Source organism: Pteronotus mesoamericanus, unplaced genomic scaffold (assembly GCF_021234165.1).
Source record: "Pteronotus mesoamericanus isolate MK-2021 breed Mesoamerican mustached bat unplaced genomic scaffold, CSHL_Meso_final scaffold_174, whole genome shotgun sequence".
Classification (NCBI taxonomy): domain Eukaryota; kingdom Metazoa; phylum Chordata; class Mammalia; order Chiroptera; family Mormoopidae; genus Pteronotus; species Pteronotus mesoamericanus.
This window is the reverse complement of record NW_026555309.1, coordinates 43349906-43421994: the sequence shown is the minus strand read 5'-3', so window position 1 is coordinate 43421994 and position 72089 is coordinate 43349906.

The window sequence follows — 72089 nt, the reverse complement described above, 5'->3', positions numbered from 1 at the left end:
CTATACTTTTCACAGATGTAGTAAAATTTTCTTAGACTATTCAACTTAGAATGACAAGCAAAATCAAATTTTCAAGTGCACATTTTAAATTAGAATCTGTCAGATACTTTATGATGTCAAATTATACTTTAATATTCCAAGCTCTCCTAAGTTACAAGTGATCAAAAAGTCAAATAAGCTCAGATTATTCCCAAACTTAGCCTGAAAATATTAACACCACAAGTTATAATTCCCTTCATCAAGTTCAGAATTAAGTTTATCATTTCCTATGGATAAGCTACTCACCATGAATCAATTTATTGGCACAACTTGGGTGCCTACTTTGTGCCAGGCACCATTTAAGATGCTGGGTCTAAAACAGTGAGGGAAGAAAAAAGATCGATTTCCCCAAGCTCAGGAAACAGAAACGCGGAGGAGGCCAAGGGCAAAGAGGCGGATAAATGTCGTGATAGTTCAGAAGGAAAACACAACAGGGACAAGAACAGTGGATAGGGAATGTTACTTGGGTTACACTTTTAAACATCATAGTCAAGAAAAGGCTCCTGGAAAAGGTAACAACCGAGGAAGCACCAGGAGGAAATAAAGCAGTTTTCATTTCGGAGCCCGGAGCAGGGACATTCCAGGCAGAGGGAGGGCCGCCTGCAAATAAAGGCCCTGCGGAGCGAAGCGTCTGGAGGAGGAGAGGAACGGCCAGCGGGGCCGGAGCGGGGAGGAGAGAGCAAAGAGGGGGAGCTGAGGCGGGGGGGGGGCAGGGTCCTCCCCACTCCTGATCCTGAAGGAGGAGGAAACCCAGTGCGGGGTTTGGGAGCAGGAGTGTCTCGCTGTGACCTGATGTAACCGAGCCTTGAGCACGATGACTCCAGCCGCGACACTGAGGCGCGACCCTGCCTGGGCGGACGGGCCGGGGACGACGGCAGGATCCCCGAGGGGCGGCAGCGATGGTTCCCACGGGGTGGACGTGAGAGAGGTGGCGAGAAGCGGTCAGGCCGTGGGTGTCTGAGAAAGTGACCCAAAGGTTTTGCTGACAGGTTAGAGGTTTTCACATGAGGTCAGGTGAAGCATGACCTCAAGATGTTTGGCCGGAGCCGCTGGGAGGATTAGATGGAGAAGAGCGTGGGACAAAGGCAAGTGGAAGTTCCTGTCTGGACCCGGGAGCCTGGATGGAGAGGCATCTGTGTGAGGGAGGTCCGGGGTGACCTGTTAACCAACCATCTTGATGAGACTCAGAGCTCCTGGCAGCAGCGGTGGTTTTTCCCTCAGGCCCTTTAACGATTTAGATCGTTGTTGCGTGGTTCATTCTGAAATCTTTACATCCTTCCCCTCTGACGGGGCCACCGTTCTCACGGGTGTTTAAATAGGTTTGATTGGATTCCGCGGATACCTCGTTTGTCTTTTGGGAGTTAAGTCCCCACCCTAAACGCATTCCTGCAGGAATCACCTCCCTGCCCTGGCTGGTGGGGCTCAGTGGATTGAGAGCCGGCCTGCAAATCAAAGGGTCTCTGGTTCGATTCCCAGTCAGGGCACAAGCCTGGGTTGTGGCCAGGTCTCCTGTGAGCAGCATGAGAGGCAGCCACACATTGATGTTTCTCTCCCTCTCTGTCTCCCTCCCTCCCCTTCTCTAAATATAAATAAATAATATTTTTTTTTTTTTAAGAAAATCACCTCCATTGATTTTTTGTTGTCTTGATTTTTATAAGTTCCTTCTCCAGGCTTCTGTTTAAAGATGGAAACATTGTGGGGAGGGGCAATACCTTAAGACCAATCACACTTTAATTTTTCTCAATCTGAGAGAGCTAAGGCGGAGAGAAAATGCTTTGGCTTTTCGAAATGTTAGCAATAGGGTTCCAAGTGGATAACAGAATGTTGAACGACTAACTTTGCCTCCTAAATTGTGGCACTGTGGCCATGGTGGAAAGAGAGCAAATTCTTCCAGGCTGTTATTGGTATCACAGTAGGAACATGCATTACCTGTTGGAGCTAAGTTTCCAGGTTACCCAACCACCACCACGGCGATTCACAGTCCCCTCAAGAAAAAAAAAGGCTTTCTGAGAAGTCCAAATAGGGTTAGGTGGTTCTACGCATGAAAATGTGCCTTTCACTTAGCCCGCCGCCTTCCTCAGCCCTCCGGGGGCCCTCTCTGCACAGGCTCAGGGGGCGCCTGGCAGAGGAGGAAGAACAGCTGTGACCGGGGGCCGGCGGGGCGGGGGGGATCCGAAGTGAAACCCGAGCAAAGGCAGAAGGAGGGAAACCAAAGGCCAGGCTGCCGTCTGGGAAGACAATCGGGCAGCGTGAGTTCCTCCAGAAAACAATTGCACGAAGAAGGGTGAGCTGTCGTTTAGTATCAGTTATGTAGGAAAACAGGAGCAGGTTCAACTACTGGGCCTACTGAAACAAATCTAGTAAAAAAAAAAAAAAGGCCAAATGACAAATTTTAGCACTGGAATGAGTATATTTTCAACCATTTGGAAAACTTTTTTGAGGATTCCAAATAATCAAAGGTTTTCTGTGGAATAATGTATTCTTAAAATACCTAAAGGGAAACTTCAAATCCATTTGTGTAAGTGGAAACCAGTCCAGGAAGGTTAGGTGATTTTTACAATATAACACAGCATGTTAATGTGAGAACCTCAAAAATAAAATAAATAAAATTAATAAAAGTAAATAAAATACAAATGTCCAGGCTAAAGTTTTATTCAGTGAGATATGAGTGAAGATTTAGCTGTCTATTCTTTTATTTCACCACACTGTGATTATGTTGTGATTCTTTCAAAGTAACTGAAAATGAAATTTATCATTTTCTTTAATTACTCCATGCAATCCTTTATTACCATTTGTTCACGATCCTCCGGATGTAGTTTTGTCTTTCAAGGACCATATGACCTTAAGGCAATTTTGGATTTGGCTACTTTTGCTAAATCTTTAGTGTTCTCTAATTAACCAGATTGCTTTATTTTCATTTTTCTTACAGCCTACTCTTAAGAAGCATTCTGTATGCGGTTTGGTGAATTTCCCCATTAAGTAAGCCTGTCCTCTTACTGGCTTTGCTGTGTTTGCTCCAATTTCTCTTTTCTCAAGTGAAGAGCTTAAAAACTTTATTTCTCTTAACGATGCACTCTGCAGCTTACTGGGTATATATATATTTTTTCATTTACACTTCCACTCTTTTATTCTTAGTATAAACTTCTCAAACCTGCAGATAATTTTATGTATTCAAAACATAGAAATATCAAAGAATCTTCTGTTTAATTTCTGCATTGTGTTTTTTTTCCCCATGTGGGTATCCTGTTTGCCAGTGAAATGTTTACTTACAATAAAGCTGACATTTTTCCAAACATTTTTTTTTTTTTACTTTGGAAATTTAGGAGACATATTTATAGAACATTTTCAAGTTCAATCTTAGGGTGACCTAATACAATAAACATCATTAGTATAATCAGGAAGTTCATGCACCAACTAAGTGGCAGCGCCCGAGACACGTTCCTCATCTCTTCTCCGAACCCCGCCGCGATCCTGGGTGTGGACTGCTGGTCCTGTCTGCCTCCAGTCCTTTCAGAAGACTGTAGTTATGATAAAGAAGCAATGAACAGTCTTTCTTAATGGCTCTTACCTAACTACTAGAAGTCAGTATCTTTGTAAGACAGTTCTTTTTTCTCTCATTTTAAATATTTGTGATGTAAGAGTTCCAGAAATACAGCAAGTAGTTTTGAGTATTCTTAATAAAATAAACTGTGCATCCTTGCAGTTTTATCATGATACCTCAAGGTCACCATTATAAACAGCGATTATCAAGTGATTCTGTCTGACCCATATATCATCTTTGTTTCCTGTCATTTATGCTGTAGAGGAGATCAACTGAAACTCCATCCCCATCCTTTGTGTGAGGTTTAATTTCTAATAGAAGTGCAGGCAGGGGCAGAGCGCCAGTTTCCCCCTGCGGGACAATTCCGCGGGATAGTCTTCACTCCATGGTACGCCACCCTGGTTCTTACATCACAAATTGCCAAAGATGAAAAAAGGCCCAGAGGTCAGTGTGGGTTGAGCCTGAGGGCAGCCACTGCAGAGGGCTAGGTCCTCTGCACAGTGAAGTCAGTGCTTTCGCATTACCTACAGGTAGCAGAGTGCCATGTCAGCCATTTCTACGCCTTGAGTGCTTCCCAGAGCAGACGACGGCGACTCTGCGTCTCCTGCGCGAGCCAGCGTGTGGTAGCATTCGTGGGTTCTAGCATCGACCAGTTAAAAAAAGAAAACCTTGTAATTACCGGCTTGTTTTCCTCATTTTGCTTTCTTACCTAGGGAGCCTTTTTCTGTGCTGTACTGATTTCTAGATTTTGCGATACAGAATTTAGTTTGGGGAGCATGGCAAGACCAGATATCTTGTTTTAATGATATTCTTTGTACACTCATGTATTTTGTCTTTTTTTTCCCTATGAGTGCAGACACTCAGATGGGTATCTGTTATGTTCATTTTTCTATTCCCTGTGCCTTGAATGGTGCCCAGCATATAGAAAACATTTAATAATGAATAAGTATATTTTCAACTCTATTTGTATAAAGCAACTACATTTATGTTGTTTCCTAACCATGAGTGTGGAGAAAATCTATTTGTTCAGAGAAGGAAAACAAGATAGCAGAAGAATCTATTATTTATTTTGTGCCCCTTAAATCTGAGGCACTGTGTTAGACATATGTATCTATTAAGTGTGATTTAATTCTCATAGCTGCCCAACAGAGTAATCACATTTAGAAATAAAACATTGGCATAGATCTATTAGGTAAGTACTCCAAAGTCTCATAGATTATAAATGGCAGAGTAGAGTCAGCATGCAAAATTATTTTTCCTGATTTGTAAAGGTTTTTTTTTATTCTGGTTTTCTAATAACAACCCTACAACAGCATACATCAGTTTGCTGCCAAAGAAACTGAGACCAGGAGAGCAGAAATAATCTCTATATAGTCACATAGCTGGGGTGCACTTGAACATGGATTCTTAATAAAGACCTTTAATGATAGACTAGAGCCCTGTTCCTCAGATTGTGGCAAACCATTAGCATTACAACATCTGCTGGCTCAGCGGAAGCCCCACTCTTGGAAGAGCAGGATTTTTCCTAGTAACTTGTCTGGCAAGAACCCAGTGAGGGACCCCAGTGGTGTGGGTCCAATGGAAGATGACATGGAACCTAGATCACAAATGGCAAGAATCCCAATTTAAGACACCTGCCAGAGACCCTGTTCACTACAATCAGTTGTGCTGATTCCTTAGAACTTTATCAGTCTGAACTTCGGAGACCCAGTGAAGAAACTAAACACATTAGAATTTAAAGTTTGGAAAATCTTTGCATATAGTTTCAGGAGAAGACGATTTATCACAGGAATCACAATTTCTCTGTTTCTCCTCCACCTACCTCGGGAGATAAAAGGCTGATGGAAGATGCCGTTAGCCCTCTATTGATGGATGCTAATTCAAGTCTGGCTTTGGACAAAAGAAAACAACTGGAGAAGGCAGGACACGATGGAACCTCACGGGCTCCGGAACAATGAGGGCGGGCAGGGCCCAGCTCTGCAGAGCTTGCAGCGGGCGGAGCTCTCAGCCCCTCCAGCAGAGGAGGTATCAAAGTAATCATTCATATGAAAATGTAGTGCCTTTTCTCTATCCTGAAAAATGGCCTTGTTCACTGTAAATACAAACTCTTGTGAATAAATCCAACTGAACATTCTTCTGTAGGTTATTTTTTCTTCCCTTTTTTACTATTTGTAACGGCAGTCTCCTTCTAAATGTTACTTTGCAAATAAAAATCATGTAACATCTGGAACTGCTTAAAATCAATTTCTTTTCTCCTTTATTTTTCTGTTCTATAACTAAAAATGGACTTTCTAATTTGCATCATGCTTTTTTCCCTCCCTTTCCTTTATAAAATAAATAAATAAGTGCCATCTGGCCTCACAGCTCAGCTGCCAATTACCAGCCCGAGGCAATCCGAATCTGCCAGACAGTCAATGCAGAAACTCTGGCTTCCAGAAGAAACGCTAAGGGAGCCCTTGCTGTAGTGTGCTTGGCTTCCTGCCAAATCCCCGCCTGTGCAAAGACCGCCTTATCTCCCAGGGACTTGCAAGAAATCCTCGCATCTGCGTTATGGTGTATTAGCACCTTGACTTCTCTTGATGAAGATGTCTTAAAAAGCTCAACTGTTTCATAGTTAATGAAACATCCTGACATCTCAGAAAAATCAGATCAGCACTCTTCCGTTGGAGCTGTGGAGCTCGCCAGTCACTGAATTTTCAACATGCTCCCTTTCCTGGGATCCCGACGCCTTTTTGGCTGCGGCCTGCAAGAAGCAGCAGCATCTTGCTGCACTGAGGCTGTGGGGGCTGCGGACAGTAGCTACTCATGGAGAGTCCATCTCATCAGGAAATAGCTACTTGCTCTACATGCAGGGGGTACTATTTCAATCACAGCAATGGAACCCTCCTTTCCCTTCATCCTGTAGATACATCTAAAGCCCATAAGGCCTGGGAATCCTACTCCCAACTCGGGCCCACTCCTTTCCACCTTCACTACCGCTCTCCAGGTCCAGGCTAATGATATCCCATGTCCGATACACTTCAAACTTTCTCTGTGGTCCCTTATGGCGTGCACTCCTTCCGCAGCTAGTGTGGCCTGAGTAGATAAATCATGCCATGTTACTGAGGAGTTGCTTAAAATGAGGTAGTGCCTTTACATTGCACCTAAGGATGAATCCAAAATCTTTCTACAGCTAAAGGGTCGGTCTGAACCGACCCTGCCTCTCTCAGACCCTCTCAGCCCTTTCACTCTTTCCCTTTATGGACTGCTCCTGGATCGAAAAGGGCAAACACCGAGTCTACTGTGTTCAACGTTCTTGACTCAGAGCCCAACAGTGCCTGGTATATATTAGTCGTTCAACAAATATTGTTTGAATCAATTTGGATTGAATGTTGATTCTTACTATCCTTGTAACTTAAGACAAAGAGCCTCAATTTCCTTTTCTATAAGATGAGACAACTTATTCCTCAGAGTTTTGTTGGGAGGATTAAAGGAGAATGTGTTTGTAGAGCTCCGTTGGTTCCATACACACAAAAAAAGAGCTGAATAAATTAATATTAAGCAACTATTTTAATGCTGGTTCTTCCACCTACTACCTGTATGACTTTAGACAAGTTCCCTAAACTTCCCATGTTTTCATTTTCTGATCGGTAGAATGGCACAATAATATCTTCTGAAGAGAATTGCTTGGAAGGATTAGTTGAAGAAAATATTGGTAGAAAACAGAGACTGGTATATAATAAATGTTCAATCAGTGGAATAACCATTGTTATACTAATAGTGATGTATGATCGCAGAAATAAATTCAAAGTTGTGACTTTCATATATTACTAATTTCAGAAAACATCACCTTTCTATTTCCCTGGAAGCACCTTTTGCTGTGTCCCCTGCTCTGATTTCATTGCATGTGCACAAGTACCTGTAAAACTCCTGGCCTGATGTGGTGCAGAAAACCTCTCTGGGAGCCTAGCTTCGCATTTCTCCAAGCAGTCTCTCTTTTGTCCCTCCGCACAAGCCTCCATCATTTCCTACTGCCTCTCCCGCCCCTCGGCCACCACCTGTGTCCTCCGCCTGACGCACACCATTCTTACCTTGGCTCCCAACCTGTGTCAAGCCCTGTGATTTGTAATCTCTTTGGGGCTCATCACCTCAGTTTTACTTTCACTAAAGGAGCCCACACCCCCAGTCCCCAGGTGCCGCCCCACGTGTGCTCCGTCTCCCCTGCGCCCATGCAGGCATCTGCACGTGGCTTGCCCACTCTACTGTCTTCCTTTTGAGAGTAAAGAAACTGTCTGCATTGTTCATCCAGTCCAGCCCATGTTTATTTACATGTGTTCAAAATAAATAGCCCAACACATGTTCATTTTTAACACACGTAAATAAACGTGTTAGAAAAAGAAAGCCACAGGTATGAGACATCCCAAGTACACGTCCAAAAATACCTGTGTGGGATACTTCAGTCCTGTCTGTTATACCCTGTAAGGGATACATTTGTACCTTAGGGAGAAAACCAAACAGAACACTCTCACTTGGAAAGGTTAGTATTGCGCCCACTCTTCTTGCAGCTTATAAAAGGGGGACGGGGATGTAGGTACCTTCTCAGCATTCCTTCATCTGAGTAGTAGAGACATTAATGGCAACCGTGTAAAGCTGTGTGGATTAACACACTACTATCAGAGAAGTGTCCATTAATTTTGTCCTTCCTTCTTCTTGAATTAGAATGTAAAGAGACTCTTACAAAAAGTTACAAATCATGCCAAAAACGTTTTAAGTGGGTCTGTTGATAACCACATTCCCATTTCACTGCAGAATGAGGCTGGAGTCTCCTCCCTTGCAAGGCTGCGCACCACCCCGTGACAGCCGAGGTCCCCGTGGGGGCGAGAGAGGGTGAGCACTTGGAGAGCTGCTTTGAGCCCTCAGGCACAAAACCCAATTATCCTTATTATCTTACTTTGCATAGATAAAAATGTTGTGATTGCTCTTGAAATTAAATAGCATCCTTTTCAATCTGTTGACATTGATTGGATTGATGACTTAAATAATTTAAAGGACAAATGGAAATATGAGAGAACTGAAATAAATCCCAGGCAGTGGTTTTCATAGCTAGGAGTAGCGTTTTCATACTCCAGGTGTTTAGATATGCATTTTTGAACACGAAAAAAGCACGAAAGAGGGCGGATGTTATCGTTGGAGGACTTGTATTGTATTTGTTAAATTATTTGATTATCGTAAAAGTTACATATTTTCTTTTCTTTTTCTTTTCTTATTAGGAATTTTTATTTATTTTTAGAGAGGGGAAGGGACGGATAAAGAGAGGGAGAGAAATATGATGTGTAAGAGAAACATTGATTGGTAGCCTCTCACACACCCCCAACCGGGGACCTTGTCAGCAACCCAGGCATGCGTCCTGACTGGGAATCGAACCAGCAACACTTTGGTTCACAGGGTGGCGCTGAATCCACTGAGCCACATCAGCCAGGGCACAACATTTTTCATTCCACAACTAACCCAAAGCTAAATTACTTGTTTCTGCAGGCAATGATGTTGTATTACTGGGACAATGTTGCCTTCATAAATACAATGCCTTTCTATAAGGCAGCTACACAAGGCACAGAATTATCTTGTTTATTGAGATGTAATTGTAGAGAACATCTGCTAGAATTGTGGAAATTTTGAATGAAAAACATAGATAATGTATTATTTGTCACCAGAGTTTTCATGTGCGCATTACGACCTGCACTAACAAACTATTACTACTTGAATACATTTTGCGGACCTTCTTTACTAATGAGGAGTACATGGATTCAGTAACTCATTTATTCAAAACGTAGTTCTCGTGACTGAGGACTGACAGAGATGAGTAAGTAATTTTCTGAACAACCATCAGGAAGTTTACCCTAGGGCTACTATGTAAGCTGATAATGATAGTAATATATGGTATTTTCTGTTGTAGAAGTCTTAGGTAAGAACACGGGAATGTCATCAACATGCAAGAGGAATCTAGAAGTCTGGGAGTGGGGGATTGAGGAAGGGAGCACTTTGCAAAAAGAAGAATCTTCAAAAAATTTTTAAATAGGTTTATTCATTTTAGAGAGAGAGAAGTGGGTGGAGAGAAAGAGAGAAACATTGACCGTCTGCCTTCCATACATTCTCTGGGTACTAAATCCACCACCCAGGCATGTGCCCTGACCGGGAATCAAACCTGCAGCCTTTTGGTGTACAGGATGATGCTCCAACCAACTGAGCCATGCTGGCCAGGGCACAAAGAAGAATCTTGATAAATGAGTAGAAATATCAGGGCTGGTTTTGGAAAGGTAAGAGAAGAAAAGAAAGCATATTTTATGCAAGAAGAAGAAGAATAATTTGGAAGGCATAGATGTATAGATATGGTATTTTCTGGGAATTTAGAGTCACTTCTTCCAGGTGGAATGATGCTTCTGTGTAGAGAGTGGTAGAAAGTGCATTACAGTAGGTATAAGGGAGAACAATAAATCATACAAATTATGAAGAGTTTCTCATATTAAGATAGGGAGTTGGAAATTTTTTTCCAGAAAGCTATAGAGAATCATTGAAGGATTTTCAACAGAGAAGAAACAGTATTGGGTATTTGTTTGAAATTGTTAGTTTGACAAATATACAGAGGGAGAATTGGGGAAATCCAGGTAAGAGGCATAGACCAGATAGAGATGATATTATAGTAACTCAATTGAAAAATGACAAGTCCTTCAATAGAGGGATCAGTGCATTAAGGAAATAGGCTCAATGTGGTTTGAACATTAGTCAAACGTGGTGGTATTTGGCAAGACCTGGAACTGGACAACTAGGTGGATGATGCTACCATTGTGAAATATAATAAAAAATTATACCCGGTTTTTATATTTGATTTGAAATATAATCAAATCTACCCGGTTAGAAGGGTAGATTTGGATCCCTGGGATGAGGAGATTAAATATTTTATCTGAAGGCATGCTTTATGTTATTAATTACAGTTGCATATGAATTTATTAAACTAAATCACACCATACTCTATCTTACCTACTTGTAAAATCATTGCATTCTAACTTACTGATGTTGTGCCTTTTTTATATACAGGAATTAGTGATTTAAAGGGAAATTAGCCATCATGTATTCCATCAGCGTCATTTTATAGATAAGCCAAGTAAAGCTCAAGGAGGGAAAAATATGCCCAGCTTAGGTAACTCCTAAGATTAAGAATCAAGGCTGCCACCAAACTGAACACTGACCCCACGACCTACTGAACCAGTGTCAATTAGCTATCAGCTGGTGGTGATTCCAGACCTGGAGTCCAGGGGCCAAACTTCAGCACTGAGTCCCGTGACGCCCACTGGAGCCATTGTCCTGTGTTCTGAAAAGGATCCCAAAGCGCCCTTGGCTGCAGTCCATGAGGTGCGTCTCCTGTAAGCCACCCCCACACCCCACTTTCTAGTCCCCATGAGGTCTGATGGCTGGGCCGTCATGTGTGTGCCCAGGTCCTGGTTCCCTACCTGTGTCTGTCACCGCTGCGGCCATTCCAGTTCCCCCTGAGCCCCAGCACAGGAAGTGCCACCCCAGGCCTGGCCTTGCCATCATTCTTATCCCCACAGCCCATCTACAATCGCCACTGTACGCACCGTGCTTTCTTCACCAGGGGCGCCTTGAGCCCTGTCCGCGTTTCCTGCCCTCTGTGCTCACTGCTTTGGGCCCCCTGCATGTCCACTGTCAGTGCTTTCTTCAGCCAGAGCACCTCAGGGTGTTCTGAACCTCTGGGAGAGTCTTGCGTTTGCCCAGAAATGTCAGAGCGTGAAAAGCATGGGCTTTGGAACGAGGCAGGTGATCGAGGTTTAAGTTCCTCCTCGGCTCGTGTGACAGATATTGATTGGAAAGTTTTCTTAAAATGTTACGCCACTCTGAGCCTCAGTTTCCTCACGGCTGTAGTGGGCGGCATCACGCTCACAAGTACTGGTGGGCACAGCGTGTGAAGCTCTACGAGTCATCCAGAGGTCTACCTGCTCTTGCACTGCGATGGCCCCAGTTCAAACCATCATCATTGAGATGCTAGAGCTCAGCAATGTCATCCTCACTGGTCTCTGGCCAGAACTCTAAAACCACTTGTCAGGTTACCGCTCTTTAAACCATCCATGGCCTTGCCATTGCTCTTGGAGAAAAAATCACTCGCCAGGACAAGGCTCCTTCCTCTCGCCTCTACCCCAGCCTTGCATCTGACTCCCCACCTTGCTCGTCTGAGACACGCGGGCGTCCTTTCTCATCTTGAAGCCTGTCCCGTTCATGGGAGCCTCAGGGACAGGTGGGCCAGCTGCCCGCTCTGGCGGGCAGGCAACCCGCGTCATCTGTGGTCTCGGCTCGTCCCTCGCCTCTGTGCCTGGCCTTCGCGGCCCGTCTCCCCGAGTCCTCACCTCACGTCATTCCCTGCAAATAACTCTCCAGTCCCTGAAGGATTAGATTTTCTGTAATGCCTGTATTATTTATTTGCTTATCACTTATTTATTTACATAATCTATTTCTTTTTCACTCCTGTCCATGCCAGCTTCATGTGAAAAGGAACTTGGGCCTGTTTCCAGAAAAGAGAGTCATTAAAATCACAGGCGCTGGAGTCCGACTGACCAGCACCAATTCCTGGTCTCACCTCCTAAGGGTTGCGTGGCTCTGCGTAATTTGTGTAACCAAAAGCAAACGAACAAAAATCAATTGCAAAGTACTTAATTTAGAACACTACTCAGCACATGGAAATTCTTCATAAATGGTATTATTATGGTTGTTACTTCTATCCCCTCACCTAGAAGAGGGAAAGGCATGCAGAAAGTGCTCAACAAATACAAATACGTACTTGCTTAGTGCTTGGACAACAATTGTGTTCAACAACTGGACTCTGTGCATGTTGCTTTCAATAATACTATTTCTAATTTCAGAAAGAATAGGAATACATTCATCAGCAGCAATGTTAACAATTCTGAGTGTCAGGGTTTTGAAAATATGCACAAAAACCAAGAACTATACTATCTCTTGCCTTTCTGATTTTCCTTCTCTCCATACACAGATGCTCAATGCCTACAGGCGTTTCCAAGCTGGAAACACAGAGGTTCATAAACCATAAACCCCCTGTGTAAACCTGGTCCACACCGCTCACACCCCAATGCAGACAAAGGCATTTAAAATGACCCCCTTATTCTTGCAGAGCTATGGGAAAAGTGCTTTGGAACCTTTAAGGAAGTGATTCCACATTCTTCCTAAGGGGGGCAGAATGTTTTCACAGAGTAGACACCAAATGAATGGCAGTTGGAATGAAAATGAGGAATTCTTCCAGTAAATAAGACAGGAAGGCGATTCCAGGGAGACAGAAGAGATTGCAATGGTTTTAAAGAACCACCATTCAGGGAAGCGTGAGATGATAGGATGATCTGCCACAGTGTACGCGGAGCGGGGCACCGGCTGTTGGGGAGTCAACCGCACATTGAGGTCAGATCGTCAGTTGGGATGGTTTTGGAGTTGAGTTTTATAATAAAGTCAATGGGGAAATACCAAAGGTTTTTAAAATGTGGAAGCGTAATGATTATATTTGAGTTAATTTAATTACCTTAAATTAAAATATTAATTCTAATTAATTCATTATAATTAAATGAGAATAGTGGTTTTTTGGGGGGGGATGAGCAATAAGAGAAGTAAAAATGTCACTTTGAAAGCTTTCATGGTATTCATAATTGGAAAGGGGCTAAGGCTACATCAGGGAGGAAGAGAGAAAGGAAGCAGAGTAAGAGTATTTAGGACAAACGTCCCCAAGGACGTGGCTGTTAGAGAGGGGGAAAGCCAAAGTTGCGCCGATGTATCTATTTTGGGAGATAGAATCGTTATGCAAGTCAGGTATATAGGCACACAAGATTAGAAATAGATCAATGGTACACAATTCTGAATTTGGAAATGCTATCTTTGATTTGTGAGTCATTGATTTGTACATTTTTAATTTTAGTCTATTAGTCATTTAGTAACAGTTTCCTGTGTCAATATGCTTGTGCAAGAGTTTATGTATAAGGTAACCATATAGATTTGATTAGGACAGTATTGGTTTTTTACTAACCATCCTGGAGTAATTTTTAATATCATCCCCCTTTTTTTTTCACTAAAATATCCTAGTTTGCATCATAATTATATGTTTCCTAAGTTGTAAGGAAATCTAGAACCACAGAGTTGAGAACCCTCTGTTCCAATAGAATATATAATCTAGTACAGGAGACAGACAGATGTGTTTGAATAAATGCTTTAAAAATGTTACCAGAATGAAAGAAAAAGGAATAAAAATTGTCAGGATTCCAAAGTCAAGAGCCACTTTAAATTCCTTCCCTGGCTTCCTGGGCTACGTCTTTGTGATGTGGGGGCACAGAGGACACTGTCTACAAGGGCTCATTAGGAGCAACCATTCCAGGAGGACGCCTCCACGGGGGCCGCCGTGAGAGGACGGGCGGTCTGGGGACCCTCACAAACCTACGGGGAGGTGGTCTGAACCACCGCCACTTACAGGCGAGGAAGCAAAGGAGCCACAAGGGAGAGTCACTTCTCACACGGAGACAGAACGCGAATGCCTCAAGCCGGACGTCACAGATTGCTTTCTCCCCACTCCACCAATTTTCTTGGACAGGAGAGGACTACAGCCTCATCTGCGGAGGGCGAGCCCCCGACAGCAGCCCAGGAGAAGGAAGGGGGCCTCTCAGTGGGAAAGGCGATCGCTGTTGAGCAACGTGAGTGACGCCCACTCAAAGTCGATTCAGCTAAGCTGCCATCCCCAGAGTGATCCGGGAGGATGTTATAATCAGCAGTGTCAAAGATGCACTCGGATCAAGCAAAATTAAAATACTCAACCTGTCAGATGCAACTGCATTAATAAATCATGAAAAAGAAAATCTCGGCAAGGGCTGCCTCTGCTGTGCAGCGATAAAAAGCTGGACTCCGATTTCCCCGGAAGGCTGCGTCCCGTCCTTAAAGAGAACGTGTTCCTCCTGGCTGTGAATGTTCCCATCGGAAGAAGCACAGTTAGTACCTGATCAAATGACCACACATAGCACAGTCATTTATTTTCTGAGACTTAATTGTACCCTCAAAAAGAGTGAAGAGCAAAATCCATTTGCTGAGCAGCCATTTATCGATTTTGACTCCGACAAGTGCACTAACAAGCTCTGTGTATACAGAAGCGACTGAAACACAAGCCCCAGCTTCAAGGTGCTACGGCCAAGTAGGCGCTAAACCTCTTTGTTAGACGCAGAGTAGGGGCCGCTGAGGAAACCAAGGCAGAACTGGATACAGCCACTGCCGCGGTCCTTACGCTTTCTTTGAGGAGAAAAGAAAGGAACTCTTCCAAAATTTAAAAACAGGGCCCCAGTGATCCCACTCAATAAGTGACCGTAGCATTTATTACGTGTCTGCCTCAGCTTGGGCTGCTGTAACAAAGCACAGTCCCCTGGGGGCGGGCGGGGGCTGGGTATCAACAATAGCAATTCGTTTCTCACTGCTCTGGAGACCGAAGCCAGAGGGCACGTGGCAGCACGGTCAGGTTTGGGGAGGGCCTGCTTTCGGTGATGGCCGTCTTTTCATCGCGATGTCGCGCGGCAGAGAGCAGAGTCGGTACAGGAGGTTTTTTTTTGTCATCAAGGCACTGACGCCTTTTATGAGGGCTCCATTCTGACTACCCCACAAAGGCCCCACTTCCTCATACCGTTACTTTGGGGTGTTTCAGATTCCAACATCCAAACCTGGGGGAACACCAACACATCCAATCCACAACATCACCCAAACTGGGCTTTTAAGAAAGAAAAAGGGGGTTGATGATTCCAGAAGGACAGCAGCTATAACCTGGCACTGCCCCAAGTAAAGAGATGTGCCCGACCTCCTGGGAGTCATTGGGTGGCACTGAGTGACCGTCATTCTCCAGCCACCCACCCGGGATGGAGTTCTTCGGGCCTGACAGGCAGCCAAGGCCGGTACCGCGCACCTCACTCACACTGCGCCTTCGCTTCCTCTCCGTCCGCGCTGCTTTCCTTAGATGCAGTGTGAGCGCTTTAAACTGCTCTCCCCTGAGAGGAGCGGCCTTACGGGCCCGCCTCTGACTGTGGCGGGCAGCGGAGAGGACGTGGACGGTCACTCACATGGACGCCTCGCCCCACAGGCAGCGCTTGCTCAGCCGTCCCCGGTCCTCCCAAGAGCATTTTGGACCCTCAGCCAAAGAGATCGCCAGCAGGCCCCCTGCTGGACCATGACTAGACTAGCAAATTCATTGTGCTTTGTAATTATGTCTTATGTCGAGCTATTTGGCCATCTGCATCCCCTGTCCCCAGGCTCCTTCTACGTGAGGAGTGCCCAGTCTGTCTAAGACCTAGGGATAATCAAAGCGTGCTTGCGTATTGCGGTTATATCTTTTCTATTAACAATGTCACAATGACATAATTCATCTTGGCTCTCATTTTTGCTTAGAGCTATCAGGGCAATCTCTGTGTCTGAAGGACCTGCGCTGAACTCAGAAGGCGAGGCTCCCCGTGTGGGGGGCTGCTCTGCCGAGCCACCGGGCCACAGCGTAAAACCAGTGTGGCCCCGCCTCACTGAGGCCCTCTTAGCTCTGCTGTGTAACCGATGTAACCTCTGGCGACAAGGATATTTTAAGAGCCTTAACTATCTCATTCTTATTTTGAAGATTAAAAAAACGTCTTTCCTGAGATAAAGATTGAATAGCCCCTTTAAATGTTAAGTAACACCTCTCTGCCTAATTTATTTCAAACATGCAAATGGCTCAGCGGAAAGGGCCTGGGAGTTCTGTGCACCCTATGAATTCTGGTGTCAGTGAGCACTGTCTCATATTTAGCTCCACCGTCCCGCAGCCAAGAGCTGCTGGAGCGGAATGCCTTCCATCCTGATATAATGACCCACATAACACCCACGTTATTTCGACCCTAAATTTCTGTTCCTGGAAACATGGATTCTCATCCGGATGTGCTCACTGTGGTGGTTTTACACATGGGCTTGAAATTCTTTGCTCCTTCATCTGTCCTAGAATTGATTTTAAGATGAGCTGCTACCTCAGACGTAAGCCTGGTGCTATAATGAGATGAGGCTTCCATGGTTCTTGGTAGGGAGTACATCTATTTTGTCTTACATTCGTTTCATATATAATGTCCGGGGTTTTTAGTTGTACTCAGTGGGAGGAATAGGGAAAAGTACATGTGTTCCATCTTTCTGGAAGCAGGAGACTCAGAAATTTTTTACTTAGCAGGTCTGGGACAGAGCCCAGAAAACCTCAGATAGATAACTGATTCAAGATAATTTAGGGAGTTTTTTGGTTCCTACGTTTTATAGGTAAAACTCCACTTGATTTACACACTAGCTCAGCTCAGGTTAAAAAAATATAAGCAAAGCGTGTCCTCATCAACACCAAGCCTCTTTATAAATCTTTAGCATTATTTCACATACAGTTGTTTTATTTTTCAAACGACATTATAACTTTCCCAAAGATCTTAGGTTAATTCTATATTTACGTTTACCTTCTCTCTCCAGTTTAACTTTTTATGCATGGAGAGGTACTCAGAAAATACCTGTTTACTTAATAACCCCACACAACCCTCACCTTCACACTGCCGTGTGTGTTTCACACACGCCCCATCCATAACGAGGCGACACCTGTCTCAAAGCCTCCACAATAGCCTCGCCAGCTAAAAATAGCGAGAGAAAACGACAAATGTTCCAAAATGGCGATGGACATTAAAATCAATCCCAGCTGTCCGAATCCTGGGGAAACGGAAATCAACTCTGAAGCCAGGGGAGTCCGACCCAAGCTGGAGGTCACGACACAGCCCAGACTCTCCCTCTGCGCCGCTCAGGTTCTGCGTGGCCGGCCGGCCGGCCAGCGGAGGGGAGCGCGGCCTTTTGCCTTGTCTGCCCCCGCACCATCCTTCCGTGTACAGGCAGGGAGGGCGGGTGCTGCAGGACCTGGGCAGGCAAAGGCGCGTCCTGATGATGGCGCAGCAGAGTCAGGAGGCGCGGCGCATCCTCCTGACAGCGTAGGTGCAGAGCTTAGCACAGGGATGGCTGGGGTTCAGATCTCTGTTCCTCTGTTTCCTGTCTTTGAGACTAAGCCAAGTCACTTGCCTCTCTGATCCTGAATTTCCTCATTTATACTCAGTTAGTAATAATTGCCTCTGTATCATGTGCTTGTTCTGAGCATTGAGTTCATGGAAGTGTGTTAATGTATAGCCAGTATTCAGTAAACATAAGGTAATTATTTCCATGAAGTTCTTATATTAACCTACGGCCCTTTAGAAACATGTAAATAAAAACTTTCTAAGGAGCAAGTTCCCTAGCATAACTACATACCATTCTTTCAAATTATATAATCTCTTAAATGTCCACCTAATATAACCATTTCAAGCTAAAACTAAAACATAGTTCACCTGGCCACATAGCAGATGACCTGACCTTTGTATTGAGAGTTTCCTGTTTGGCCAGGGCACCTGCGTATGACTGCTGCAGCCTGTGCGAACCGGGACCGTTGGTCAGCCTGTGTCCTGTATGAGGGGAAGGCTGAGAGGTGAATGGGGCACCCGGGTCCTGTTCTAGTCCAAGGCCTCCCTGATAATTTGTAAAGTCCCCGCGGCTCTCTGGCTGTCAGTGTCCTTGTCTGTCAAATGCAGGTTGTTTTACCCAAGTCAGGTGTTGTGAAGGTTAAATACCAGATCACCTCTGTGAAAAAGCTTCCAACCAGTGGGTTCTTAAAGCTTGTGTGTTTCAAGACTGAAAACAGACGTTCCAGTACCGAACTCACGCCACCTAATCAGGGGGCATTTGGGAGGGCCACCCCGTCACATGGGGAGGAGAGAGGCTCATTGACGGGGCCTGTCCGAGGAGAGGGAGGCGAGGTAGCAGAAGGTAACGCACGTTCAAGGTTTAGGAGCTGTGGAGCCGTGTGCCCCGCTCGCCTGCTGACCCCAGGTACAGAAGGCTCCAGAATGGCAGCCAAACCTTGACGCAAGGCCCCGAGGCCCCTGGGAGTCCTGCCGAGAGCCTTGGCTCCGGCGCTGTGAGCGCGGTTGTAACCGTGCACTGTGGGCGAAGGAGCTGAGACACGGACGGTGCCGCCAGGGGCGACAAAGCAGGGCCCGTTCGTGTTCTGGAGGTGCGGCCTTAGCTCCCAGCAAAGATGGGCGTCCCTCCTAACACAGTGGATTGAATCACCCACCGCCTTGGTTGGCAGGGGCTCATGTAATCTGATTGAAAACAGAGTAATTGAGGTTCCATGGATCTAAACAGTATAAGGCAAAGTTTTACCATCTACTCAAAGAAAAATGAGGCATTTTTCTGGACCACACAAATATTCTTAGAGAATAGTTTAGGCGAAAGACCCATATAGAGCCAAACACCACTGAAGACAGTCACGTAAAATTCGTCAGTGGGTAAGAGAGAGGGTAGGGCTGAAGCAGGGACCACGTAGCTGTGAAGGCGGGCAGAGCAGCCCCGGGGCTCTCCCTGGGGCCACCTGGGGCACACCTCTGAGGTCAGGCAAGGAGGCCGGAGCCGGCAGACAAAGAACGGCTCAGAAGGAAATAAACAGAAGTGCATAGAAACAAGGTCCAACTCCAGCTGATCTGTCCCTTTCGTTCAGAAGTCCCGCTGCGGCAAGGGGAGCAGGCGCAGTCCCCCGGCAGACCTGTTCACCTCGGGAGTAACACTGCAATGTATTTGTCCTCCTGGCCCCAGGAATAAGTCAACTGCGGACCCCCGACGGCGGTCAGAGGGGAGAGGGGGTCCGGCACTGGGTGAAAAAGGCGAAGGGATTAAAAAAAAGAAGAACCTTACAGACACAGAGGACAGCATGGTGGTTACCAGAGGGAAAGGGGGGTGCGCGGAGGTAGAGGAGGGCACAGCAGGAATGAGTGGTGATGGAAGGGGACTTGACCTGGAGTGGCCAACGTGCTGTACAATATACAGATGATGTATTATAGAGTCGTACACCTGAAACCGACATAATTTTATTAGCCAATGTCACCCCAATAAATTCAATAAAAAAAAAAAGAAAAAAGTCAGAAAAGTCACTTTGTTCTAAATGGACTACCTTTAACCACATTTGTTACAATCTATTGCTAATTTCAGGGAGAGTGTAAGAATTAGCCTCCCCTTAATTGGCAGTTGCAAAAAAGTCTCCCCAGGAAACTTCCTCCGAAGGAAAGATTTAAAATTCCATTAGTGAAAATGACAGCATATAGCTGAGAGGAGGTAGGGTTGCTCTGATCTTTTGTCTAAAATAGAATAATCGATGAGGGGGGAGGGGAGGGGAGGAGAGAGAGAGAGAGACCAACCATTAGTAGAATGATTGATAATGGGATGTTTCTAATTACATCAGCCCTCTCCAGAGGAGATAGGTCACGGAACGCGTAGATCCACAGCTACAAGTTTTAGAGTTTTTGACAAATAGCTATAATTTAAAATACAATTTTAAAAATATAAGACAGAGGTGAACAGCTTGTTTCTCCACGAAGGAGTCAGACAGGGACAGAGAGATTTTGCTGCCCCGATGGAACGAAGAATCACAAATTCAGTGACAGTGGTTTAAAGTTGGTAAAGTTTGTAAAATTAGATTAAACCAGTGAAGTGGAGGTTACCTTTAACTCTATGGGGAGAAAATGTATGTCCTCTTATCTTCCAACCTCTAGAGATGACTTATTTTCAAATAGTATTTTATTTTCTGGTTTTAAATGGCATACGCTCTCCTTGAAGAAGTTGAAACAAAATCAAGGAAATAAAATAAAATAATAATAATATATAAAATATTATCCATAATCAATTCTCAGAATTAACTACTGCTATAGCTTTTTCCTATGAATAGCTTTATATAGTTCAGATTTTATGTGATTCATGTAGTAATGTTTTGTTATTTATTATTAGTATTAAAACATTTTGCAATGCAATTTAAAAAAAACTGTCTACATTTAATTTTAGTATCTCCAGAATATCCTATTCCAACTTTTGAATTTGTAAGTGTGTTTTAAATTGGTAAAATATAAAATAAGCTCACAAAATATGTTTCCTAAGACTGCTATGAGGAATTTTATTTGTTTACTATTGTAAATAGTTATCTGAGAAGTTAATTTTATTAAGTGACACTAGTTTCGCCAAGTTGGTTTCCAGAACCTTTGTGCTTATTCTATACTTTCCCATCATGCAGTAATTAATTTCATGTTACAAAAGTCAAGCTTTGAACCTTAAAAAAATAATATAATGATTCCTGGACAAGTTCTGGCAAAAGTGAATTACTAATTAGCAATGGCGTGTTCTGGTTTGGAAAACTATCTCTCATTCAATTCAGTAGAGTTTATCAGGTTTCCTATTTTAATCCTATCACTGAAAATTCCATTTTCCTTTAAAAGTTTTCCACATCAGTTGCAGGAGAAACGGCCTTTGCCTTCCCTTAAATGATCAGTGTTCCCATGAGCAATCTACATTTGAGGGCTTTATGTCTTTTATTCCTGGGTGGGTTGTTTTCTTTTTCTGTAGTTGCTGTTTACTATGGGAAAGTTTTTAAGTGCTGACTTATAACATATAAACTTTTACTGACATTTATCTTGCTAATATTAACACAAATAATAGCTAATGTGTATTGAGCATTTATTCTATGCGGGCACCGCACTAAGGAACATATATAATTTCCAAATTTAACTCCCATGCTAGCAGTGTTACTTCTGGCTCATGAACAAAGAGACTGCGACTCAGAGGGGGTACACACCCCTGCAAAGTCACACAGCCGCAGAGCCGATGGGATGGTGACGGCACAATCTGTGTCCTTTCGGCAGATGGCACAAATTAAAACACAGTTTAAGCAATTTCTGTATCAGTAATGCTGTGGATGTATAAACGGCCAACTCTTGGATTCCTTAGACTTTTACCTTTAAAATTACCCATGGTCACGACTAGGAACAAAGGATGGAAATTAGCTTTTCTCTCAGTTATCTTAGACGTCAGTTTTCTTTGAAACAGGAATTTGAATATTTGGGGTGGTTATACCTACTTATCCAGATTCTTATGTTCCTTTTACCCAGCATGGTGAACTCTTTAAATGGTGAATCCTTGGAAATCTGGTCGTTTCCTCAGTAACCCACTAGAGGTGAGATCTGAATATATTCATTTTAGCAAAATAATTTCTATTAATGGAGACATGGTATAGGGTAAAGAATTGCAAAGCTGGCCCCATCAGTGGTAGCTGCAGCTCGACGCCTACCTAAGTCTGTGTGCCTCTCTGTTCCTCAATGTCATGGTCTGGAAAATGGGGGCAAGGTTAGGTTTCAATACTTGTCAAAAGATCAGCGATTGTTCAGTTCTGTCATTTTGCTGATAAAGAAGGAAAGTAAAGCTAACATTTGTTCCATATGCTCACTGCACGTGCTATGCTACTGAAGTCCCACAACACTATCTGAAATATATCTTTATGCAGATGGGTAAACTGAGGTTCAGAGAGATTGAGTCACATGCCCTTGTTCATTCATGTAGTATACAACCGAGTTAGTATTTGAAGCCAGTCCCTCTGTGTAGAAGACCCGTGCTGTACCCCAGTGCCTCGCTATCCCCTTTTTGTACCCTGATGGCACTTTCTCCTCTGTATTATTGCTCCCCAGGTTTGACCAGGCCAGTTGCTTTGATTCCTGTTGGATGGCAATGGGACCACCACACAGAGGAGTCATTTTCTCCGCACTGCGTCCCTCCCTCCCTGGGGTCAGGTGCCACACTCCTTCCAGCTGTACAAAACATCCTCCTTGTTCAGCGCTCTTCTCCTTCCTGCACAAAAACTCTCCACACATTGGAAAACTACATCAGTTAAAGCGCCCACGGTGCATGGGCACCACCTCCAACCTCAGGTCTCCTGGAGGGATTAAAGCGCATTGAAATGCCATCATCAGTCAGGCCTGAGGGGGGCTCTCCTACGGTATTTACCGCCTTCATTATTTCTCCAATTAGACAGCTACGCTTCATCTTCCTATGAGCCCTCTCCTGTATGTTAAACAGCATTGATTATTTTTAATATGCAGTTTATATTTGGGATTTAAATAGTTGCTGTGGGTGAAGGGCCTCAAGAAAAGGGAACTGAGAGAAAATCCTCAGTTCCCCAAGTAATATTAATTACTTTCTCAGAATATCTGGTCCTAGGTTATACCTCTATTCTCTCTAGCATCCTTCAAACGTTGCCTGACTGAGAGTCAGCAACAGCAACTTTAAGGACAAAATGTTATGTATTATTCACTCATTTGTTCACCTAGTCAAGTAAATGAATCCTGACACCTTGTGCACCAGGCGCTATGCTAAGTACTCAGGATAAATCTGTGAGCCAAATAGACACAGGTCCTTTTCTTTTGGGACACACATTCAAGCAGAGGAGGTAGACAATCCATTATCAATAAGCATGATTAATGTGTAGATTATATGCCGTGTTAGAATGACTGTAACTTGGGGTAAGAAGCATCAAGGGCGGTCGTGTGAGCCTAATTGAGAGCTGGGGCTTGGGCAAAGCCTTACATGTGACAGCCAAGGGGTTTAGGGTGTCAGAGCCAGGAAGAGCATTTCTGGTAGAGGAAGACCTCGGGCAAAGGCTTGGAGTGTTCAAGAATCTGCTAGGAACCCACCGTGGCCAGCTGGAGGGCCCTGCGGGGCTTGTTGAAGACTGGCATTTACTCTGAGTAAGATGGGTGACCACTCAAGGGTTCTGAGTAAGGGACTAACAGGAGATGTTGTATAAATAAGAGAACTCATTGGTGTGAGGTTGCTATGGACTGAATGTTTGTGTCCCTCAAGTTCATATTTTGAAACTCTAACCCCTCAATGTTATTAAAACGTTAGGCCTTTAGGAAGTGATCAGCTTTAGGTGAGGCCATGTGGCTGAGGGTCCCATGATGGACTTAGATGTCTTATAAGAAGATGGAGAGAGTAGAGCTCCCTCTCTGCCACGTGAGGAAATAGCAAGGAGACATTCCTCTGCAAATAGGAAGTGGGCTTTCACCAGGGATGGATTGGCCAGCACTTTGATTGTGGACTCAGTAGCCTCCACAACTGTGAGAAGTAAATTTATGACATTTTAGCTGCCCAGTCTTGATATCATTTTGTTATAGAAGCCTGAACTGACGAAGACACAGGCCCTGAACGAGGTCATTTATAATTTGTTCCCAACAAGCCTGTGAGTCAGCAACGGCAGCTGCTGGGGTAGGAGCGCACATCTGAGAGGCGTGGCTGGTACCTGGGCAGAGAGGGTCCCGGGAGAGAGGCCTGGCTGTGCAGGGCAGGGGTTATGCGGCCACAAAGGGGAGCCCGAATGCCCAGAGAGAGCGTGTGGCCAGGAGAGGCCAGAGACCAGGCTGTTTCCAAAGGGGAAGCAGATGTGCACAAGCAGTTCTGAGGGAAGAAGGGCCCAGGGACTCATGCTCAGGAAGCAAGAGAAGTGAGATCGGAACCACAGCAGGAGACTGCCACATGCACACCCTATGTAACGTCCCTACGTGGGTCCCTGGTCACCCCTACTCCTACCTTCCCGATTCTTCTGGCATCTTCTTATTTTCCCAGCTGAGCTTAAATAGCAAGGGCCAGGAGAAACCACCCCGAGCACCCCACCTCGCACTCAGCTTGCCCCGTACCAGGCGCACCGCAGCCCCGGCCCGGTGCTGTCAGAGTTCCTGTCGCAGTCGCGGTCCAGCCCTCGTCCCCTGCCTCATGTTTTATCTGCTACACTGAACATCCGCTGCGTTCCTGGGATCTGTGAATATTGTGAACCTAACACAATGCTTAGTGTTTTGTGGGTGTTAAATAAATATTTATGAAAAGAGAGCATAATTAACACTTAAATCAATATCATACAAAAACAAAAATCCAGTTTTTGTTACTTTTACAAATAAAACAAAAACAGCTTCTTATTGCCTGGAGAACAGAGAGCCGAAGGCCTTGATCTACTGCCCTTCACATCTTGGTCAGAGTTTGCCTTACAGTTTCATGTACCACCAAATCCTATTCTCCTCACTAGAAGCTATCTCCAGTATATCTGGATCATTATTTATCAGTAATTACAAAAAAAAAAACCCCATGTATTTCCTGATGTACTACTTCTCTCACTAAAATTAAGCTTCTCAGGAGTAGAATCTATAGTTTAGTTCATAACCTTAAATTTTACTAACTCAATGAACACTAAAAAGTACTAAATACATAAATATATATAAAATATTAAATTGATATGTTTAAAATTATAAAGACTAGTTAATGTTGGTTATTCATATTATTCTTCCATGATCTCAGCACTTTGGCCATGACATCAAGTATTATTTAAGTCACACTGATTCATCCCAGAATCCTCTGCAGTAGGTGCTCTGCTTTCTCGTTTTAGACATAAGGGAGCTGGAAGGCAGTGAGACAATGTCTCTTGCCTGAGAAGACTTGGCCAGTGAGTGGTAGAGAGGAGATTTCATCCAAGTCTGTCTGTCGAGAGCCTGTGCATTGGACCCAACGGACTAACAGCCTCCTCGTTACGTAGCAGGGGGTGTTGCTGACCCTGATTTCCAGATGTGGACTCTAGATGGAAATGACAGGCAGATTACCAAAGCCCACACTCATTTTCTCCGATAAACTTACTCTCCCAAGGTTTAACTTTGTTATTTTGTTGAGGGTTCTAGATTTTCAAGGAGCAGCAACACTGAAAATTTTCTCAACAGATCTAGGGGGAGCAAAAACAATGAACTTCGTTCAGGTACTTGTGAAAGCAAAACCGCAATGAAACCTATTGCTCGAGAGTTCTTGGTAGACTTGAGAATTGCTCAGCTAAAGGAAGCCATATTTTTAAAACGGGGACAGAGAGGCTCCCAGAAAGGCAGCCACTTGTTACGCATCACTCTTCCTTGCTGACCCCAGAAAACCAGCCTTTCCCAACTCAGTCCTGAGCTACCCCGACCCGCCCGGAAAGATCCAGGCTGATTTGAAACCATCATCTCGTCCCAGGGCAGATCGAGTCATGTTCTCTAGAGTGACGTTAGAGAGACAGACACATGCACACTGTCAGGTGGCCCAGCGGAAACAGAGGCCGCCCTTATTTGATTATTATGATAACACTGACAGTTGTAATAATCCTTGCCACAGAGCAGACGCTGGCTATTCAATAAAAATTGAATAATGTAGCACGATTTTTTTGACATTGCTGCCCTGCTTAATGGAAACAGCACGAAGGAACACAAACATACATCATTATGTGGGTCTGGCAGAGACATTACCGCAAATGTGGAAAATTGGACAGCGTATTAAGGTCACTATTAGCGCTTAAAGGATCTGAGAGGTATGAGGCAGCAGGGTGTCTGGAACACCCCCCACAATTCCCAGCATGAGAAGTCTCATGTCGGAAGGTCAATAATCAGTGTTAAGAATACGCTACATGTCCCTTCTCTCCACAGCTCTTGACTAGCCTGGGGGACGCCTGCTATATTGTATCTATCAGAGCCTCAGCTGAAGGCCCATGGAGGGGAGGGATGCCACCAAGAAAGGACAGGTCTATGTGGACACAGTGAAAACCAGATGGGCCCCAGGTAGGGTCCCTAATTAAATGCTAAAAGATGCTAAGGATGAGGTAGGTCGCTCTGTGTGAACACTATGTGAAAACGTGGTAGCTTATGAAAAGAATGGAGTCGTGATTTAGAACTAGAGAGTATACTTGCTCAATCATTTTTAATAGCAGGGCCCAGCATTACCTTTCTGTAAATCCCTCTCCAGGGGATGGGTTGAAACATGAAAAACATAAGGCCCCTGTCTTTAAAGATATCACTATATAACTGGGAGGGAGAAACATAGGCAGGCATTTGTGATATAATATAGTTTTCACAGTACAAAGATAGTGCTCTGTGGGCTCAGAGAAGAAGCCTCCGCTCTTCCTGTGGGGAGCAGAAAAGTTTCCACAGTGGAGAAAAGATAAGATTTTATCCTTAAATTGAGCCTAAGACTAAGTCAGATAAAAAGGGATTGTGCTGAGTGTGAAGAAGCATAGCCAACAGAGGCAGGAGGTCGCAAAGGGCTCCTGGGGTAGGAGCGCACATCTGAGAGGCGTGGCTGGTACCTGGGCAGAGAGGGTCCCGGGAGAGAGGCCTGGCTGTGCAGGGCAGGGGTAATGCGGCCACAAAGGGGAGCCCGAATGCCCAGAGAGAGCGTGCGGCCAGGAGAGGCCAGAGACCAGGCTGTTTCCAAAGGGGAAGCGGAAAGACACAGAATACTTTAAAGACATACAAATTTATGTTTAGAGAATGCGTATTTTATTTGATTGAAGTGTGAAGATAAGGGACATATTACAGATGGCACAATTTTTATTTGGGGGGGGGCAACAAAATGACCCCATGATGGAAATATTTCAGAACATAGCATCCAATACGCTCTTTTTATTGCATGAGTTTCTCATGAAAAAGAAATATTAATTGCTAAAATGTACTCTTCCCTAAAGGGATGCAGAAAGAGATAAAGACACAAAAGTATAGTCAAAGATATTTGATTATGTTGATATAAATATATTTACCCATTTATCTATTTTTATAGGTATCTGTCTGTAAGTCCATATAGATAGATAATGTTGGGTATAGATAGAGACAGAAAGATATAGATAGGTAATGACAGATATGGATAGACTTATCTCTGCGTACATGCAGACCTATACTCTATCAGTCAAGATTCTTCAGAGAAATCGAACCAGCAACGCCCCCTCTCCCTCTCTCTGGCTTTGCATTTTCTAAGATCACACTGGCCACAAAGTGTGTGCAGACAGCTGGGTGGTGTCGAGTGAGGGATGACAGTGGACTATGGAGGTGACCCAGGCAGCACAGGCAGCAGCGGGACCAAGGCCGGGGGCGGGTGGCCGCTGGAAGCCTTCCTTGTTGCAGAAGCACGTTGAGGCTGGTCTGGCTTGGGTTTGAAAGCCCTGCTGTTTCTTCCTCTGACACTGTAATAGATCCACTCCCCACTGACGATGCTGGTGGTGGCACAAGACAGCTTCCACCACGACTCGGCCCTTGGGAACTCTCCCCGAAGTGCCCCTGCGCCAACGGCACCAGGACCGTGCCCACAGGAGAGGCCACGTGCCCGGTAAAGCGTGTGCTGGTGATGGCTGCCAGCACCTCCCCGCCTAGACCAGCCGCTGGCGTTGCGCGCCGCTGGGCTCTGGAGTCTGATGCGCAGCCAGCTCCGGCTCTCCTGCGCGCTAGCTGTTTGCTCTGGAGTGGGCTCAAGCCTCTGACCCTGTGTCCTCTCCTGACGTTCCTCTCCAAGAGCAGGAGGGCTGCAAGGGACTGGAGAGCGGTGGTAACGCTTTCTCCAGCTCCCAACACCAGCTCCATCGGCGCCCCGCCCACCCGCCCCGTTGGTGTTATGGAGGGAATCAATGCATATCAATGCCCTCACCCTATGTGATCAGAGAACAGAAAGGTTGGAGCATGCACACGCTGAGTATAGAGCGGAAAGTTGCAAGAGAGTCTCTAAGACCTCAAATCTCCATCTTAATTAAACCAAAATGCTCCCTTTTCTGCAAACCCAGCAGTGGGCTTAAGCGGAACCCCATTGCTGCAGCTCAGAGGGGCAAACTAAGCAGACACCTCTGGACAGTGTTTCTTTTCATTGAAATGAAGATCTCATGTCAGCTTCTCAGGGCGACCTATTATACTCTGAATGTTAAATGTGTGATTGAACCATATAAAATTGCCATTTGTGTAGGCTGGACTAGTCTGTTATTGGCAATGCCAGCAATATCATATGGCTAAACCTAAACCATATTTGTGGTAGATTCTGACACTTCTGTTAAAACTAACTAACTAAATAAACTAAAAGAGTCATTTTTATCCCTGACGTTCAGTTTAGTTTGATAAATATTCAGTGCTGACTATGAGTCTGGCACTGGGTGTTTACTGCAAACAGAAAAAAAAATAATAATTGAGATGATTCTTGCATCTAAGGAATTTACAGTCCAGTGGTGGAAACTGAGAGTTGAACAGATGGTCTCTGGACACTGAGGTCGCAGGACTTCTGTGCCTGCAGGTCAGAGCAGGGGACAGGGACGTGCTCCGCAGAGCCATTTATCAGAGATGGTACAGGCAAGGCTTCCTGAGAGCTAGCACTGCAGCAGATTAGTATGACCGCGACCCTTGCCATCCCTGTGTTGTGAGTATTTGCTCTTATTTTTAATGGGTCAGCGGGCATGCTTAATTTTTTGGTGGAATCCCTCCTCAGTTAAGTCTTGTTGGAGAAAACTGTGACACTTGCTATGGAAGACAAATGGGAAACAACAACAACAACAAAAACAACAAAACCTCTTCTCCCCTAACCTCCTCAAAGTGAGTGCATGGCCCTCAGATCCGGCTTGACAATCAGGCGCTTCCCGCCCAAGGCCTGCTTACGGCAGCAGCGAGGATGAGGGGCCCGTTAGAACGCCACAAGGCAGAGAGCGGCAGCAGCCACAGGGTGAGCAGCAGGTCTGGGAGCGGCTGCGATTAGAGAAACAGTGACAACGGCATCCCTATTTGCTCCCTAAAGGAACATTTCTGGGTGTGTCCCCCTGGCTGTCCTCGGAGACAAATTCTTCTGGTTGCTTCTTGCTTGAGTAGCCTGGTTTTCAGCCTCCTTCCCATAATTCTGTCAGCTGCCGGAAATCCTTCTACTAAATTACTTTTCTCCATTAGTCAGCCAGAGTTACTTTCTCCTACTTGACACAAGCCATTTGTTAAATGTAATCAGAATCTGGCAACCAGTGCCAGGGACTTCACAAAAGGTTTTTTGTTTTGTGTTGTTTTTTTTAGTAAAAAAGAAAAAGTGTACACTTCTCTATGCTACAGCAATTCTTTGATTTTCATCCTGCTACCATTTCTTGAGTTCAGAACTCTCCCATGAGCCCTAAAAAAAGGGAGGATATCAATATCTGTAAGGTGTTGTCACAGCAGTGTTCTATAATGCAGTAGATCAAACTCAATGGCATGAAACAGAAGCTATGATTCTTGATCACATATTCTCCAGTCATCTTGGTGCCCACTCGTGGGTTCAGCCCAGATCTACTCTGTGTGTCTAATGTCCTCCTGGGGCCGGCACCTACCCTAGGCCTTGTTCTCCCAGTGACGGAAGTACAGGAGAAGTAACGGACACACTAAATGCTTCTTCAGGTCTAGTCTAGAACTTCTCATCAAAATCTTAGGCCAACACAGAATCAATGAGGCAAACTCTAGGAAGAGGAACTGCAAAGTCACGTGACAAAAGCCAGGCTGAGGGGAGGCATGAAATATTGGAAATAGTAAGACCATCCACCATAGGTAGGCCCCAGGTATTACTAGCTGCCAATGACTCGTCGATACAATAATACCTAAACCTCGCCCCTTTTTTAAGATTAGGCACCATATAAATTTAAATGCTGTCATTCTTAACCTGATAGAAAAGTGGGTATATGAAAAACCTATTGTAAAATCTTGACTACCTCTTAATTAGAATTTTATTAAGGAAAGAAACTGAGCCTTACTGTTGCAGCCCTAGTGTTTGACTTATGTATTTGTTGAGAAAACAAATTAAAAACCAATTTACTAAAGAGTTTCAATCTTGTCCTAAGCAGCTTTTCTTTTAAAGTGGCTAATGAACAACATTATTGGGTAAAACTGAACAATATAATTTTTTCCAGCTGATACAGGTGCTAATTGGTAATAAAATAAAGAAAAACCTCCAGCGACTTTGACTAGTATAAGAAAGAATCTGAATAATACATTAACTGGATAATCAGAAACTCAGAAGTAGATTGTACAATGTTAAATGAAAACTTCATAAAGGAAAATTAAACCTCTTCTGATTTGTTGGCAAGGGACCTGGAAATTATTAAAGGGAAATTAATGCCTTTGTAGAAATCTAAGTTTCTACAGCACTCACAGTACGTTGCATTTTCTCCTGCTGATCACTGTGTAAACTTCCAAGGAAGATGGAAGGGGAAGACCCATCCTAACCAACACAGACGTGGTATGTAAATGGCCCTGTCCATGAGCAACACTAAGGGGGGGAAGTGGGCCATCAAGTCACTGAGAACAGTGACGTGGCGCAGGGGACAGAGCAGGCCCTTCCCTCGGTTTTACCAACTGCAGTTAGATTGTAAAGTGGTGGGTAATAAATTTTGTCTGGGCAGAGAGACAAAAATGTACTATATGAACATTCAAAATCATCTTGTTGAAAATTAAACCTACAAATTCTCCGTCTACAACTTATTTCCCTTCCTGTGTTCTAGAACTCACGATAGGGTGCTAGACATGGATGCTCTTGACCAGGTCTCCCAAACGGATACCTGGGAATTCTACCAGGCATCGCCTCCTCCCCCACATACCTCGTGGCTAAGAAGTTTCATGATATTTTGAAATATTGTCTTTGCTAAATACTTCCACACGCATCCTTTCTGTTTAACTGCTGGTACTGCAGTTGCATCTGGGGTTTGAGGTGGAGGCTACACCCACATGTGGGAATCAGAAGTGTCTATTGAGGGAAGCAGAAAGGGTGCCAGTTGGAAAGTAGGGGCTTCTGGTTGAGCAGGAAGGTCAACAAAGCCGTATGTCAGAGGGGCGGCACTATTATTTCACTGAGGGGAAGGAGGCTATTACAGCCATTTGGTTTGACCATGTATATCAGCAGTTTCAGTTCTAGTCCAGTGGAACTCTAGACCCCTGTGCTGGGTACTGGGAGGGTGCGGGGCTCCTGAGTGTGCTCTGCAGGCCACTCAGGTGGGCAGGTTCCATGCAGGGAGGGGTGAATAAGATCGATGGCCTCAGTGTCCCCTCCGCTTGACTGAACTTCACGCAGGCTTCCTCCTGACTCTAGGCTCCTCACCTCCCTTTCCTTAGAGCATTTACTTCAGAAGACTTTCCATTGAAAATTCCATCCCTCATCTTCTGAGATGCCACTCTTCTCCTAGCCTCTTGCCAATCTTACTGCCCCTGGGATATCGTTCTCTAGGGCCTGGAAGCCATCCCGCTGAAATGCGGCCATTGAAGGATAGCGTCCCAGGCTCAGATCTGCACGGGAGGATTGGAGCTTGAGGGCATTAGCAAACACAGGGGTCCGATGGACAGGCCAGCTCCTCCCTCCCCCTCCCCCCGCATAGTTTTCCGCCAGCTCCCATCACTGCTTAAGAACCCTCCTGCCTTTTTTCCCCAGTGGAGTCGATTGCACTCTTGCTCTCCTATGGCAATAGTCTTGAGTCAAGTGTCACTTTTCTGCTTAACTTGTGTAGTAGCATTTTTCATTGACATAGGATGCTGTCGGTGAGTGAATGAGCTGCTGGATAACCTACTGAGAAAAAGTTCTGTCTGGTTCAAAAAGCAGTGGATTGACTCTGGAGCAAGGTAAAGAGAGTGAACTCAGGGATGAAACAAAAGATCTTTTAGTCACCAGCTTAGGGGGACAAGTAGATGGTCATGTGAAAAAATAAGGGAATGTGAAAAGGGCACAAAGGCTGATACTGAGGTGTGGGCCCACCTCGTGGCAGCTCAGGAGCTGCTTTTATAAACAAGGTGCATGTGCTACTTTGCGGCAGTCAGGGTTGGCCTTGACAATGTAGACAATGCGCCAGATAAAGCTGACACTCCAACACACATGAACTAAACGGTGGGTGGGTGCTCTACCTGACGGAGCTGGAACACGCCATCTCTCAGCAAACTCTGCTCCTTATCCTGGGTCCCCAGGTAGAACCGTCAGGCATCCTAAGCTTTTCCTCTCTCTCCTCTTCCACCTCAGTGGCTCCCTCTCATTTCTCAGTACAGCCTTGAGCAGAGGCCAAGACTGGGAAATCAAACTCCTCCTCTTTGGATTGTGTTTCTTGGGCTAATTGATACATGTATGAAAAGGAAGCACTTCCAGTTCATAATTCCAGCAGGCTTTGCGTTCACTCATGTGTTAATGGTTGCCTTCTTGTCCAAAAGCAAGATGAAAAGCTTAAGGATGTGTCTTTCCTCCTACTTCCTCCTGGCATCCTTTCTGGCTCTGAAAAATAGGGAGGGAATTTGACCTTTTTGGTCTTCTAGGGAACTATTGCACCAAGGCTCTGGGTATAGTAGTTTGCATAATCCTATAATTTGTTCCTCCACCCACCCTGGGAAGAAAAATTACCTCATGTTCCTAAAGGATGAAATTTAGACTCATAGGAATTAAGCAACTTGTTAGGGATCACAGAGATGGTTAAGAAGCTGAGTCAGAACTTAAAACTCGGTGCTCTAGGCTCCAAAGCCAGTCTGTTCGCCAAGGCCCTGCACAGGGAGACTTGCGCCAGGGTAACCGCCTCTTGTGGGAGGCAGCAAGCCCCTGCACTGCCTTCTCTTCTCCCCAGGGACACCTGGGCGCGTTGGGATGCTGCATCTTCAGCTTCAGGCGGCTTGTTAGGCATTGGCGTGCCACGCATGTGTCAGTGATTCAGGTTAACTTACTCTTTCTAGTAAAACCCTTTCTAGCAAAATTCTTTCCTCTTGCAAAAATTCAATAAAGACCGAAAGGCAGTGGGAGCAAGGTTAGAAAGGTTGAAATGGAAAGTAGATAACCAAGGAAGAACAGTCCCCCAAAGCCAGTATTTCTCTCTCCGAGGACATTCTGTGAAAGGCCCAGATTGGCAGGAATGAAAAGGAAAATCCTTTTTTTATTAAGCTCACCTGCATAACATTATCTCTTCAGAAGTGTTTATGAAAACATTCACACACAGTACCACTTGCCTCCACAGACCCGCTTTTATTGAATTTCCTCAGCTCTCCATCAAATTTTAAAATCCCTGCCTATTACTCCATCTCTACATAAATCAGACCTCACGTCCGTCAGACTCCAGCTCAGACGCGATTCTCTCTGGCTGCTGGTAACCTGATACAGAACTGTGTGTCACGCTGAGAAGGTGCTGGTGTCCTGGGTTTCCACCTCCCCCGGGACACATGGCCATTGCCTCGTTTCATTTCTTCAGGGGAGAAAAGAACCAGGACCCAGAGGAAGAAACAAAAGGGCCATCGGCAGTGTCATTACCACAGACCCTCAATTATTTAGGTGCCGATGTCTACGCTCAGAGCCTGCATTGGGCTGTGTTGTTGTTCGGCCTGCAGCCCCCCAGAAAGGGAGCCAGCTAGCACAAGAGGGGCGGTTGCGGTGACAGGCCCTGGTCCTAGAGAGGGAGGGAGTCGAACGTAGTGGCCGAAAGGAGACACCTCCGTGGGCTCCTGGAGCCGAGAGTCGGGATGGTCCTGTTTCCACTCCCATGACTAAGTCAGGCTTTTGCTTTGAAGGGCTTTGATGGTAGATGGTGGGCTGCCAGTCTTCAAAGATTTACAAATTAAGGAAATCCTAGACCGTTTCTCCCAGGCTACCATCCTCCTAGGCTCTCCCACTCATTCATTCATCCAGCCAGTCTTTCGGGCAACAGAAACAGCTGAGCATCTCTGAGGGGCCGGCAGAGCGGGTGTGGGATATAACAGAAGGCCGCACAGACACGTGGGCTTCACTTTCGTGCTCATATTCCAGTGAGGAATGCGTCTAGGAAAAGAATTTGACATAAGCACATGAAGTTCAGAATAGGCATGTGATATAGAAAGCCATAGGACAGGCCAATACGAGAAAAGCTTTCGAAGCTTTTAAGTTCAAAACATAGCGATGCATTTTCCTTCTTTGGGTGTAGAAGTCCCAGATGTTGGCCCTTGGTATTTCCACCAGATGTGTCCCGCGCTGACGTATTGGTGTGGAGGTCTACCAGTATCTAAATGCTGTCACCAGTAATTAGTAGCACGTGCTGAGCCGTCAGAGCCAACAGCTGGCCCCATGGGTAGAGGTGAGGAAAATCATTAAAATTTAAGGAGGTGTCTCCTTCACTGGAAGGGTCTCCAGAAGGTCTGTGCTCCAGCCTTTTTAAATATTCTGTTCCATTCTAGCCATTCTGTTCCGCAGAGCAGAGACATATCTGCCCCCACGCGGATCTCCAAAGGTCCATTTCCAGGGGAATGAGTCTCCTCGGTCCCCTTAACCTTACCTCTGCTTTCTGACCATCCACCCCACTTCCAGGTCTCCCTGCCGGGCTGTCTTCGGAAGTGACCGTGGCCCATCCTGGGCCCTGGCGCGGATGAAGCGCGGCCTCCCTCCGGGAGCTGGCGTCGACAGAGGGTCTGCCCGCCGCCTTTCTCCTCCAGCGCGGCCCTCAGCCATGGCCTTTCCTACTTTACTTCCCTTCTTTACTTCTGCTCACCGGGAACCCCCTTCCAGAAAGCTGAGGCTGCAAAGGCTCTGGCAGCAGCGCAGCACTCGCCCCCCTCGCGGGGTCCTCCCCGCAGGGGCAGGACAGAGGACCCACCGCAACGCCCCGAAATGATGCGGTGCCAAGGGCTCGCAGGAAAGCAGAGATTCGCTGTAACGCTGAGCACCCCAGGAGTGAATTCACTTTACAGGGTGGTTGCTGAGCTTAGAAAACACGTATAAACATGTGAAGGCAAAGACACGTGTATTTTGCCAGGTGGGCTCAGGCGTTGCCAGGTGAACAGGACGTTGACTGCAGAGGCCATGAACAACCCGATCAATGGTGACAACGGTGATTTCTGTCACAGGCAGCAACTGCTCTTAGGGACTTCCAGGGAACTGCGTGGGGCGTTCCCTCAAAGTCCTCATGGCTTGACAACCACCAAGGGAAGGATGGGCAGTGCCATTTCCTGAGAACCATTATTCTCCAGGAAAAATCACAGAGATGGTACCTCTCACGACACTCACAACCTCTCTTCACATTGAGATCATTATTCCCATTTTACAAATGGGGCTCACCCTGACTCAGGCAGGCTGAAGGAGTTAAGCCATTTACTGAAGCAACCAAGTGAAAAGGCTGGGATTTAAAGGCTGGTGTCTTATCCCCAAAGACTGTGCTATTTACCTGTTAGCATTAGCCCTGCCTGTCTGTCTTAGCACCTAGTATGATCAAGGTAGTTTACACACAACATCCCATTTACATTTTAATTTCATTTCATTCTTAAAATAAAAATGTGCAGGAAATATAAAAACTCCCCAGTTCATAGCACTAGCAGATAGCAGACATAAAATAAAATGTGTCTGTGTGTGTGTGTGTGTGTGTGTGTACATATATACACATATAAGATGGTGCATGCAAAAGATATTTTGTTAGTGAGACATATTGTAGGAACTCAACAATGGGCCCCAAATATTATGATTGTAGGTATGCCCACTTGTGCTAGATTAATCAGTTTTTCTAAAGAGATTGTTTCATCCCCTTCTTCTGACTCTCTCTTGGCCCCACCTCCTGGCACCTGCAGGCATAAGTGCAGTGTGAAAGTCTCCGAGCGAGGTGTACAGCGCTGGGCAAGGAGGGGATGGGCACTCTGGGGCCGGGCATTTCTGCGTGAGCATCCTGACTCCATCTACCGCGGTCTGGTCTTAGGAAAAGCCTTGGACTTCTCTGGGTCTTAACAAACATGAAAGTGGAAATCGTACCTACCCAACAACATTATTGAGAGATGGAATCCCAAAGAACCTACCCAAAATTTGGTGCATAGTGCATAGTGGGTGGTTATATACATCTACTCTCAGCCTCCTTCTTCCTTGGATACCATGAGCACAGAAGAAAAGACCATGAAGTAATCATTAGAGCCATTGGTGGACTTGACCTCTCAATTCCAGTTCTCCTTCTAGTGACATGGCATACCGTTGTCCTTCCCTGTCTCTGGAAGTTCATCTGGCCATGTGACTGGTGCTGGCCTATCAGCTCTAAGTGAAATATACCATATTCACTCCATCTCCCTCCCTCTGCAGTAATGACCCTGAAATGCATTTCATATTAGAGAACTGGGCAGCGGAAGCTTGAATAGCTGGATCCCTTGGTGAGCTGGGTTGACATGAAGTATGAGCAAGAACAAGGCTGTTGTTGTGAGATGCCACTGAGATTTTATTTAGCCACAGCATAACTTAAATATCGTGATTGATATAGGCCGGGTCTCCCTCGACCTTCTCTTCCATTTTATTTTTCACCAAAGAGGCTGGTTTTAACTCTTCTCTCCTGTTTTCTGAGAGGCCCGGAGGAGCTTGGAAGCAATCTGATCATGCAAGTGAATGATTTATCACTCCTGTTTGGCCCTAAGCAAGGATTCACTCTGTACCATTCATCTCTCAAGATATAATTGGACTTAAAATTAAAACTGCATTACCTTCCAATTCATTGAGAGGAAACTGGTGGTTTTGACTTAAACAGCAGTTTCAAGCAAGGTATCTATTAGGAGGCTCTGAAAAATTGTTCCAGCCTGTTATCCTGAGAGCCAGCCTAAGAAAAGAATTGTTTTTTAAATGGCACCCAATTGTGCCTGAAGGCCTAATGACAAACTTTTAGACTGGGGGTGGACAGTAGGCTGGGCTCTGTTGCCCTCTTCACTTTAGCTCAAGCCGCTTCATGGACTCTATTGTGTATATGTGTTTCATCATGAGATTTTGTTTGTAAAAAGCTTTTGTTGCTAATAAGAGGAGGCCCCTGCAAAAGGCATGAAAAAGGAGATTGTGTTTCAGAGACATGGAACAGACCTAGGGCAGAGTGAGATTCAAAGGGACCCTGGCCACTGAGAGTGGTCATGGATCAGGCCCCTCCTTGTCTCTGCTCCAAGTGCATCTTGGTCTGCACCCTGAACTCAGGGATAAAGTGGAATTCACTATGAAGAGTAGAGTTAACTGTCATCAGCTGCTTCAGAGTTTAGAAGCCAAGATGTAGGCAGAAAGGCTTTGTACCTGCTTGTCACTCAAGGTGTGGACTGCAGGTGTGTCTCTGGGTTCTCTAGAAGGCAACTGCTGAGCTCAGAGCAAAAGAGCAACACCTGTGAGAGGAGAAGGCAGCAAAGGGTGGGGAGCCTTCGCATGAACTATGCGCCATGCATGGCAACTTCTCTGTCAGCCTGGTGGGAGTCCAGGGCAAAGTTGCCTGTTGGAAGAGTCTCATTATGGGTTGAAATGGCCTGGCCCATGAGCCAATACCATGCTTGGCTATTGATGGGAGAGGGGTCCTCTGTGAAGACCATTCTCCAGTTTGACAGTTGAGGTAGACCATGAAGGGGCCGACAGGGGGGCTGGGATGGCTCTCACCTGGGCAGTGAGTCCCCTCCTGCAGGGGTATCGGAGCAGCATGCCTCATTGTCTGCCACAGAGGCTGGGCCGCCTCCGCACCCTTGGAGCTTGTTGGAAATTCGAGACTTGAGCCCCATCCTGCTTGATGCGGGAGACATCCTGCATCGGGATCTGCAGTTTGACCAGAGGGCCAGTTGACTTGACTTGCTTTGTGCCTCAGGGTATGAGAAGCACAGAATTTAATCCAAGGAATAAGAGGAGGGAGATTAAGTTTATGACTGGTATGGAACCAGGGTTCCTAGAAGTCATGCCAGACTGAGAGCTGATTAAAGAATTGCTCACAAATTTGGACTACATGGGGAACACTGGAGGCACTAGTCACCTACAGTCTATACAGTTCCTAGACTCCAAACCCAGAGATCCTGAGCTGGTACGTCTGCAGTGGACCCACACTCTGCATGTCCACAGACGCTTGGGCAATTCTGAAGCCACTCACTTCCCATCCCCTGGCAAACCCTGACCTTACGATCGAATCCTGTGCCTGGCCTTGCCACCTGTGGTGAGCTGTGGGCCTTTGAACAAGTATAAATATGTGTAGTACATGAACATTTTTTAGTGTAAAAACAGTCCCAATAGTTGTGGTGGGTATTAAACAATACACCATCCATTTCTTGTATTTTCTCTTGTTAGAGAACCGAGCAAAGGTCTAACAGCAAAGCTGAGTTTATTTTCAGTCAAGGCAGAGAGGGTTCCTCAAGAAACCAGCTTCCTCAAGCCTTGAAAGCAGAGCGCTAGATATAGAAGCGATGGGGGAGCGGGCCCACCTCGGGAAGGAGGGAGGTGTGACTGGCTGAGGGCAGGGCGTTGCGAGGGGTGGCCTTTAGGCCGGCTGTCACGCTAAGTTCCCGCAGTGCCAGCGTTCTCCACAAGGGGGTCCGGGGAGGGCGGGGAGGCCCTGGCTTTTGTGCGGACCTCTCTGACGCGCGGGCTTAGATCTGATGGTTTCCCTCCCTCCCATAGCCCCACTGCGAGCTCCTGTGAGCCCTCACCTGGCGTCAAGCCCTGTGCTGGGTGCCGGCAGCAGCGCGGGAGCAGCCGAGCCCCTGCCCCCGGGGGCTCGCAGCCCGAGGGGGGTAGAGGTGGCGGGGGGCTGGAGGCTCCGGAGAGTGAAAAGAGGCCCCTGCGGCGTTGCAGGGGGCAGAGGTGAGGCGGCCAGACTGCACGCCAGAGTTTTGTCCTTGAAAGGTGGCTCAGACTCTTTTTAGCTATGTGACCGTAAGCAAGTGACTTTACTTCTTTGGCATAGTATCCTCTCCTGCAAAATGGGAATAATAACAAGCCTATCTCCTAGGCCTTTTTATTCATATTAAAGGAGGAAACCTTGATAAATCACTTAGACTAGTACCTGGCATATGGGAAGCACTCAATAAGTAGTTATTAGGCCAACAAATATCCCTTTGTCCAGTGAACTATAACTTAGCCACTCGAAATTATACCTCAGGATATCATAGGTCATGCGAGTACATGGATGTAATACCAAATAAAGCATGGGACAAGTCTGAATACGGAATTGTAAATATTAAGTGTTCGGAAAGTGTTAACTATTATTCCTACTTAAATGTGACTGGGGATGTCCTGAAGCACCAGCTCCCTTCCTTGGTTCTTTGAGCACTGATTTTCCTGGCTTTCTGCACCTTGCACATAACACTCCGGCAACACCGAACCCGTCTGCTGCCATCCCACACCCCGCGCGGCCGCTTCCTGCATGCCGTCGCCGGGTCCTCCCCGCCGCTCTCACGGTCCTCGCGCAGGGACTAGCCCTCCGGGCTGTTGCCGCTGAATGAGATGACCCCCTGGCCACCCTATAGGCAGCCCCTCTTCGAGGTTCACATCGCACTGGGACACTTTCGCTTTCCTAACACTCACCACACAGCATCGTGATGGGTTCTCTCCGAGAGCCTGTGTCCACCCTTAGGCTGCAATCTGTTCAAGGGAAGAAATATCGCTTTGCCACCTTCACAATGCCACGAACCAGTGCTGGGCAGCCATATAGTAGTTTTTCATCTATAAATGTTGAATAATGCATGACTCTTACTTCAAAGCAGGCTGACCTCTCACTCTTCCAGGCGATTCCCTTCATCTCTATCTTTCCCCAAGCTAATTTTTCAGCCTAGATTGCTGTCCCCTGTGCCATCGCTCCCCGTTCATTTTGGACCCCAACCATTCATTAGAAATGCAGTCCACAACCTGGTTCCCCAGGAAGATGGGCCTTGGAGCCAAGCAAATAGTAATTAAAATCTGGCATGTCCTGTTCTTGTCAAGAAGCCTTAAACAAAGATTCTCAACCTTTTGTCTCCTTTTCAGTTGTCTTAAATGGGGAAACCTAGGAAATAAAAACAAAAAAAAAAAAAAGGAAAAGGAAAAGACATACTTATATAAATAATAAAAATATTTATAAGTGTAAGGCACCAACAGTACAATGTCCAGCACAGAGTAGGTGTTCAAACAATAGTTCGATCTACCACTAAATGATGAGCCCACTGTGAATCCCACGCCGCAGCCCGGCGCCGTTCTTTCCCCCGAACCTCCACGTGCACATCCCTCTGCATCGCTCACAAGGGCCTCAGTTTAGCATGTCCAAAACGACGCTCATCATCATTATTCCAAACCAGCTTCTCCCAGCTCGCTAACACTCTCATCATTTTTCCTGCTGCTCAGGCTTGACAGCTGAGATTTCTTAGCACACTTCCTCCCCACTGGTCACAATCCTTAGCTGCAGAGAACAGCGAGGTAACAGGGTGGGCAAGGGAAGCCTGTGGGTGTGGCTTGCCCCAGGGGACGGAGTATTTTATCACTGAGGTCATTCGACAAGGCCCCCAAAACTGTCTCTTCCATCTCGATTCCTCATTCTTCTCCCTTCTAGCCTCCTTACACATTCAAGGCCTTTGCCATCCAAAATGTACTTCCCAGAACACCATTCTCCCACCTTTCTGCCTGTAAGATTCCTTCCTTTTTTTCTTCTATAGCCACACTTATTTGGCCCTTCCGCGTTAAGTTTCTTGTGGCTTCAGGAGCAGACTGAGCAAGGTTGGAACCGAGTTATTCTTGCACGTTACATGTCATTCCCAAGCCATTGCAGTTGTCTGAAGTGGGGTCTTCCACTGGACTGCGTGCCCTGCTCACAGTTACACGTCTGTGTGTCCCCGACCCTGTGACCACATCGGATGGTGAAGTAAAGGGATGGAAAAAAAAAAAAAAAGAATCAAATTGAACAGCAGCAGCTCAATGAAGTCTTTTTAACCATTGACTTATTCTCAACTTCTCCAGGACCCTGGAAACATAGGCATTGTGCTTACACTAGATTCTGTACTGTTGTGCAAACTTTATCTAAGTTAGATAGTTTTATTGAATCTTTTCTATCATCAGTAGATTATAGGTGGAAAAATGAAGCTCATAAAAACTAAGGAAGTCATCCTACGACATGTACCCTGTAGGTCACAGATCTAATAGAAGCCAAGTCTAGACTTCAAAATATGATTTCTTTCCGTGCTATTGTAATTTACATAAGAAGAATCATAAAGCTCCTCTAAAGATAAGTGAAATCTAAGGACTCAAAGCCTATCGCAAACACCTTAAGCATATCCAACAGAGATACAATATGATCATATACTCTAGTAAGTAATTGTATTGATTAACCAACTGATAATCAAGAAACCACACAGCAAAGCCATCGGAGATGAAAGCACAAAGAAGGGCCTGGTGTTTCCAGAAGCATTGCTATCTATTAAGTTACGGTCAGCCTGGACTTAGAAAGACATGGACTGCGTGTGTCTATGAAGTCACCATGTTTCACACGTCAGTGCTGTCAAACCAGGCCAAGCCCTGGGCTGCGATCGTGGCACGGACAGTCCCCAGTGCTGTGTGTGTCTGAAGGGCATGGGGCTCCCAGGGGCTGTTCTGTCCTTGTTTTCACTTACTCAGGAGTCCTGTCTCCTTCCAGTTTCAAATAGGCTCTAATCTCTTTTTTTGTTGTTTTTTTCCCCATTGTATATATTCAGTAGAGGAATGCATCCAACAAGGAATAAGCTGCAAAATGAACCTCCTGTTAACAATACAAGTCCAGAATGGGCACTGTTTTACATAGGGTTTTTTTTTTCCTTATTTATTGCTAAGATACTGCAAACACTTGCTGTGCTGCAAGTAGCAGGAGTCCAGGTGTAAAAATAAGAAAGTCTACTCCTAAAATTGCTGTGATAGAACATTTTCAAAGTTTAATAGGCATGCAAGCATAACTAGTAAAATTCAGGGGAAATATCTCCATAAATCAACTGAAGCACAAAACATCTGGTTGCAATAGCTTCTACCCTTAAATAGAAAAATCTCACCAAGCCTCAGTCAACAAGATCCGAGACACACACAGAGCAGGGGCCCTGAGCTGAGGGCAGACAGGCAAGCCCATCTCTGCGCCCGCAATGCCGCGAGGTCTCTGTGAGACTCGGTGAGCGAGAGGAGACCCTCTACTGGCCGCACGTCGGGGCAGCCTGGGTGAGCGAGGGCAGTGCAGGCCGCACCGTGGGAGAGGGTGTCAGTTGCGGGGGGCGGGGGGGGGGGACTGCAGACTGGATGTCACATAGGGGGTGTGTCAAAAACAACATCGTGGATCTAATTTTGGCATGAAACATACCAAAACATACCATTAAAGGGAACTGAAGTATCTAACGCATGTCTAGAAGCTTCAGAGCCTTAAGCTAGAGTCTCTGCAGTCAAGGATGAATTCCCTTCATAGGCCCCCACACCTCCCACTGGACTTGCCGCAACTCCCGTCTCCTGGGAACCCCTCAACCCAGATCAGCCGAGGCGGTTTGCCACTCTACTCTCCCGGCGGACTGGGCCTGTGAGGACAGCACTGCCTGGGGCAGCGAGCACAGAAATTCTGGTTGTGCTAGCTCTGTACCAGGCATACCCGTCCTTCCAGAAAACGGCGGGGGCCACCGGCAGTGCCATCACCCTGGCAGTTCTGGTCGCGGGGTCCTGGCTTCCTGGTGTTTCTAGATCCTGACCAATGTGCGCACCTACTTAGCAACTGCCCTTAGTAAGGGGAGATGGGAAAGAGCTTATGGGATCTTTCAGTTTAAGAGTAAGAGGGTTCCCTAGATGCAAAAGAAGGATCAAATCTTGTATTTCCTCAGAGCAATGACAACTCTCAACTCCACTGGCTCTTGCAATGGACTCAGAGAGAGATGGTAGAAAGCTGGATTAAGCCTTGGAGAGGATACAAGTTGTCTGAGAAATCGTTAGAAGAAAATGTGTAAGGTTAATGGATATACAGAGCCAACAACAAAGAAAGAGTTGTCTCCCTAAGATTTCTAGATCAGGTAGTTGGATGGATTCTGTTGCAACCTACCAAAGTCAAGGCATTTGAAGAAAAACTGCGCATAGAGGGAAAGCTACTGAGGTCAGTTCCCACCACGTTTGAGACGAGGGGCACCCGGGGGAAAGGCCCCTTTGGCTGAACCAGCAGAAGTGTGAGCTTATTCCCAGCCCGGTCCATGGGCGAGAAAGCAGTCCTCAGGCGCATTGTGTGATGTGGTCAAGCGTAGAAGTAGAAATAGTGTTTGAACCTCAAGCTGACTCCAAGTTCTTCCTTTTTCCAGTACTTCATACTGCTGGGAGAGTAAGAAAAAAGACTTTTTTTTTTCCTTCTGTGTTCTGTGGCATAAATGTGTCTTTTTTGATTTCAGAAAAAGAGAAGGGAAGATATCAAACATTTAATAATGGTCTTGGAAGTGACGAAGTATAACTGTAATCATCTAGAACAAATTCTCAAATATTATTTTTAGTTTACAGATGATGAAAATGAGTCTCTGAGAGATTAATTTGCCAAGCATTATCTAGCTGGTAAATTGAATTAGGTGAGCTTAGCGCTTACGGTCGTACCTCTGAAAGCGTGGACCCAGGGCCAGCTGCGCAGTCGGTGTCCCCTGGAAACGCGTTAGAGATGCAGATTCTCTGGCTCTGCCCATATTCTGCTCAGAGACTCGGGGTGTGTGTGGGTGGGGGGGAGGCCCTCAGATCTGTGTTTTAACAGCCTTCCAGGTAATTTTGATACATGCTTAAGTTTGAGAACCACCGGTTTATTATATCTTCCCAGAAATAATAATGTTTTTCTTCTCCTTTTGGATGTGACAGATAATTTAATAAGATACCGTTTATAAAGCCCCTAGCGGAGCGCCAGATATGTTTTAGATTCTCGATAGTTCTAATTGAAACATGATGAACCTAGTGATTTAAATAGCAAACCAAAGTCCACCAAAGACATGAATAGAAGAAAGCACCAGGTCCTTTCCTGGATCCACTGCCAACGTGGGGTTCCAGTTTTTGATGAAACATGTGATGTAAAGGGAGGGAAATTACCCGGAGTCACTTCGCAGACTTCTTTTATGACACGGAATACTTAGGCAGTCGGACGGAGAAGACTCCTGCCAGTGTTGGCAAGATTTTGAAAAAGAAAGATTTACCAAATAATAAAGAAATATTAGGTGACGAGAGGGAGAGAATCCAATCACTAGCAAGTTGTGCTCTGCACAGGAATATAAATTGCTCCCTTGGAGATGCAGCTGTTATTCATTACGCTGCGGATAGATTTAGAAATGTAGTTTACCCTGATTTAGCATTCTGCTTAATTGTTTTGAAGACTAATGCAGTGCCGTTGTCCCTGCATGCTGCTTTGTCGTTACATTTGGAAATAAGTGCTGCACTGATTTGCCTAGTGACGTTTCTCTGCGGGAAGAAACTCTAGGTTTGTAGCCTCCAGACTCAGGAATGGAAGTATCGTTGTGCTAGTGTTGCCGGTGGAGATAGGGCTCTTCCTTGGAGTTACGAGTAAAGCGCTTTGGGGACCCACACATAGGAAGATGAGGTGTCGCGTCGCACTAAGATTTATTGCAGTAGAAACAGAGGACTGTCCCCAGGTGCCTGGCCTCTCATTTGTGACCAGGTGGCTTAGCTCTGCCCGGCTGTGGAATAAGTCTGGGCCTGGCGAGCATGGAGGGTCAGCATCCAGGACTGAAACGCCATCACCCTGGGCTGCGCTAGTGCGGTATGGTCTCTGAACCCCCACCCCACCCCCACCCCCACCCCCACCCCCACCCCCACCCCCACCCCCGGGGCTCCCGCAGCCCTGCACAGCCACACTCAGGCCAGCGCTTGGAGCACTGCGGCTGCTAGGCCCTCGCGGACGCGGAGAGAGCGCACAGGAGAACCGGAGAAGGCAGGCGACCCAGGCAGACCTTTGTTAAGTTTTCATTATATTACCTCGGGTGAGAGCAGGCTTTTTTTCAAACTAACCAATCTCTTTTCTAATCCTTCCCTGGCTTGTGCTGGGCCTGCCCCCTATCCAATCAAGTCTTTTTCTCAGGCTGGACCCCTCCCCTTTATGGTTGCCATCTTAACTCTTACTGTGCATGCGCCCAGCAAAGGACTTTGCCCTTTGCTGGACCTTCCTCCCACCGGCGATCTGTGGGGAACGGGCTGGTTGTTCCCTGGGGAGTTTCTTCCTTCCCCACTGGGGGATTGCTTGGGGACTAAATCTCTTCAGTGGAGGCTGGGGTGGGGGTCCCCTGGGAGCCTGTGAATGCTCTAGCTTCCTAGTAAATTAGGCCCGAAGTCCGATTCAGCTCCCTAGACTCAATGTCTGATTCCATTTGCTCCCTTCCTTCACTAACCAGCTACCTACACTAGCACTAGGCGATTTAATTGTAAGAGCTACTGTTTTTTTAAGCACCTGCTTTGGGCCAGCTGAGTGCTAAAACTCAAAATGATAATGCATTTTTTTCTAATCTTAGAAAACTGTAGAGGAGAATTTAATATCCCATCTTGTAAATGAAGACACTATCTTAAAGTGGAGACATGAGTTGCTGAGTGTACCATGGAAAGTAAAAGGTAGAGTTTGGATCCAAAATCAATGCTACTTGGCTCTCTCTCCAAAGAAACCAACCAAACAAGGGGACCTCACTGTGCATGTACTATCTGCTTTACACCAGGACAGGTCATTATCTTGAACAACTTTGTTGAAGTTTCACCTAGGAGAAACTAAAGACAGCTGACATTTTTTTATGGGAACAAATAAATTATATACAATTTGGATTTGCATTCCTAGAGGTTGTAAAAATATATCTTTTGAAGTTATTGTTGTGATTATTGAGACAATTCAGTTCTGAGCCTAGAAACTCTGGGGCCAGTTCTTCACTTACAAGTGAGAAAAAGAGCTGGATCGGGCTGTCCCAAGGCCACAAAAGGAGTTAGCAGTGAGTGAGTTGAGAAGGGAACAGATGTCTCCTATAAGGGTGTGTTACTTGTTCTGTGAGAGCTAATCGTCTCAGAACTTGGGCCATCAGACACCACCATTCAGCGTGAAGAACTCTATTTCCAATTCCAGCTTTGCTGATGTGCAGCTAATTATTTTCTATAAGATATTTAACTTTCATGAAACTAAAATGATAGTTTATCTTTAAGATGTATGAATAATACATACTTCATCAAGCTTTTGTGATGATTAAATAATGTATGTAATACTTCTAGTACAATAAAAGAACTCCCAAACTTTTAATTCCCTTTTTCTACCCATTTTTCCCCCTCTGAATAACAAATAGTTTAAAAAAATATCATGGTGCCTAAATATCACTGAGTCCCAGACCTGTGTGGTATTTTGTTTTTCTTTCCCACTAACTATGATACACGGTAGGTTTGAAGACAATGTCTTTAGTGCTCAACTCATGTATTGATCACAATACTTTTTATTAAAATGTTATTAAATACCATTTGTCTTCTCCTAAAGAGAATAATCCTTCCATATCAGGGCCTCACCCTTAGGACCTCATTTAACCTAAATTGCTTCTCTATCCCAAATACAGCCACATTGCAGGTTAGGATTTCAACATTATGAATTTTAGCAGGACACATCATTCAGTTCATAATAGTAGTTAACTGTTAAAAAGGGTAAAAGATCATTCGAAGGTGTAAAGAATTAACAACTACAGAGAATATCCACTACCTTGAGGCCGAGGGAAAAGTGAAAAAGAAAGGAGATTAGAAGCTCAGAGAAGGAGGCCGTGTAAGGCTGACACTGCCCTGGGGATCTTATGCTTCCAAACCAGCAGAACTGCAAGTTGCCGGGAGGAGAATAGAAAATGCTGTGGTGGGTTACAAGGTACAACAATGAGAGGAGCCACCCCAAATACACCTCTTTTGAAGCCCCACCCTGCTTAACTGTAGGGGCTACAGCACCATACAGCACTGATTGCATTCGTTTCTGAGTACACACTGCGCGCTGTGATACAGAGCTCAATCCTCTGGGATCGCTGGCTCCAAGCTGACACCAGGCGTGAGGCTTCGGGAAGCCAGCCCACTTCTCCCCGCGCTGAGGAAGCGTCACTTACATGGAATAAGTCGCAGTTCAGAACCAGTTAATCAAATTAAATTAGGTGGCTTGCTAATTGATCCCAGAAGCTATCACCATTTGACCTCTGGTAAAAGGGCTTGATACATCCCAACACCCTGAGAGACAAATGAATAGAAACTCTCGTTGATTGAAACCACATAATTCAATTAATCCACTTAGTGAATTCAAGATTTAGTCAAATCATTCAAGTGCATATTGGGTTTCTGGAAGAAATTGAATTGGAATTTATATTTTCCTTGTCATTTGAGTACTGTCTAGACTACAAACTCTTATGTGCAAGCTTCAAGAAATGATAACATAAAATAAGGTTGGTCACAATCTGCTTTGGAATGCATTCTTTATTAGATTTTCCTTCCTTCCTTGGTTAACTTTCAAAATCCTGCAAGCCCAGATTCTTCAGTGACAGATCAAGTCTAGATTAACCCATCAGTGTAAGTAGGGATTGGGATAAAAAATTATCCAACTTTATACAATAAATATATAAAATAAAATCACAAATTTGCTGAATTTATATTTAACAAATTGCTATAATATAAAACAAACACTGAATTAATGTACTTAACATATAAAATCCCTCTTACCATTAAATGAGGATAGTAAGCATATAATAGAAATGAGTAAAAGTATGAATATTTTACTCAAGCAATAATAAATAGAAATATCCAATGAAAATATATTATTTAAAGGAAATACACATTATAGCATCAATAAGACCACACTGATATCAAAGGGATAATTTACTTTAAGCATTTGATAGACTAACAAATTACCTTCTAGAAATATTGTACCTAATACTCATACACCAACTCCTATATCCCACACAAATTAAGTACCTGTGTGCATGCAAAAATATTTAATTTTTGTCAGTTTTGAGGTATGAAAAGAGTAGATTACAAGTGACACTACAGAATACAATAACATTTCGTGACTTAAACCAAACATTAGATATATAGGCTAAAAAAACTACAGAAAGTTAATAGTGTTTCTTTTCAAGTGATAGGATTATAGGAAAATTTTAATTTATTCCATTTGTTTATCTCCGTGTGCTACCATATGCTGCGGTTCGCAGTGGGCTCTGCGCAGGGCCTTGGGTTTTCCCCACTGATGCTCCCAGACTTCTCAGAGTGCGGTCTCCAAGTAACAGTCACCCTGAGATGAACCCTGGTCCTCTCTTCCTCCACCGATGCCCAGGGAGATTGAGTTGGTCCCTGCCAATCAGCAGGCATCAAACTAAACAACCCGAAGAAAGATATAAACACTGAGCACCAAGGAGAAAAAATATTTAGGTTTAATTCACTTTTCTAACTCGAGAGAGAGAGGTCATCCTCTGGTTCTGAGAGCAGACCTTGAATCAACGAGTGAAAGGTACCTGCGTAAGATCTTTTTCCATGATCAGTTTCATTAAACTGGAATAAACTACCTCAGAACATTCAAGGTCAACATATTGTAGAATATAAATTTATTAAGAGTCTACTGGACATTTGGGTTTGTATCCTCACATACATTCCTTATAGACACCTGGGGAGTCAGGCACTGTCCCCACAGACTGGCCCGGCAGTAGTGCGCGCGCCGTGAAGGGATTCGCACAGGGTCACAGAGGGGGTGACACACCCAGAATTTTATAGGGCCCTCAGACCCAGCTTCTCCCCTTAATCCACAAATAATCCTAAAACACGGTTAAGTACCAATATGGTCAATGTAAAGCTTATAGGGCAGAAAAGAATCATGTAATGCCAAACAGAATAAAAATACAGAAAAAAATGAAAGAAGTTCAGGGTTTTTTATAGCAGAAGCAATCAGTGTGGGAGTGACGAGGGAAGCTTCCCCAGAAGAGGAGGTGGGTTCCCGTTCATTCCCTCCCTACAAACTGAGTGGCTTTAACAACAAAATGTGTTTTTTGCCAATTGTGTAGGCTGAAAGTATGAGCTCAAGAAGTTAGTAGAGTTAGTTTCTTCTGAGTCAACTCTCCTTCGCTCACGAATGTCCGTCTTCTCGCTGTGTCTTCCATGGTCTTCCCCCAACGCATTCCTGTGTCCAAGTCCTCCTCTGATGAGGTGCCAGGCATGTTTCAGGAGGATCCGCCCCAATGACGGCCTTTTCACTTACTTGTCCCCTTAACAAACAAACCTCCAAATACAGTCACATTCTGAGGTACTAGGTGTTGAGACGTCAATGTATGAAATTTGGGGGAACGCATATCGGCCAGTACACATTGTGCATGGAAAAAGTTAGACTACTTCTAATATTTCTCTTTTCTGAAGAAATCAAAGACTTTGTCCCCAGCACATGATGGTCAGGAGTCAATCCTTCATCTGAATAAACGTTTAATTACATGCCATCTTACATCGAGATCATTTCCCTCTGCATCTGTGTTATTTGTGTTTGCTCTTTCTCACCAGAATTTCGATTCCTTGAGAATATATTCAGTGTGCTATCTTTTCTACCTAGAATTGTGCAAGTACACAAGAGTAATAAATAGCTGTGGGCTAAAGCAATAAATAATAAATTAATTCATTGGAAAGCCAAGGGAAGTATTGTGAAGAAGTCCCGAGGAGACCACAAGCCCTTCCCTGACTCCGTCTCTGCATGTGAGACAGGCCTTAGGAAGGTGAGAATGGACAGTGCAGTAAAGGGTAACCACAGGTAGCAACGCGGCGGTGAGGAGAGGGGCCCTGTGTTCTACGTGCCGCTCAAAGGCAACAATCAGATTTATTTTACTTATAAGTGAATATTCAGAATATAGTATTGGTTACAGAAAATGGTATTTGGAATCCATAGATAAATGAGACAGTAAATTATTTAAGGAAGCAAAAGAAAAAACAGTGAAAGAGAAAAGGAACAAACAAGGAGGTAGGAACATTTTCAAGAATATAATGACAAACTACATCTCCCTTTAATGATCTGTATGGTGCTTCTTTCTTGTTACCAAGTTCTGCCAAGTAATTCTGACGTAAACCAAGGTCTGAGAGCCAGTGATGAACCTAGGCCTTTTATTGCCGGTGTTTAAGAGCTGGATGGCTTAATTACCTGAAAGCTTGCCTTCCTCATCCACTTAATTTTATTCCTATAGACCTGATCCAGACTCCAGATTTCTGAAACAAGCACCTTGGAGGAGTTCCATGGCAATCTCCCAGGAGACAGAGTGCAGGTTATTAACACACCTTGGAAAGAATGGCTCTCAGACACAGTAACTCACATCAATGCGCACTATCCTGACTGCTCACTCTGCTGATGGGAATGCAGGGTACTCACTCTGGTTTATTATAAAAGCATTAAAATGTGCTCTGTTGGTTAATCACGGTGACATTTTCTTATGTTTGGGGGATCTTGAGTTGATTTTTGTAGAATTTAATCATATTCTTTTGCACTCTACCTTTTATAAATGAGTCTGAAACATGTTTTTGGGGGTTACAAATTGGAGCCTCAATAAAAACTCCTTTCAGAATCATGAAACTTTACTTAATGTGCACCTACTATATGCTAGATAACTCAGAACATATGCAGATGTTAACAGTAAACTCTGTCACCTAAGCCTCAACATCTGGTCCAGGGATAGAGACATAAAGTTTAAAATGAAGCCTAGAGATAAGTATCTTAGTCCAGATGTTGAAAGGCGTTGTGAAGAAAAAGAACAGGCATTTATTAAAAAGTATAAAATACAGAGTGTGGAAAATGGCTAGGGAAGAGTCTCTCTCAGGAAATCTCATTTAAACTAAGACTTGAAAGATTAGTAAGAATTACCTAGAACTACTTAATTGTGTCAAAGTATGGATTAAATTCTGCCACCCAGCTGCCTTAAGTACATCCCTAGTTTGGTTGAGCTTTCCTTGCTTGATCACTCAGACAAAGCTGACTCTGACTCTCTGTGCCTGCATTTCCTCTTCCTGTGAAAGGGGACAATTACAGTAACTAAATCTATTATTTTTGATGGAGGTTATGATTACTGCAGTTAATACATACCGAGCATTTACACCTGGATCGATTATTTTAAGTGCTTAATAAACGTTAGAAGTTGTTGCTATTGTTATTTTTATCAGTGAATATAAATCTTATGCCTTATTTCTTTTATACGTTGGTTGAATTTGCACTAAAATGAAGACATATCTTTTTCAGATGAGTGAGAAAAAGTTCATGAGTCCACTTATACATGTGATGCTCAGTTGGACCATTTCTCTTCCAGTGGTGTTGCCTGATTTCTCTATCCCATGTCAAGAGTCACAAAGCAAAAGGTAGGGAAGGGGTGGAGAAGGGGCTTGGTCAGTCACGCCCATGGAGTCAGAGCAGGGAGTCTCCGAGGCCTTGTGGTGAAGAACAACAGAACCGTGTCCAGGGAGTGACGGTAGACTGAGCAGAACGGTCTGGACTCCGTGGGTTTGTAGCCGCGTGCGTATTGGGGCAGAGCGGCAGTCATGGCGTGGAGCTACATGGCAGCTAGAGAAATGTTAGCAGAGCAGAAATTAAAAAACAGAAATAGCGCTAAAGTGACCCTCGAGATAGGAGCCAATAACAGCCCTTTGTCATGTACCACTTAAGTGTAAAAAGCTCCAAAAGTCACATGATGATCTTGGGAAATAAATAGAAATGAGCGGAACAGAGGACAAAGAAGGGGTTGCAAAATCATTTCAGGGGTACATTGCAGAACAAACCAAGACCCAGAAGATGAGCCAACACCGCAGATTCCAAGGCCCACAAAGAGTATGGAGTGCTGCCGTAAGGGCTACGAAGAACGGGAAAGACAGATGAAGACCGAGAGGCAGGCTGGGGTCCTGTACGGGGACGCTGCATGTTGTGCAGAGGATCCTACCAAGTCAAATGCCAGGAACACGCCCTGTTGAGGATTCCATGGTTAGTTTTCCCTCAGAGTGACTACAGGCGCCTCATTCAAATGGCAGGAAGAGCTAGAGACACCAGAACCGCATCCTTGCCCGTCTCCTGGGAGACAACTGAAGTGGCTCCGCAGCTGAAGCAATGGGAGCGCACACACCGTCACGACACACGCGTTAACCATAGAGTGGGGTTTCTAACAACGACTGAGACGCACATGGACTGCGTTACTTAGAATACATTTCACAGGATGTTCAGGGTTTCAGGTTTCACATTTGCATCTTTCAAACGTGTAATTATGTCAGATAATGTACCTGTGCAGGAGTTTTTACATAAACACTTGTGGCCTGGTTCAGAGTTATCTCTATTGCACGGAGCAGCTGTTGGGAGAAACATATCCGTTATCAAAAGTAGTTTGAATTAGATGTGGTCTACTTGCTTAAAATGTACAATGCCTAGTGATTTATCAAGCACAGGACTGAGTTACTGTTCATTTATTATGCAAAATGCACCTGGATAAGGTATACAAATTAAGTGGCCTATAAAGGAATGTGTTACCACTTCTGCAAGGAGCTTAACAGCCAGTCACTGTAGACAGACCCGTAAGCCCAGAGGAAGTCCTTGATCAGGGGCCGCAAATGAGAGACACCTGCTGAAGGCCTTGGACTGGGGCCTGGGCAACAGGAAGGCCCTCCCTTCTTCACAACGACCTTCGATTTTGCTTGGTGGTCGCAAGCATGCCTGCCTTGCTTTCCCTGTGTCGTCTTTAGAATGCAACGGAGAGAGTATTTTTAAACCTGTGTAGGTAAAGCTCAATCAGGACCGCAGAAAGAGTGGAAGTATGCGTTCTATGGAATAAGCAGTTAGATGCCGCACTGTCCTAGGAGTTCTGAAAATGGCCAGGAGAGAGCCCCGGCCAGTCCTGGCGTGGCGACTGAGCCCCGCCTCGTGAGAAGAGGGGTGTCATTTTAGGATTGCTGTGGCGCGGGACTGCGGCGGGGCAGGCAGAGGAGTCCACTGGTGGCTGTCGGTGTCCAGGGCTCCTTCCTCCATGAGTCACAGCGGACCCTCTGCTGGCGAGCGGGGATCGGTGCTGAGCGGCAGGGCGGAGGCGCGGAGGAGCGTCGGTGTGCAGGGCCCGGAAAAGCACCGATAGGCAGCACGCGCTGTTCCTAAACAGCTCCTCCCCTCTGGTGGTTTTTTCCTACGTAATGGAATTTTTTTTTTTTTAGCAGTAAAGGTTTAGAGAATCATTAAGGAGAAAGTACAGTTTCCATATACCGCCCCCCCCCCGACCCCCCCAGTTTCCGCTGCTATTAATACCTCGTTTAGTGTGGCACGCTTGCTGCAATTGTTGAACCACCGGTGATCATTATTATTAATTCAAGCCCGTATTTACATCAGGGCTCACTCCTTGTGCTCCAGTTCCCTAGATGTGACAGATGCATGATGTAATGTGTTCACTGTGACAGCGTCATACAGAATAGTTTCACCACCTACAGAAAACCCGGGCTCTGCTTAGTCATCCACCTCCCCAGCCCACGTGACCACTGGTCTTTTCCTTGTTTTTGTAATTATGTCTTCTATACATAAATACAGGCTAATCTTCTCCATGAAAAAGGATATCAAGGTTCAAATGTCACTTTATTCATCTTTGGGTAATATTCATTCTTTTTTTTGAACTGTGTCACATTACCTGTTAGATAAATGTAAACACTAAGATATAATGCTAACTGCTATTAACATATCTACAATTAGCAATCGAGAAAGAGAAAAATTTGTTAACATATTCACAAATGTATCTATGTTAAAATTAAGAAGAAATACTCATAACTATTGTAGTGCTTATGTCTATGACTGATCATGTTTGTTATAAATGCGTCTATAACGGGTAGTTATAAATTCCTCCCTAGCTCGACTATTCCCTATTTTCTTTGCCTTAAGAAAACACCTGAACTGTTCCTGGTTCCTTAAGTAGCAGTTCCAAATATTCAGTCCTGAAGAGCCTGGGCTATGAGCAGTCTTGCGCGCACTGGATAGTGTAGGGTTCCATTAATGTCACTGTCACAGGACACGGAAATGTTCAGAGGCCGCCGGGGAGATTTCCTGCATCTGAGACATACTCTTCCTAATCCTTATTGTGTCCAGCAACTCAACACTTCCTTGACAATCATGATCGATCACCCATCCAGGGAAATAATTCCATTTTTTTTCTGTGTGGTTCACTGGCCTGAGGAGCACAAGTTGGTCAGACAACACTCTCACTTCCCAGTGTAATATGTGATTGCTCTGTTCCCTGATGAGAATGTTACTTTTTAGCTGCAGAGATTTTTGAAACCAGCAGAGCCCAAAGTTGTGAAGATAAAAAGGAAAAATTTGCTACTGGATCTAAGAGTTAATCATGAGAGGGGCCACTCCCATTTCCTCTCCTTGATTTTAGACGTGTAGGTCCTCGCCAGGGTAGACATAACACCATATGGTGCTGGTTGACTTAGAATGTATATATATGAAGTCTGTTTAGAAAAAGTATAACCAGAATGGTTTGCACAGCATCGATGTCACCTGGCAGCCAAGGAGAGTGGACTGGAATGCACATGCATGAACAATGATGACTTCACTGTACTAGTCAGTGGGGGTGGCAGACACTGTTGAGTGAGCGTGTGTGCTGCATGGCCATCGCATTCAAAATGACTGAGCAAGAACAATGACAAATCCGCATCAAATCTTGCATTAAGCTTGAACATTCCTCTGTGGGAATTATGCGAATAATGGTGATTGGCAACTTCATCATAACAACACACCTGCTCATGTACCATGTCCCCTGCAGAGTTTTTTTGGCAAAATATCAAATCACCCAGGTGACTCAGCCCTCCTACAGCCCAGATTGGGCACCCTGCAACTTCTGACTTTTCCCAAAACTGAAATCACCTTTGCAAGGGAAGAGATTTCACACTATTTATGAGATTCAGGGAAATAGGGTGGGGCAGCCAATGGCGACAGGGAGACCTGTGGGAGACCTGCTTTGAAGGGGGCTGAGGCGTCATTATCCTGTGTACAATGTTTCTTGTATCTTGTATCTTCTTTGATAAGTGTCCCAATTTTTCATATTACATGGCTGGATATCTTCCAGACAGACCTGTTTAACTTACAATCAACTGCCAAGTTATTTCCAAAGTCCTGTTTTAAACACTCACTCACAACATATGATAAGAATTATGTTCCAGTTGCCCCATGTCATTGCAAGCACAAAGTATACTCATTTCAAAAAATATGTATGTAATCTACTCGTGGCTTTAATTTGCAGTTACTTGATGAATAATGACACTGTAGTAGATTTATTAGCCATTTGTGTGTCTGTTCCAATATTTTTGCTCTATTAGCAATATTTTTATTTGAGTGAAGATGATTGAACCTATTTTATGATGATGTCTGCAGTCATTGATTATTATTGACTAGATCCACTCATTCATTCATTAAGAATCACAAAGTAATTACATTCTAATTTTATTAATTCTTCTTCTTCTTTTTTTTTTTTTTTTGGCCATTCATGGCTGGTCAATGAGACAGCAGGGATGTCTCCTGATAGACAGAAGCAGGTGGGCTCTAGGCACGACACACCTTTCTAGTTAAGATAAGCAGGTGCCGGAAGAGAGTGTGCTATATCGTCGCTTCATGGGTAGTGTCTCAGGAGGACCTAACCGTTGGAGAAGTCGTAGCCTTACAACCATGCCTCACAATCTACCGAGATGTTACCGTTAGGTTAAGGAGACAGTTGTTTTTTTTTTTTTGTTTTGTTTTTATCAGAAGAGATTGTGGATTTCATCACACATTTGAGTTGTAAGCCAAATCTCTGAACTTACTATCTCATAAAATAAAACAAACCATGGCATTTTAACCACAGGCATCCAGCTGTTCTCTTTCTGGCAGTGAGAAGCACCAGGCTGAGAGGCGCAGCCCAGAGGCAGCGGGAGGCTCTGCAATCAGGTCTTCCTCAGCTGCCTTCTCTGGGTTACTTTTTTGCATGCACATTCTTTTTTAGAGTACAGAAAATTATAAGGATAATATACAGGGTTCTCATATACTCCATACCTAGTTTCCCTGTTTATGGCACATTTGGTACAATGAATGATGCTGTTACAGTCACTGACATCAATATGTTAGTGTTATACAATGTCTATACTTCATTCAGATGCCCTTAGTTTTTACCTAACGTCTTTGTTCTGTTTCAGCATCTTATTCAAGATGCCGCATCACATTCAGTGTTCGTGTCTCCTTAGGCAGCCCTGGGCCGCCATGGCAGTTTTGTAGATCTCCCATGCTTTAGATACCATTGACGGTCCTGAGCAATGTTGTTTAGGCATTTTGTAAAAGGCCCTTCTGCTGGGATATGTCTGAAGTCTTTCTCATGATTAGAGTGGGCTTATGAGTTTTTGGAGGGAAGACTACAGAGGTCAAGCGCCATTCTTCATAGGTCCTATTAAGAGTACATGCTGTCAACAGGGCTTGGTACTGCTGATGTTGAACTTGATCCCCTGGCTGAGAGGGCATTTCACAGGCTTCTCCACTGCAAAATGATTCTTTACTTTTCCCTTTCCATGCTGTATTCTCTGGGAGGCAGTCACTATGTGCAGCCTACACTTAAGGCACGTGGAGGGAGGTACTGTCTACATAAATTATTTGGAATTCTGCATGGAAGATTTGTCTCTTCTATCTTATTTATTTATTTAGCCATAAATCTGTATGAGTGTAGACTCATGGATATTTATTTTACACCTTGGGTTATAATCTAAAACTATTTATTTTGCTGCCTAAACTGTTCCAGATTTGGCCATTGGGTGCTCTTTCTCTGGTTCCTGTGTTTCTTTGACATACTCTTTCAGGGTGGCTTTTGTTTCATTTTGTCTTGTTTTGTTTTAGAATTTCTCACTTCCTCGTATTGTACCGTAAGGTGTGCAGCCTCATCTTGTGTATTTCCTGCCTCAGTCGTAGAGCCGGCCACTTCTCCACGAGACCCCGGTTGCTTTCCTTAGAGAGCGGTATTAGAAACCCAGGTCTGCAAGACAGGCATTCTTCCCAGTGAAAGCTCCATCTTGTTTTCATTATTTTGTTTCTCTTGGACTGTTTTGGTATTTTATATTTAATTTTTAAAAAATAAATTATAATTAAAATTAATTTTTGTTCTCTATTTTTTTATTCAGAGTCTGAGTTGTGAGGTTTAGCAAATAAAAACAGTCTACCCAGGTAAACTTTGAATTTCAAATTTAAAACAAGTTTAGAATAAATATGTCCCGTTCATTTTTTGGTTATAGTTATACTAAATTAACTATAATTGTGTATCTAAGATTCAAACTTAGATGTGTGTCTTATATTTTACTTGTTAACTCTGTTCAGAGCTGCAGATTCCACTGCAAAAGGGGGGGGGGGAAAGTGGTAAATTTTAGGACTGCCACAGAAGCAGTGCTGCTCACCGAGTCCCAGAAACTCAGGGACGGACCGTGTCATGTGGCGGTTCTGCCAAGGAGGCGCTGCGGTGCCGTGGCCCAGCGCGCGGACCTTGCGGCCAGACCCAGGGCTTCCTCGCGGGCTGCTCAGTTACATACTCCGGAGGCTGAGCGACGCACAGCAGGGGGAGAGCTCGGGTCCCGCACGCGCGGAGGAAGTTTCAGGGCGGCGCAGGGTCACCCCCACGAGAGCGGGAGCGCGCTGCCTGCCGTTCAGCCCACAGGGTGCGGGCGGGGCCCGCGGGCGTGGGAAAAGCTGCAGCCCAGAAAAGCTCCCCTTCCACTGATCCTCCTTCCACTCTGTCCTCCTTTGCCAAGACAGTGTTGCTGTCTTCCCTTAGGCCTTTGCCTGGTAGGAGTAACGTCTCTGGGCCGTGGTTTTCGCTTTGGGCGCGCTTTCGCGGCGGGGTCACATTTGGTTCAGAACAGTGTGGGGTGTGTGGTTGGGTTGGTGCCTCTGTGGGTCGGTCGGTTTGTGGATATATATGCCTATGCACGTGTCGGTGGCGGGCAGAGAGTGTTGTGAGCAGCTGTGGCATTAAGGGTGCATGTGCGTGTTGGTGGGAGCCGGTGTCTGCGCACCTGCGCGTGTGTGAGTGTGTAACGCTGAGCAGAGATACAAGAGTATGGGGGCTGGCGCAGGTGGCTGTGCGGCAAGCAGTGTGAGGGTATGCTCTTTCCATGTGATCCTCTGACGTTATTTTAAAATTGGCTAAAATCTTCGCAGACGCTCCCCACCCCCCGCTGTGGTTTCTGAAATCGAATAGAATTTTTTTGCAAAAATATGACCCATGCGTCCCCCGTCCAGTCTTGTGTGTGTGGCTCAGCCTTACTTCTTTTACGCGCTCCTCCTAGAGGCTAAACGCGAAATCCCCGACACCGAGCCAAATAAGGCACTGCTGACAAACTGCACTTTTGTTCCAAGAGAAAAGATGCAATCCAGCCAGAATATTCATCCTGGAAAATATATGCCTCTGTCTGAAGTCGCGTGGCGGAGGCAAGAGGCTCCACGGAGAAGGCGGCATTAAGTTGTGGAGTGATTTGGGCAGGGTTCACCAAGTTCCCTGGAGTGTCAAGCAACTCAGCAGCCAGCCCCACACGCATCTGCAACAGAGTATTAATATTCAAGTGAACACCTAACTTTTATCACTTTCTCTTTTGTTTCCCTCTCCTTTGAAATCTTGGCAAATGCGAGAAGGGAAAGAGACATGGCTGGATCTGAAGAACAGACGTAAGTTGAAGATTTATATCACTTAGAGTGTGTGGGACAACAATATCAATTATTTACAGTTTGAAATATAAAGCATTAATATTTTATTAAACGTCAAGAACCACATGGTATGTACAAGGCGGATGCTACAATGAGTTTCAGAGGCATTTGAAGACAGTATGTGAAATACTCAATGTAGCCTGTAATATATATTTTCCTTTAAGCACAAAATATTCATAGCTCAGAAGAGCTTGAATCAAATTTACAAAATAAATATAAAAAGCATTTGAAGTTATTTCAATAGCTACTTAATTCATAAGTCTTTTTCCTGTGCCTGGTAAGACAGTGCACGGCCCTGGGGTCAGGGACCACTGTTGCGGCCCTGGCGGGGAGGTGCCGTGGGCCAGGCTGCTCACTTCCAAAGGCAACGGACATGCGCAGAGGTTGTCTGGGTAGGCCAGCCGCCCTTTGGAAGCTCAGCCTTGTGAATGGGTGAGAAAATTTAGTAAAGAATTGAATTGATTTGAAATAGAAGTCACTGAAGAAAGTGAAAAAATATCAAACTCTGAAGTTAAAAAGTGAGTTAATGAAAAAGGTATTTCAAACAGTTATCATATATAGTATAGATAATTTCCATCCTTGCTTTATATATGTAATATAAATCTATATATTTATTTTATAGATTTTTAAGTTAATTTTAATTATATAATATGATTTTTAAAAATTTACTTTTAAGTACATTAAGATTTGAAAATCTTTCTGGTTAGTACACAGAGCTATAGTCTACTTTCTACAGTTTTTAAAATGATATGGATTAATGATAATTTATTTACACCTTCTACTTTTATTTAAAACATAAAATGGTACTTGATTAAATTATAATTTCAGCAACATTTTCTGAGAATATGTATTTATTTATTCCATCAACTAGCCAACAAGGAATGGTTCAACTTTTTAATTGCCAATCTATTTTTTACATTTTCAATGGCAGTCTACTCTCCATAGTATTTCTCATTGCTTTGAGGCGGACAGCAGGGAGGTTAGACAGTCACACACTTAGCAAAGTGCCCCCCAGGGTGCTCGCAGTGCCCGCCGGCCTGTACGCAGTTACCACAATATTATTGACCAGATTCCCCCTGCTATATTTGGATCCCATAGCTATTGTGTAACTATCAATTTGTAATTACCAATCTATTTTGGAAAAAGTACCACATAATTTTAATTTTCCTAATCAGTAGATATATTATCTTTTTATTTTTTTTTACAATTTTATACTCGTTCTTCTTTGAAATAAGTTGTAGAAATTTTTAATGTATTATGTTTTTCAAATTTATTTGGAGAAATTCTATACATAGTATTTTGGACATTTTGATATATTCCAGCATATATTCTTTCTCAGTATTTTGCTTTTAATATGTGTCTATGAGATCATTTTTTATTTAAATAACGTTTGAGTCAGTTGAATTTTTCAGTCTTTTTCTTTATTGATTTTGCCTTTTTTTAAAGATCCCTTACACTAGCATTATAGTCATATTCTCATACAATCGCTTTTAAAACTATTGAAGTCCTTTTTGAAGACTGTGTTCTCTAATTGTTTATTTGTGTAAACATATAAGATGTTGGTCAACTTCATTTGCTCTCTAAGTGTATGACTAAATGATCCCAAATTAAGAATCTGGCAGGAGAGCTTCCCTTGTGTGACTTGGAGGTAATGCAAGGCCCCCCTCGCTAGGGGGCACCATTCCCACAGATGTCAGTGGGGACTGCACCTCTGGGCAGTGTTACAGGTATCTCTTTCACAAAGGTCAGCTGTTGACTGAACTTCCAAAAGCACAATAACTTATTCATGGGTTCTCTTTGCTATTCTAATGATTAGTTTGTATACAGCTTATATTAATACCACTTTCCTTTAATTACTTGAACTTAATTTTTTATTTCTGATCAATCAGATTTCATATTGTATTGAAATAGTAGCTAGCCTCTTCTATTCCTATACATTTCCTCTTCCATATGAATTTTAAAAACACGTTGTCAAACTCCATGAAAAACCCTATTAGGATTTGATTAGGATTGCGTTGGATGCATAGATCAATTTGGGGAGGAGTAAGGTCTTTACCGTATTGATCCTTGTCGTGCTTGAACTAAGTAGATTTCTTCATTTACTCAGGTACGCTTTTTAACTGTCTAGTTAGGTGAGCATATTTTGTTTTTCTCTCATAATATTTTAAGAGATTAAATACACAAATATAGTTTCTCACATTGAATCCTTTTCACATTTTTGGAAATAAAATCTTTTTCTGTAAGCTTGGTCTTTTATTGATTTTTAACTATTTCCAAATTGTATTGTTAATGCAGGGATGCTCATTATCTAAGTATTCATAATTTGAGTCAACATTTAAGGTTGCCTAGAAGAAAAAAACAACAACAAAAAACAACACTCTGATGATCTGATGAATTCTATCAATTCCCACTCAGACATCGCTTTCTGTTTAACACTGGGTGTCAATCCTTGTCCATGTGGTACACCTTGGCCTGTCTCTGGGTGATTGCTAGACACTAGTCATCTGATAAACACAATATAAACAGATTGCAAAAGAAAATGGTAGATATCACAGAATGGGTAGAAATTGAGGAGTCAATTCCAGTATTGGTAGAGTGTCCAAAGCATTAATTTACTCAATACATATTACTGAATCAACTAAAGTATGTCAAGAATTACTTTATTCATTAGGATATAAGAGTGAAACCGAAGAAGTAAAATCCCTGAACCTCAAAGAGATTACACCCTATTGGGAGAGACCGATAACAAACAAATTATAAAATGAAAATAAGATAAAGTGCCATTTATTGATGAATGTTATAAAGATCTACTTGATGAAATGCAGAATAAAGGGCAGAGCGTGCACGTGGGGAGGGGGGTTATCTGAGAAAAAATAGTCAGGATTGCCCCACAAAATCAATTGAAAAACATTTTCTTGTTTCAATCAGATAAAATATTTTTAAAAATATATCTACTAGGTGTTGAAATGTAATGCTATATTATTGTGCATATTATCTTATATTATCTTTGGTAAACTTTCCATAATTGAAAGGTACAAAATCTTGAGTGTATAATCTTCAGTACATACACCCATGTGACCTACTGTCTCAAGATCCAGAAAGTTCCCGGTACATCTTTCCCCAGTTAATTCCCATTCCCGCAGAGGGGCAACTGCTCTTCTGACTTCTGTTCACCCTGGATTCGTTTTGCCTTTTCTAGGACTTTATATTAATGGAATTTTAGAGAATGTACTCCTTTGTGCTAGGCTTATTTCACTCAGCTGAATTCCTGTCCATTTTATCCACATTGTTGCTAGTTCATTAGTCTTTCTCTTGACACATCAGCTGACATCTCTTCCCAGCTATTTGAGTTTCCAGCTTCTGCCTCCTCCCTGGGTCCCTGGACACCTCTCACGGCCTCTGCAGCGTAGCCTAGAGCCTGAGTTTACAGAGCGTAGAGCTCGGCCCTTCTCTGCTCCGCGCTTTCCTTCCCCCAGGGCTGTTCCTCCGGCCTCTCTGCTTTGACACCCTAGTCCAGGAAGATTGTGGGACCATGACTTCCCCTCCAAACAGCACTGCAGACTGAGGACGAATATCATGAAGGAAAAGTAAAGCCATGCAATGTCAGATCTCCCTTGGACCCATTGATACCTTTCTCCAGTTTCTTCTCATGTTGGTTATTAAAAAAAAAAAAAAAAGTCATCGTTGTTGTTTTAATCTTTTGTCCAGGTTTTATGTGTTACTTATGGTCAGGATAGAGTGACCAAGCCACTTCATCATTACTAAATGCTGTATGTGCGAACATCATTTTAAAAATCTTCTTGCCAGATTAACCTGTAAATGCTCCCTCTCCAAATATCTCTCTCTGACTTTTTGTTTTACTTCCTGGGAACTTTCTCTGAATCGTCTTTTAACTGCTGAATCAAAGTGATATTTATTCCTATTTCAGATGCTATCACTCTCATTTTAGAGAGCCAGTACCTGCTTTAATCTTCCTGGGACGTCAATTATCTTTTGGAAGGTTTATTCTGTATTACACATAAATATTACACGTGAGGGGCAGCAGGAAGCAGGAAGCTCGGGGATTTAATCCAGGCCTGTTTTTCATCTTTGCCCCTAAAAAGCTATGGGACTTTGGGAAACCTGCTGTATGACTCAAGGTCCAACCAAAGGACATAAAATATCAGCCATAGATACTATGTATGAGTTTTGCATGGGGACTTGGCTACATAGTTGATGACAGAGGTGGAGAGGCCGAGGAGTGGAGGATGAGGGAGCCGAGGCGCCAGCAGGGGTGGGAGCCTCTGCGTCTCTTGGTGGGTGGGACATAGGGAGACGGTGCTGTGACCGGAGTCTATTCAGTCATTTGAAAGAAGGAAGCTAGGAGGACCTGCCCGCTGGGCAAGGATGCTCCACGGCAAGCACGGCAGCAGGCAGACGAACAGCCTGCGGCAGAGGGGGAGAGAGGCTGCCTTGCCGGCCTGGTCTTCTCCGGCACGCTGCACTCCTGCGGCCTCCTGCTGGCCGAGCCTGGGGGACGGCTGAGGGAGCTGGTCGGGGAACGGGGCCCGAAGACGGGGCTCTGAGCAGCGGAAGGGCCGGGACAGGATAGGAGAGCTAATGGCCTGTCTCCTAAATCTTGACTTACTTTGCCTTAAGGTGGGGATCTTAATGCTTAACGTCAGGGGTTTAAGGGAAGATTATGTAAAATGACATGTGCTACTTACTGGCCCATATCTAGGAAATGATAAATGTTAGGAGGTAAATTTCCTTATATAAGCTGCATATCATTGTTCTTACTGAAAGTCGAGATATATTGTTGTTGAAAGCACAGTATACATGTATATGTGTTGTAAATTGCAAAATATGGCCACAGATTCCTCCTATTCCTTTATGCATATGCTTTAAAAATGTTAAGATAACATTTCTTCCCAACTTGATCTATATAGATTGAAACTTGTCCCCAAATAAACACGTGAAAGGATGCTCAACATCATATGTTATTAGGGAATTACAAATTAAAACAACAACAAGATACCATTACATATCTACTAAAAAGGCTAAAGTGTAAAACACAGATGACATCAAATGCTCTCAAGGATGTTGGTGGGAGCGCAAACGGTCACTTTGGAAGATGGTTTGGCAGTTTCTTACTAAGTGAATATACTCTTACTATAAAGTCCAGCAAGCACACTCCTAGGTTTATAATCAGATGAGTTGAAAAATTATCTCTACACAAATAGCTGCACATGAGTGTTTGCAGCATTATTCATAATTCTCAAAAAACGGATACCATCAAGATGCACTTCAGTGAGTGAACGGGTGAATATGGGACCTCTCTTCAATGGAATAGTATTCAACAACACAAATAGAGGAGGCATTTCCCTTTGAGAAGCCAGGAGAAGACCTTAAAAGTTGATTGTAAATGAAAGAAGACAATAAAGATTACATACCATATGATATCAACTAGATGGCATGTGGAAAAGACAAACTGTGGGGACCCTGAGGCAATCAGTGGTGGCTGGGGTGGGCGGCGAGGGCGTGGCCGGGGATGAGGAGGGAGAGCAGGGGGACTTCAGGGCCGTGGAACTAGTCTGCCCGCGGCCGAGGTGGTGTGGACAGGGCGCTGTGCGCTCTGCAAACCCGAACCCGAACGGCGCCCAGAGGGACCCTAACGTCAGCTGGGGGCCTTCTTAATAGTGGTGGACGGACGTCGGGACATCCTTTGTAACCGACGTGCCACACAATACAAAATGCTAATCACAGGGAAATTGTGAGTACAGATTGGGAAAGAGCGACTTCGTGGGAAATGTCTGCTCAATTCTCCATAAAACTAAATGGCTCTAAGGAACAAAGTTCATTAACCTAAAAAATTAGTGCACTGTGGGAAACCTTCCCCGCTACACAAAACAAAAATTAAAAAAATTTTTTCTGTTTCTTTCATCAAGAGTTAAAGTCTGTCTGTCCATCATTAAATCTGGCCTTGATCACATGATGTGATTTGCCCCGTAGGACATTAACAGATGTGAAAAAGCAGAGGTTTGAAACTTGCGCACAGACTGAAGGTTGCCTTCTCTACCACCAGGCTCTCTTTTGCCACCGAGAGAAGAAGCCCAGGCTGGTCTAGAGATAGACAAGGCCAGAGAGAACAGAGACAAGTCATCCAGCTCAGGACCCCTGGGCCCGCCTGCCCGTTAGCTGGCTCAGGCCACGTACTTCCAGCAGGGGAAACGCCCTGCTCCCCTTGGCCTGTGTTGATAGCCTATAGAATTATAAGTAAATAAAATGAGTGTGGTTTAAAGCCACCGAAATTGCGGGGCAGGAGGAGGCTGGGCAAACAACAATGGGTAACCGATACATCTGCATGCTGAGTTTTGGTCACAGATCTCCACCAGCAAATTGTGACCCTGGGAAAGTCACTTCACAGGAGGGTCCCCATTTTTCTTGAGTAGAAATTAAAGGAACGGAGCAGAGGGCTGGGAAAGGCTGCACACACTCCTAGGGTCTTACAACTCTTTCAGCTCCTGATTGTGCAGAAGGAAGTTTGGCTTTTTTTTTCTCATTTTTTTTTCCTGTAAAATTATTTCAAGATCCCTTTTTCCCCAGCTTGGAGGACTGTTTATAAATATCTTATTGCGATAGTGCAGACCTCCTGTCAATGAAATGAGCTCCAAACATCTACATTAAAAAATTTACGAGAGGCTCAGAGAGCTCTCCGAGCTGACAGCTACATCAGTACTAATGGTGTCTGTTCCCAGCGTTGCCCTCCTTGCAGCGCGCTGCGGGCGGAGGCTTGGCTTACAGTCCGAACGATTTAGGCTTGAAGAGCAGCTCGGTGATTCTGAGAAAATCAGTCAATATGTGGCTATTGTTCAGAAGAAGCCTGCAGCCGCGGGATGATGTCTTCCTCTGGGTTAGTTCTCAGGGAAAGACGAGTGAAGAGCACAAGAGCTCATTCCAGCCATTCACGTGGCAAAAGTCGAAAGTTGAGCAGTAAACATTCCAGAGCTTACAGAGGTTGTGCATCAACAGAATGTCTCAAAACATACCAAAAAAAAAAAATAAAAATAAAAAAAAGACACAACCCTGGAAGTATCTCAAATTCCCGTTGAAGAAGAATGGGTAAATGATTCAGTGTACACTCAGTACTGCGTTAAAGCTGTTGAAATGAACAAACTGCAGCTGCATTCAATAGTCTGGATGAAACCTGGCTGCATAATTTTCAATAAAAAAGTTGGTTCCAAAAGATTACATACAGCATAAGATATTTTTAAAAAATGTTATAAAACCAACCAAATATACTTTTTTGAATATATCTACGTGTTAAAAAAAATATCATTTATAGGGCAAAGCAAAGGAATAAGGAGCGCTGGGCGGGGCGGCAGGCACAGAGAACGGGGGAGGACCCCACAGAGGGTCTAAGTTTTCACATTGGGTATTAGCTTGGGTAGAAATCTTTACTAGTGCCTATTATTAACAGAGGATAAAGAAAAGAAGGCCTTGAATGGCCTAAGAAGAGTGTCATGTATCAAGGATTATAACATTCATTTTTGTGTATTTTTTCACTTTGAACCCATGAGAAAAAAAATAGTTAATGACATGAAACTCCTAATTTTGTCATGTAGTCTCCTGATTTTGAATGGAAAAAAAATGCACCAAACTATATATTCAATAGGAATCCAAAGCCATAGAAGGGTTAAACAGCAGTGGGGCAGGGAGAGAAAGTGCAGGATTCTGGGTCACTTCTTCATTTGTCCCCATATGCTGCCTGGGCTCTGGTGGCCGATGAAATGGTTTTTGGGTGGATGAGCCTGCTGCTTTACACTGCCTCACATTTTGCTGTCCATTTTCACATGCTTAATTTTTGCTTTTTTTTCTGCCCCTCAGTGACTGGCTTCACAATCGGTAAATAGTAACCTTTATTGAATAGTTATGGGCAATTGCTATGCATTAGTTCACTGAGTTCTCACAAATACACACTTTTTATCCTCATTTTATGGAGGAAAAAATAAGGCCCAGAAGGGCTAAGGAGATGACCCTAGTTTATACTGTTCGGAAGTGGCAGGGAAGGGAAGTCGGTCGAGGCGGCGTGCTCTAGAGCCTGCCCTCCTGAGCCGGACACCCTCCCGCCCGCTGCCACAGGTGTTTCAATGGTGGGACCGAACGGATGGGAGAAGGAGCCCGCAACCCACTGCGCGCTGAGGAACACCGAGGGCTTCTCCTGCAGAGAAGAGTAGTCCCCGGAATTCTCCAAACAAAATCCGTCTCCTCTTCCTGGCTCTCCCTGCCGACAGCCTAGCACGCTCCCTGTCCACCGCTGCGCACCCTGTCTTATTCCTGAGCACACAACACAGAGTGATGGCTCTGAGCACTTTTTGAATGAGCGGATTTCTCTGTGAAGGTCCATTCCCCGGGGCCAGTGGCTAGGGCTGCCGAGGTCTGGTGACAAGGAGATGTTCGTTCCCTCAGTCTTTTGTGGAAATGACCTGTCTCCTCAAGGACATCAGCAGGTACCGCCCCCGGGGCTCTGACGGCCTGGAACCATTAGCGCTTCATGCATGTGCCAGCAACTTCCCAGCCAATAGAAACATCTCTGGCACGAGAGGTGTCACAAAAGGCGCTTTCCCCTCCACTCCACCTGCCCCGGCAGTGGGGACTGGGGTGCTAGAGCCCCGCTCACGTGTAGAAGCAAGAAGTACGTGAGCAGCAGAGGGCACGACTGTGTGAAGGAAGAGGGCTGTGAGCAGACATTGAGTCCCAGCAACTCCACTCCGGCAGGACGTACTTAGGGAAGTTACTTAGCTTCTTATAGACTCAGCTGTCTCATTTTAAAAATGAGAATCTCATACCTAACACAGAATTTTTTGTGAACACTAAATAAGGTAAAGTGGATGGTTAGTTCACACCCTCTTCCAAGTAGTTCTGATACACTGATGCACTGATACTCTGACCTGAATTTGCATGCCGGGTGGGCGTTTGTTAAGGGTCCACTGTGAGCCAGGGCGTCTTCTCGATGCTATGGATTCAGCAGTGAAGGAAACAAAGTCTCTGAGGAGCCAATATCCTAGAGGGGGAACCAATAAGGAAACTAAATCTGTACATTTATTATGTACATACACATATATGAGGTCTGTCCAGAAGGTATCCAGCCATGTACTATGAAAAATAGAGACACTTACTGAAAGATACAAGAAACATTGAACATGGGACAGTGACACCTCAGTCCCCTTCAAAGTAGTCACCTTGGGACCTCACACGGTTCTCCCAGTCGCCATCAGCTGCCCCATCATATTTTTTCTGAATCTCATCAACTGTCTGAAATGTCTTCCCTTTCAAAGGTGATTTTAGTTTTGGGAAAAACCAGAAGTCGCAGGGCACCACACCTGAGCTGTAGGGGGGCTGAGTCACCCAAGTGATTTGATGTTTCACCAAAAATCTCTGCTGGAGACGTAATGCACGAACAGGCGCGTTGTCATGATGAAGCTGCCAGTCACCAGTTGGCCATGGCTGCGGCCTCTGAGTCATCCGAATAGTTTCCACAAAGGAATGTTCAAGCTTAGCGCAAAATTGGATGCAGATTTGTTGCTCTGCTCTCTCAATCATGGTGAGTGCAATGGCCACATAGTACAAACGTTCGCTCAATGGCGCCCACCACCCCCACTGAGTAGAGCGGTGAAGTTGTCATTGTTCTCGCATGCACATTCCAGTCCCCTCTCCTGGGCTGCCAGCTTACATCCATGTCACACAAACCATTCTTGTTATATTAACAATGGGTGGACTTTTTCTGGACAGACTGTATATACACATAATATAAAATATAGTAAATAATAGTTTTGGCAGAGAAACATGCATTTCTGAGTCAGGCCCACAGCCATGTCCACGCCCTGGCTTTGTGTGGTCCGGTCAAGTCGGTTTGCTTCTCTGCTTGGCTCTGCATCGTCCTGTGTCATCAGGAAGAGCAGCTTAGGCTCTTGTGACAGCAAGAGGCAGCAGACAGAGCCCCATTTGGCTGTCTCCAGCTTTCTCAGGCTTGTCCTCAGCTGGGCCTCAGGAGGCTTGATATTTTCAGTCGCACCGCCTTGAGCCCCAGGAGGGGACAGCGTGGCTGTGGAATTCTGTTTGAACCAGCACACTTGCTGATTCCAGGGAGCAGGGGCCAAAGAAAGTTGCTTTTCTCTCCTGCCAAAAATGAAAACTGATATATGCACAAAAGAGGGAAGAAAATAAAGAGAAAAACACAAAAGGGAACCAAATAAAGGGTCAGTCTTTCTTCTGTCTATACCCCTGCATGCTGCCTGGCTGGGGACCAAGTTTGGATCCACTGCGTCTTCAATAAGCCAAGTCCCAGGACAGAGCGGGAGCCCCCCTTTGTGAGCAGACTTCTGCTGCTGGCTGGCAGGTTCCTGCTCCTTTGTTAATGCCGTACTTCTCCCCACGCCTCACGTTCCCTTCCCCAGAGAGTGAGCCACCGGGAACCATCGCATCCTGAGCTGCATTTCTGCTAAAGACGCTGGCAAGCTCCCTGTACAGTATCAAAGGAGGCGTATTTGCCAATTTCCAGAAGCTCTTGAATATTCTTTCAGTAAGGCATTTGAAATTTCTTTAAAGACAAACAGCAAAATATCCAAATGGAAAAAAAAAATCTATTTGTGGAAAGAGAAGTGTCTCTGAACATTGATTTATTCACCCAACCATTCATTTAATATTTACTTATTAAATGTTTATTCTGTATAGGACTCTGTACTAGGATGAGGGAACATACTCGTCCTGATCCTCAGAGCATGTATGTTATGTGGGAGCAGATATCTTAAATATAAGAAGAAATAGTTATGTGATTAAATTTGTAATTAGAGCTAGAAAATAAAACCAAGATATTTTGATTAAAAAAACAAACAAACAGAACTTGAATTTAAAATAAATGGCATATAAATTGAACCCTGAAGCTTATGATCTGGAGTTGCAGAGCAAAGGAAACATGGTCCATGAAGACTAAACACAAAGTCTTAACGTGTGATAAAACTGGACACATTGGGGCCTAGGCTAAGAAAAGGTCAGCAGCAACGTGGTTTGGTAGTTAGTAGTGTGTATGTATATGTTTAGTTTTAGATGCATAAAGATATTGGGACTTTAGAGATGATCTGAATTACGCGCATTGATACTTGATTTTGCTCTAAACACACCAGACAAGATGTCACTCTACTTCTGCTTGGAATCTCCACTGATGTGGTGTTCATTTCCTTAGACAACAATGCACTTCCTTTTGAAGTGTTTTCTCCCAGAAAGTTCTTCCTTATGTTAGTTAGCATGGATTTAGGTTGCCTGGAATCTCTTGTCTGTTATCTTAGCTCTGCTTCTACTTAGGAGGTCTGCCTAGCCTTGCACACGACCACCTTCACACCTTTGGAGGGAGCTTCACATCCACCTGCAAGCAATGGAAAACAAACCACTCCATCCCAAGAATTCCTTCCTTCCTTCCTTTTTTTCCTTCTTTCCTTCCTCCCTCCCTTTCTTTCCTTCCTTCCTTTCTTCTTTCTTTCTTTCTTTCCTTCCATGTTTTCATTGTACCTGGAGTGCTAGCCACTGCAATGAGGAGTCGGGCCACAGGTGAGCACTGAGGTGATGCCTTCCTAGCTGAGGTTCACAGTTTAGATGGAGAGTGAGGCACACAAAAACAGATAGATCTGTCCATTTTGATGCTGCACAGGCAAACGCCAAGTGCCGGCAGAGCACACAGGAGCAAGACCTCATTTCCAGGCATTGGATTCTTTATGAAAAGTCCATGTCAAAATGCCCTGAAGATTGAAACTTCACGTTCAGGCTGAGAGCTAAAAATGGAAATAAGAGCCAAGTTAGTGCCCTGCTAGCTCCAGGAATTCCTCTTGTGCATGAATTAGCAACATGCTTCTCTAGTTCTCTCTCTTCCATGGACAAGCACATGTATTAGAGGTGAGTGTGAGTGTGCGTGTGTGTGTGTCAGATAGAGAGCAAGGGAGGGAGGGAGGGAGAGGGAACGCTGGAGGCACAGAAAAGACTAAACAGAAGAATAGCAAAGGAGGATAAGCGGTACTTCTTTGCATCTGAGTTTTCTCCATAATCGGTCAAAGTGCCCTGTTTGTGAGTGACAGAGTGCCCACTCCCATCTGTTAGCTCGAATATGTGTTCAGCAATACACATCCTCATGGCTGGTTTAAAATAAGTGTAGGCTGCAAAGACATATTGTGCATAAGAAACACGGTATATGGCTTACATAACATTTCTTCCTAAAATTATTCCATGCATTCCCTGTTTCAAGGAACTGCCCCTCATGGAGTGGCCGAAAGGAGCAGTGTGGGTCAGCAGCTTCAGGGTTTGATTATATCTGAGTTTGGATATTCTGTCTGCCACTCATTAGCTCTCATCCCTTAGTCAAATTGATTAACTTCTCTGAGGTCTACATTCATAAAAAGCCTCCAATGTGCCATGAAACTCCCTGGGTGTTACTTACATATACACACAAACACACATGCATTGAGATTATGGAAATGCAATGTAACCAGAGATACATTTTAGAAAGATCATTCTAGCAGCAACCTGTCTTGGGGCCAGGGCACAGCTGGTGACTGAGAGAGATGGTAGGCAGGTTAAACAGTCTGTTTCAGTTCTCCAGGTGGGAATCTATAAGGAAAGGTTGGCTTTTCTGACACCAGGCTGCCTGACTTGTAGCAGGAACATGGAAGCACATGGACCAGTTTTACCTGAAAGAGGCATGGGCAGCTCCACAGCGGAGGTTATATTTAGCCAACACTTGAATGACAAATAGGAGTTTTACATACAAGAAAAGGAAGGTGAGGTATCCCATGAAGAGGGAAAAGAGAATAGAAAGGGAAAAAAGCATGGAAGTATGAGCTTTAGTAGGATAAGGTGAAATTGTTTTGATAATGTTAGAGTAACACTGGATCCAAGTTCAGCTGCCCGCCACAGCAGAAGCCAAGCTCATGAGGCAGGTGCCGGTGAGAAGGAAAGGGGTTTATTCAAGTGCCAGCGACTTGAGAAGAGGGGGGCTGCTGTCCTCAAAACCCACCTTCGCATCCTAGTGCAGGCAGGCGGTTTTATAAGGAGGAAAGGGAAAGCAGAGCAAAGAGATCAAGGGGAGGAGGCTGAACGGTCCTCTACGTGCCGATGAGCACAACCCATTCCGACAAGGACCTCGAAACCAGCCTGGTGTGCGACACCCTGGTTTTCATCGTCCTGGTTTTATGGTTGAACATCAGCAAACATCCCAGAACTGGGGTGACTGAAGGCCGGAGTCTGTATCTTTTTAAGTTAGTTCCTAGGATCCCAGGATTCTTATACAAACATACTGTTTATCTACAAGCCACATATTGGTCAGAGTCATCATTTACAGAGACAGTG